At 42.0% G+C, this 72,089-nt stretch overlaps 1 protein-coding gene across 1 annotated transcript; it reads right to left on the bottom strand.

Moving 5' to 3' along the window:
- Positions 1 to 20,155: 20,155 nt before the first annotated feature.
- On the bottom strand, positions 20,156 to 45,982 carry LOC124545820 (odorant receptor Or2-like). The gene is made up of 5 exons (XM_047124773.1): positions 45,165 to 45,982; positions 35,779 to 35,878; positions 30,050 to 30,151; positions 29,550 to 29,705; positions 20,156 to 20,266 (listed from the first exon to the last, which is right to left on the bottom strand). The coding sequence occupies exons 1-5, from the start codon at positions 45,980 to 45,982 to the stop codon at positions 20,210 to 20,212; spliced, it is 1,233 nt and encodes a 410-aa protein (XP_046980729.1). The 3' UTR covers positions 20,156 to 20,209.
- Between the last annotated feature and the right edge of the window lie 26,107 nt (positions 45,983 to 72,089).

Here is a 72,089-nt window from a genome sequence, read left to right as displayed (position 1 = left end):
AAGAAAACTTGAAGTATCTTGTCGGCTGAAGGCCCAAGCAGTTACTCCAGAATAATTAGAGACAACCTTAAGATAAACATTTACAGAACGCGGCTGAAGGACATTTCAAGAATTCAAAATGATTAAAAAGAAACCTTACAGACAAGGATTGACATATTAAAAATACACATTCTGAAACAAACACGGCTAAAGGCTTAATCTTAAAGTTGTTATGAAGACCAGCGGAAGGCCATATACTAAACATGAAACAGACAATATTACTAGATGGCTGAAGGCCTGGCACAGTACCTGCGAGCAAATAAAATGACAATCACAAACAGTGGTGCTCAGAAGTGTTCCAAGGGTCGGCCTGGGGAGGAATCTCTAACCACAGTTTAGGTGAGACAGGCAGCCAAGCATAACACTAAACAATCGGGTTGCAGCACGACCTACAGATGGCTGACGAAACAACCAACCGCCTAATCAATTCCGTTCCACCCGACCAACCGCACGGCAACCTAAAGTACCAGGGAAGACGAGGATCACAGCAGGATTATGTCTTAATAATTGGCATAAAAACACAGTCAAGGCAAAATAAACACTCAAAGAGGAAAGGAGAACAACACCAAGCTGTCAAACTACACGCTGTGCCGGACAACATCAACATGGCGAGGCCACAAAACCACGCAGACAACTAGGGCAGGTAACTGGAATGTTAACGGCCATAAGGCAGAAGATACCGCTGGTGCACTTCACAAATAAATCATAATCATTTCAAACGTTAAACACCATACAGGGAGACGGCTGCAAAATTTTGCTGACCCCAACACACCATCATGTTGCTGCTTGTGGGGACAGATCAGAATGCAACCCAGCAATCAACGAAAAGATGTCACAACGAGCTTTCATGACAGGTTCCAGATTACTCAACTCCAGCATGCAAGTACGGTGGACGACGAACTTAGCAGTTCTCACAGCTAGTGCCACACAACTTCAAACGCGCGTGCATGCCGCCTGCGGCCCCAGCCTGATCACACGCCGCAGAGACTTCCTCGAAGCTCCGCCACAACTGGCCTATGCGACACACACCATGACACGGAAATATAACTGCCACACCAAAGAAGTTACAGCAGTACCAGTAACAATAAACGCTGCTGCTGCTACTGATGGAGGCAAGTGAGCAACTCGTTCAGGTAGTAAGTGAGGGAGGAATAAGACGCCACTCGATGGCGACAAAATGCCCAACAGGGAAAATGGCATTATCGCGAACCGACCATGGCTCAACTTACTAATATACTGAAACACAGACGATATGCGACATACAGCTATATTGTGGTAGTTGTATTAATGAGAATGGTTATCTATGATTTTTTTATATACTCTCTCCTCTTGTTCATCGTCTGTCTTGTTGTCTGGTTCTCTGCTTCTCATAGATGTGATAACACCTAATGTAGCCATATCACATCTGGCATTGTATATTTAATGAATTAATTACTAAAATAGATAATTCGTCGAGACTGATTATTTCATGGCTTCATTCCATACTTTTGTTTGCTCCACATCAAACATTTGGATTATTTCAGCGTTCATAGCAAGCCGAAGACAAAACAATCTACCAGCGCCTCATCGACCAGATCACCGCCATTGAGCGGAAAAATTGGATTTAACGTTTTCCATTCCAGCAGCGCTCATTTCAGCGCAACCAATACCAACATTCTCTTTCACAGAACTAGGGAGGCCGGGCGCAGTAGGTGAAGTTTAAACAATTTCTTGTGTCGTGACCTGGCCACGTGTTATCTTAGTTAAATAGTAAGAGAGCAACTAAACTGAAGTTAATCCAAACATTTTGCTATTTAATTTCAGAGACAGATTTCACAAGTAACTTTGTGTTGTAATGCCTGTCTACGACATAGTGTGTTAGAACTACCCGCAGATGTTATCCTCTGATTTTAAAATCATGCTCTTTTGCTAACTAAGGTAGAAGGTATTATTAACTGCAATAATTCATTACAATATCCTTTGAAATAATCCTGTGGCAAGTTATTAAACAGCACGTTACGTTTATAGGCTGAACCGAACATAAATACATCAGCCGTAATTTCTATTAACGAACTTTGTAACTACGGAAAAACCAAAAAGGCAAATAATAACCAAAACCAGAAATGAATAAACATTAAAACATTTTCTCATCACCAATAACATTTATTAGACATATTATAGGAAAGGAAAGAGGAGGATATGAGATGAGAAAGGAAAGAGAGAGGAAGAAGGAGGGTGAAGAGATTAACAGAAAGAGGGGAGGGAGAAATGGACCGAGAGAGACTCAGGGAAGAGCCTGATACAGAGGAGGAGTAGGAGATGGATAGGGAGTGGTGGGATGGAGTTGGTCTGAAGAAGACTGGAATAAATACATATCCGGTCAGCGGCTAGTACTCAGCTACTAAAATGCCAGTAAGTGAATGACACATACGCGAGCGCGCTCATGAATGAGTGTAAACTATACACTTGTCATCCTTTGCAAATGCAGAAAAACATGTACTCATTTCATCACAAAGCCACCTGCTGTACGTCAGCGCCATCTGACAATGCTATTTTCTTTATCCTTCTGTGGTCGCATACCAGCCAGTTTGCAATTACTCACAGGAAGAGTAAGTAGGAAGAGGTACTTCGTATAAGCAGTGTTCTGGTAGGTGCTGATTCTGCTGTCTGTAGCACTGCATTCCTTTTCGTGTTACAGGTACTTTTCTTCTCCTTTTACATTTAGTTCCCTCGATAATGGTGAAATGCTGAAATGCGTAAGGAAGAAATAAAAAGAAGTATTAATTGGTCAAGTCGAGAGTTTCGTTCGATCAACGAATCTAAGAAGTTTTAATCTGGATGAAACCAAAATAATTGTTTAGAGTTGAAATTAGCGTTTCAGCCTGATGCAGGTCGTGTTAAGCTATCAGCGTGAGAGCGTTTGTTATCCCGTTCGATGATAATGAATAGAACATTGGAAACTGCTTAGACACTCCACCAACCATTTAATTTCCACCCTTTTTGTGTGAATTTTGGGCCTCTGGCTCATAAGATAAGAACCTTTATCAATCGCTACCAGATGAAATCTAGTGCCATACAAGGAAACTTTGAATTTCAAAACGGTGCAACTGATGGCTACAGCATCTTTCTTGGTTTAAGCTTAACTACTTTGGCTTTCCGCCAAAGTTTTTGATGGATATACTACTGGGTGTTCTGACCAAGCCTGTTTTTCAAGTGAATAAACTGCTCCTATACCCTGCTAAGATGTATGTACTGCAGAAACCAGACGTTTCCTTGCGTTACATGTGACTAGACCGTGGGCAGCTTTTAAACTTGTAAATACTGCTATACGACTTTTGTATGGTTTCTGAAACCTATGAATTTGTAGCTTCTCTTTCTTGAATTTAAGTATAGCTAATCTCTACGAATTTGGCAGTGGTCCGTAATAATCAATCTTGCCTAAAACGTTTTTAACTGTTTGGCATACAAAGAGCATGTAGTTTGTCGATGACCTCAATATATTTTGTTGTGTTGGTCGAAAACTCGTTCTTATTAACATGTAAAGCAAATACTCCACAGTGGGGTCAGAAAGAGAGCAGTTATTCTAATTACACAGAAGATCACTGTTTTTAGTGGCAAAATATAATATTCTATATGTTTTAGACGACTTTCTCGGAACTATTAAGTCACAGTGCTATCAAAGAAGTAATTAATCATATGACATAGACTCGGAATTAATTTCCACATCCACGTCTTCATCCACACAAAGCAAACTGCTGTGAAGTGCATGACAGATGGTACTTTCCACTGTGCTACGTATAGGGTTTCGTCTGTTCCATTCACGACCAAAGCGCGAAAAGACTGCTGCTTAGGCGACTCTGTGAGTCTTCGCCGTCCCTACTCGGTCGCTACGGCGAAAACTGTTCACCTCGTAACATTGTTCCTTGAGATTATGTAAACAAACATCCGTAGATTATTTGAGATCTATCCTCAAGTGCCTGCCAGTAAGGTTTTTCAGCGTTGCCATGACGTCCCCTCGTGAGCCAAACCAGCCTGTGTCTGTCTTTCTTTACAGATGTTCAATGTCTTTTACATCCATCTGGTACCGGTCCCATATAATTAAGCATCGTTCTAGGATGAGGTGCACCTTCGTTTCGTAAGCAATCTCCTTTCCAGGCTGACCGCATTTTCCCAGAATCTGACAACCGCCTGGTTTACATACAACTGAGCCAGTGCGATGATATTCCTACAATTTGTTACGCTCAGTTGGATGTATGAGTTTATTAATTACAATTGAGGATCGTTTATATTGTGAACAAACGACACAACATTTTTTCTGTTTGTGAAGTCTCCAGTTTTCCTCTTCTGAACATTTAAAGCAAGTTGCACCACTTTGATGTCTTGTCATCTAACTAAATAATTGTGCAAGTCGTTTTCACGTAATGAAGAAATGCTGAATACGAGTGAGCCGTGTTGCGGCTCCCGTTGGTGCCGTTGGTAGGTTGGCATTGTGTAATAGGGGTAGTGGCCTCTCGTTTCCTTCTTGTGTTTACTGGCGATACTATGTTTGCTAGCCATGTCTGTCCATGAGTGGCAGCAGCAGCGGTTATCGATATCTAGTGCGGTGGTACTATCTTTGGAGGGACGTCAAGTCTTTGGCAGGTCAGAATGTGTCAGGGAGTTCGGTTGGGATGGAGCAGCAGCGAGGTTCGGCAGCATGACGATATGCTAGGACCGCTGGCGGCACACAGACACTGCCGGATCGAGGGGCTGTAGGTGCAAGGGCCACAACCTCTTGGTCCATCGGATCCAGGACGTTTGAGTTGAGTAGACATTAACCCAGTAGTGAAACATCCACTATTTTGAGATCACGCCATTTGTTCATGCATTGCTGCTCGCAGGATCATTGAGATGAAGAATGAGTGGAGTGTTTGGAGTTGGCGAAAATGATTAGCCATCCTCCACTTGTTACTATTAATCATTGAATTGCTTGTGTTATTATTGGTGGAGTTCAACCAGCGGTATTTTTCTTCCTAGTGGCTGCTAACACCCCATTTACCTGCTCTGGAGGTTAGCGTATTTTAGCAGTAGTGTACCAATCCACGCCTTGCCGCTGCTGTCCGGTACAGCGTGTAGTGCGACAGCCTCCTTGATTGAGGTTAGGATATTTTGTTCCTTTTGGACTACGTTGGTCGTAGTGGTGGTTCCTTCTGCTTCTGGATGTTCTAAACAGCGGATTCTGAAAATGCAGTGCTTTCCACCGGTTCCACCTTGCCTGGGTTATTCCATCGTTGTACTACTTATCAGATGCTACGTAGATTTTGCAAGAGTGTTGGTCTGCGTTTAAACTGTCAGTAGTTTGAGTTGCCACCCAGCGAACTGAATACAGCTCTTGGCTGCCTGTCTCATCGTTTACGAACTTGAGTGACTTTCCCAGATCGATCCTTGGAGCACTGTCTGAGGCCCACTTCTTTCTTGATTTGGTCAGATTTCGATGATTTTTTTAAAAAAAGATATTTAAATTTTTAATTATTGGTGTCTGGGCATTCATCCGACGAAGAGTTTGAATTTATTGTTTATAAGGTCTTCAGCTGTGAGTGTAAGATATTTAGACAAAATATCTTAACACTGAAATGTTGATGATTGTTCTTTAAATATCTCCCAAAGAAGTTTAATTGCTTCCAAAAAATTTGCTATCCAGGCCTTCAGCCGTCGCACTGTTTTTTCTGTTATTACTACTGTGGCCTTCAACCAACAAATAATTTGAATTTCTTGTCAATAAGGCCTTCAGGTGTGAATGCAATTGGTCTTAAGAATTTTTAATTAGGTATTGTTTCTTAATAGTGAAATTTTGATGATGGTTTTAAATATTTTAGTATCTCTTGGAGAAGTTTAACTGGTTCTTAAGAATTTGTTATCCAGGCCTTCAGCCAACAAATAATTTGAATTTCAGGTCAATAAGGCCTTCAGCCGTGAGTGCAACTGGCTTAAGAATTCTCTTAATTAGACATTGTGTCTTAACAGTCAAATTTGATAATTGCTCCTAAATTTTATTTACAATTGTTTCCAAATGAAGTTGCGTGATTTTTAAAAAAACTGAGCAACCAACGGTAACTGATTACGGCCCCGTCCATACCGAATCCTGCCTTTCCCTAAGTCCCAGATCTCAAGGGGTATACCTCACATCTGTGGCGAAAGCAATGTTTTCAGAATGTATGCTGATTAGTGTGGATGAGGTCATTCTGTTTTAGGTACGCCATTATGGTTGGGCTGAGAATATGTTTTATGTTTATATGACAGATAGATGTCAATAATATTGGACTGTACGTTTGTGTATCATTTTTTTATTTTTTATTTATTTATTTATTTTTTTTTTTTTTTTTTACTACGGAGATTATCTTACACGCAGATAGTGTAGAGGAAGTGATAGGCATTCGTTCGCGTAGTGGAGCCTTGTTTAGATTTATCGACTGTAATTATTTATCAAAGTCATTTGCATGCAACATCTTCACTGACAAGCCAAAACGTGATAGCCCATACCAATCACAAGAATGGATCTTTCCTTTTTCACGTGATGAAAAGAGGAAAGGTTACAAGATAAGCAGACACGCATACCGAATAGTTTCACCAAAAGTACTGGCCGAAAATGGGAAATTCACTGTCTTAAGCGACTGTGACAAAGGGTAGGTCTATGGTCAGGTTCTTGGAAAGGAGCAACTTGTAAATGTATGAGCTGGTTGGCTGTTCACATGCGACTGTCGTGAGCTTCTATGGAAAGAGGTTGAACGACGGTCAACAAGGTACTGGATTTCTGCCGCTTCTCACCAGTGAAGAAGGAGGTTGCAGTCTTGTGATACTTCCCATATCTGACAAAAGGGTAAAATTCTGGTTCAGGAACAAGTGTTTCATAACACACTGTTCAGCGCCAAGTTGTGGAACATGGGGCTCCGCAGCAGACGTGCTCCATGTTGAGCAAGGGATACCGACTGTTACGACTGCAGTGAACGTTGGACACTCGAGATTGGACTGTGGGTAAGTGGAACCGTGGTCGGTAGTATTACGCTATAAGGGACTTTCTGTAGTATCTGCGGTAGCAGAGATAAAACGCTAATGATATTCCTCAATCTGTTTTTATTGGGAAAAATCAATAGAGAAGAGACATAGCTGATTTCGACAAAGTAGTCGTAACAAAACAAAATTTAAGCAAGAAACAAAGTATGGATCCCACTTCGAATCTTCTAACAGAAGAATAACAAAATAAAATGTTTTCATCTACATCATAATCCACAAGCCACCTAATGGTGTGTGGTGGAGGGTACTTTCGGTACCAGTACCTGCCATTAGTGCGTGTGAAGAAACATCGTCGCTAAGCCTCTGTATTGCCTCTAATGTCTCGAATTTTTTCCTCCGGGTCATTAAGCGTGATGTATGTGAGGATGGGGGGGGGGGGGGGAGGGAGGGGACAGTAAAATGTTGCCGAGTCCTTCTGAAAAGTGCTGTCCCGAAATTTCAATAACAAATCCCTCCGTGATGCACAACGCCTCTCTTGTAATGTCTGCGAGTGAAGTTTGTTTAGCATCTCCGTAACGCCCTCTCGCCAGATAAACGACCTCGTGGCAAAACGCGCCACTCTTCGTTGGATCTCCTCTATCTATTCTATCGGTCCTACCTGGCAGAGGTCCCAGATAGACGAACAATACTCAAGAAACCGGCGAACAAACGCTTTATAAGCAACTCTTTTCGTCGATGAGTTACATTTCCTTAAGATTCTTCCGATGAATCTGAGTCTTCTGCCTGCTTTCCCACCATCTCTTTTATGTGGTCATTCCACATAAAGTCGCTCTGGATAGTTACGCCTACCTATTTTACGGCAGACGCTGCCTCCAGTCGTTTGTCATTAGTAGTGTAGCTGTACAGTAATGGATTTCTTTTGCTATGTATGTGCAGTATGTTACGTTTGTTTACGTTCAGGGTCAACTGCCAGAGTCTCTTCCATTCATCAATTGTCTGCAGGTCATTCTGCAATTTCTTACTATCTTCTGGCGTTGCTTCTTTGGTATACACAACTGCTTCATCTGCGAATAGCCTTAAAGAGCATCCGACGCTTTCTACTGCACCATTTGCATATATTGTTAACAGCATCAGTCCTATCACACTTTCCTGTGGTACTCCGGATATTACCTTTACATCTGACGATTTAATTTTGTTAAGAGCGACGTGTTGAGTTCTATCTGCAAGAAAGTTTTGAACCAAGTCGTAAGTCTTCCCCGACACTCCGAAAGCTGACATTTGTTTTCATTAAACGCAATGCGGGACGGTGTCAGATGCCTTGCTGAAATAAATGAACACTGCATCAACCCGAGTGCCGTTGTCTACTGCGCTGTGGATCTCATGGAGCAACCGAGCCAGGTGAGTTTTGGAGGATCTCTGTTTGAGGAATCCATGTTGATTTTTATAGAGGAGACGCTCATTTCCCAAAAATTCTTGAGCACAAAACATGTTCCATAATTCTGCAACAAATTGAAGTCATCGATATAGGTCTATAATTGTGTGGATCAGTTTTACGGCCTTTCTTTAAAACGGGAAAGACCTGCGCTTTTTTCCGGTTCTTTGGTATGTTTCGTTGCTCAGGTGACCTACGATAAATTACTGCTAGAAGGGGAGCAAGTGCTTTCGAATAATCGGATTGGTATCTTATCTGGTCCTGAAGTCTTTCCGCTACTAAGCATTGTAGCTGAATTTCCACTTCACGATCGGTTATTCTCTAACTCGTAAACGATCCTACGATTCCATTCAACATTATTTTCTGTCTTCTGGACGTACCTATTTACGTAGTGATCGAGATTTTGGCACAACAGAAAAAAAACTCCGAACGACAGATCACAGTTACACACCTGACCAATGACATGACATTATGGAAAATGCCAGAGTTAAAGACCCGTTTACGGTCATTCGAATGAAAACAGAAGATTTCAGGAATTTTAAACAGTTCAATTGTTGAGAGTCAAGAGTGAAATTTCAGTAACTGATGCCAGCTGTAATAGCAGGAAAATAACCACTGTGATATTTGATAGACAACAAGGCATACTATTTTCAAATACAGCTATTCTGAACTAGAACAGTGATATGGAGTGCGATTCTTCGAGAACATACAAGTTCTTCGTTCAAAAACCAGAATAGGACCCAAGCTGGACCATCCCTAGAAGACTGGACTTCTTGAAGAAATAAAATTACTCTTTCTACTCACACAGCCGATATCATCTATGAAGTTAAAAGATCTCATGGCATTAATTCTGTTATTCCCCCAGTTATCATGTGTCTACCAAAAATTGAAATTCACGTACACCTTGGACAGGGATGATACCAGAGGAGGTATAGCTTTATTTTAGGTACTTCATATGTAAACCTCCTAACATGTTTAACATTGAGAAAACGGTATGTAAGCCAGGAGAAAACTCTTTGACAAGCCAGTATAAAAACTTTAGTTTTCAGTAAAAATAACTATAACATAATTAAGGACTCGCAATAAACGTTTTTTAACATTGACACTCACATTTTTTTGTTTTGCGTAAACAAAGAACAATCACAAGCCTTTTTATAGTATTCTTAAGGAAACCACAGCGTGGCGCACTTTTTTCATTTGATCTGAAGCAATGAAAACGCTTCCAATATATTTAATGAAAAGCAATCTGGAATCTTTCCGGTACTGTTGGCTTCTAAAGGATGTTGTGTTCAAAGTAAATGCATGAATACCTGAATGGGCAGACGTTGATGACGATAGACAGTCTCCGAGATTATTTCGAAATAAAGCGCTGAATGCGAATATCATGACCACAGCACTGTTAGGTGTAAATTTTATACCGAGGACATAGAGATGTGTACAGTGTGACATGTGGAAGTTTGGGTCTGTCCGGGAGACGTGTCTTAGCGTGTCTTAGTTCCACCTCTGTACCGAATGGAAAGGTTGCATGTTTTCCTCCTCACCGCAGCGTCGCAAAGGCCTGCACAGCTCTTTCTCAGTCTTCTTTGTGTCTTCGTGAGTTTCACATCTTGGTCCAGACCGCATGTTGTTGTATGTGTCTGTTGGTAGAGGTGTAGTCCACTCAACAATGACAACCAAAGTTTCCAACTGTGTTCCGAGTACAGGTTCAGTAAGCTTCGGTTTTGACAAATCCATGTGTTCTGTGCAGCCCAGATCTTTAGAAATTCAAACCTGCCTTATTGATACCATTCATGTAGTCTGTGATCAGGTCCATATTTTCTGATTTTACTCTGGTATCTAAGTAATTTTCGTTAAGGTGTTGGGATCACTTGCAGGTTGATGGACTGGTTTAGTGTCATGGTTCTCAGGTTCCCTTTGAGCATCGTGATGGTTCCGCAAGTATGATATTTCTTGCGAATCATTAAATTAATTACATAAATGTATGAGTCTTAAATCTCCCACAGGAGTCGACGAGAGTTTAGCTCAGTTACAGTGATGTGCAGGGTATATGAGGCGAATCCTGGTCCACACTGCACTGGTTGCAGTGTTTTGACCATATCCGTTCAGCCGAGATAGTAGTCAAACGTAACATTCCTTTACATCTACAGGTCATGTAATGTATAGAGGGCAAGTGGGGACGTGCTTTCTCTGTAATGAAGGTTACGTTCTTAGGTCTAAATGCCCACAGCGGGCAATTATATCGAAGACGCTAGCTGATCTCGTTTCTACTGCTCAGAAATTTCGAGACACGTCTTCCCTGGGTGAAACAGAACAAAGGAAGGACGCACAGCTTACTGCTCCTGACTTTCCGCCATTACCCCCTCAACACGGTTCTGAAACTCTTGATGCCAACCCAGCAGTGTCAGCGTTTCAACGTAAAAGACATCATAAATAGTGTGTTGACGAGTCGGATGCGTCTTCTCCTCACCCACCTCTCAATGAGTTAAGTTTCTCATGTGATTCATCGTGTAGTGCTGTAACCTGCGCCTCTTTTAGGGTCGATGGTGCGAAAAGAGCTGCTGATGTCTTGGGTGTTTCTCCTCGTGTTCTTACTGCGTTTGAAGTAACTCCACCGGAACCACGCAGGGGTGGGGATGTTGAGTGGCCTCCTTGTACATCAGTTATTCAACAGTGGTAATCCGAGGCGTCAGTAAACCCACCTGTTGCTATGACATGGCCATTTCAGCAGAGGTAAGAACGACCTATTGTTTCTACTTCCGTGGTGCCAGATGTCCCAGATGTGTTGCTTGTTTGTGCGTCGATCTCAATTGCGAAGATCCCATTCTCCACTCTTCCTCGATTATCACCTACTTTGGATAATAACCGAGGTCCTTGACTGCAGATGTTGATTAACTCGTAGTTGCTATGAAAAAAAAAAAAAAAAAGACAAGGGATGTAAGCTGTATTTTCATTCCAGATGACATATTTGATATGTGTATAGTGTATATTTTTCAAACAGACGTTTTCGATAGCCGATACGCTAAGCCACAGAGGTTCTGGAATCTGTCATTGTCAGTAGTATTGTTGTTGCGTCAGCATTCTATGGAAAGCTAGTGAGTGGATATGCTACTGAGCGGAATGAAATAGCTACCAGAATACAGAGATAAAGACACAAAGATGAATTTTTAAATACGAATTGGTAAAGATTAATTTCAGAAGTGAAGCTTATCCGGTGTAGTCGTTGCTTGCTTGTACTTAACAATGAGAGTCTGAAGAACGAAAAGTTTTAGTAGAATTTTTCCTTAATGGTCAGGGTTAGTTAATGCCGTTGTTTGGAAGTGATTAAGTAAAGGTTTTTATTCACATGGCTTGCCCTCAGAGGCTATAGATTTTACTATTCCTTTACCATTTTCAGCAATTAACCTTTTTGCACAGTATAGACGATAAATTTTGTAAAGACGATTCCAACAGTTACACAATGAGTTTCAGCTCAAAAAAAGTTTTTTCCAGTTGGATTCTTTTCAGCCATTTACCGAGTTCAAATTCCACCATTTTTCTGGTTGTGTGTGTTCCCGCACTGCACTGAATAGGACACAGTTGCTTAAAACATGAAGTAAGATCTACTTAGAAATGCTGCATGCCATTGCATTGCACTGTGCAAGGCGTCCTTTCCCTGTAGCTAGCTTTCTGCTGCGCTGTATTTCTTTTACGTTCGTCACTTCGAGCAGTATGTAGTTTCGGTGGCCACAGGTAAGCTATGAAAATTAGGGCCAGTTGCTTCACAGTTAGAACGTAGCAACTTCTTTTACAGGTAGTTCTGTATTTCAAAATTAATATCTGGTTCAAATTAATCTCGTTTCTAATGCATATAGTTTTATTCTGACAACGGAGTCTTACATTTGCGTGAGCGGTGTTTCCTACTTTTTTTGACCGTTATTAAGTTGATAATGATGAATTTGGAACACTTCTGGAGACAACCTTCTACAGCCTAGTCTACTAACAACGTCCTATGTGAACAGGTGGCAGCACTGCAAAAGTTTAAAATACATAGATGTACAATCATGGACAAAACGAGCGAGACCCCTCGCCTTTTCGTTATGCTGATCCGCACAGCTTTAAAGACTATATTAATGCTGATTAGAGTGTTAAACAACACGTAAATATAAGATGTAAATGAAAGAAGAAATGCTAATTAGCATGAACTGTACCAATAAAAATGAATTTTGTACAACACCAAGGGACTGTATACCGCAGGAAGTGCGATACGTTTCCGCTTATTGGGTCTACCTGCTTTAGAGGTAAACGAGTTTTAAGGGTTGGGCAGACAGAGAGACAGTCAAAAGTGAGACTAGTAGGGTTCCATTTTTACAGATTTAGGTGACGAAATCCTAACAACGAAAATAGCTACAACACTTACTGAAGTTGAGGGCCGCATAAACAATTCCCCCTACTCTTTATTAGTAATGTTCTAGTTGCAGTCGATACATCAGTATATTAATCGTATCTACGCTTTCGATCCAAATCACGTTTACAGGAATGAAAATAAAATCCATTTGCCTATACACATGGTAATTGAGATCCCAGTATTAATCCCATCACGTTTTTGAAGTGCGAACATTCCCATTGCTAGCTAGCTTAAGAAACACTTCGGCTAATGAACGTTTGCTGGCTGTGGCGAGTCTAATGGAGAATTCGAAACACTGTAGAATACGTTTGGCAAGTATGTCGCAGTTTATTTCTTGGGGTGGTGCAGAATTACCCTACTAAATTTACTGGCTAATAACAGTATTTTGATATTTCGATAAACATCCCGAATGATTGTCACATAAGCTGTGACATGAAGGTAGAAAATTTATGTTTTTGAGTCCAGAAGGCTCTATGCAACAGAAACTGCAGATCTTTTTGCCATTTTCATTGCGAAATTGCCGGCTTATTCATGTGTGGTGTAATAATAGAGGGCTGTTTGCCTGGGTTGTCTGCTAGGGTAGTGAAACGTGTTTGCTACTGCACGGGAGGTCTGGTTCGTTTTCGGTTCTCATCTCGGTGGAGGCAGATATACTACCAGTAAAGCAATTGTAAGAAATTCTCGCACCCCTAATAAGTTTTACTGCTACCTTTATTGTGTACCGGCGCCCTGTGGATGTAAATATGAAAATCTTGTAGAATTTCATACTTGTTACTGCCTACTTTTTCCACTGCTGTCAATAAATGAATTGGCATAAGTGTGGCACTGAACGACTTTTAACTGAATTTCGTTATGAATCTTCACGCATTTCTAAATTAGCACACTTTCATGGTATTGGTTCAAATGGCTCTGAGCACTATGGGACTTAACTTCTGGGGTCATCAGTCCCCTAGAACTCAGAACTACTTAAACCTAACTAACATAAGGACATCACACACACCCATGCCCGAGGCAGGATTCGAACCTGCGACCGTAGTGGTCACGCAATTCCAGACTGTAACACCTAGAACCACTCGGCCACCACTTTCATGGTACGTCAGGAACGGTAATCCAGTATGACTGGTCTGCACGTTGACACAGACCGTTTTGCGACCGTATGCGCATAATATTTTGCTAATTCGTAACCATCTGGGGTACTTTGTGTTACTAAAACAGTTATGTTATCTCGATAAGCTGAAATTCATTTTTATTAGTACAGTTCATACTAATTAGCGTTTCTTCTTTCATTTATATCTTACATTTACCTTGTGTTTAACGCACCAATCAGGATTAATATGTTTGCTAACAGCCTGACAAAGTTCGGATAGTTTTTCAATTTCACGCCTGTGCATAGTATGTTGGTAGCACTTCATCGCCTTGCATGTTATGCTGTGTAACAGACTTTAAAGCTGTGCGGATCAGCATAACGAAAAGGCGAGGGGTCTCGCTCGTTTTGTCCAAGACTGTACGTTTGCAGTAGTGTTCTATGGTTTACTTTCTTAGCGCAGAACGTGAAACTGCAAAGGGCATTAATGAAAAGCTCAAGAAGCTGCATGGAGGTGCTGTGATGGCAGTCAAAATCGTCAGACGATGAACTCGTCGATGTGTATGTAGAAGCTAAACGGCAAAGACTCCAGGGCTGATACAACGCGCAGCGGCCGGGAAACGGCTGCGGTGATTTCGAAGAGCATCCAGCGTATCGACCTAATCATCCGTGACGACTGCCATGTAACAACAGGCCAATTCGGTCTCCACATAACAAAATAAAAAGACAGTGTGATGAATGTTAATGAAAAACTGGGCTGCTCATACATTTGTGCACGCTGTACATTGAGAATGTTGACCGATCGAAACGAAGAGGCAAGTAAAGCAATTGCATCCATTCTGTTGCAACGCTTCATCTCGTTCCATTCATAGAAGCTCATTGGAGACATTACTTTGAACGTATAGGGAATTTGAAAACTTCTGTGCCCCAGTGGTTGAGGAAGCAGGACCATGATTTTACCGTACAGGGATACACGTTGTTTCAAGACGGCAAAGAGGTGTGGATGAAGATCGCTATTTGTATCGAAAAGTGACAAGTCAGTTGTCATGTTGTAACTCTTATTCTATTACATTCACGTTTCTTGTAAAATAAAACTAAAAAAATTAGACGCAGTTAATTCTGGTTGACTCAGTATGTGCTCAGAGGCCTCGAGCTGAGGCTTGACTTGTAATTTCCAAGTTTGGAATCGTTCTTGTGGCGACCTATGAGCCGCGTGTGTATTAGTATCGGTACCTGCCACTCTTTAAACTTCCCTGTTCTTCGTATCATAGCGATGGTTTCCCTGGGCATCCCACTGGAGGCAGCATAGCCGCTCACCGAACAGATTTAACCGCGCGCACACTTTCTGCTACAGAGGTTTTTGCTTGTGGTTCCGCAAGGTAACTAGATATGTTGTTCGAGGAGGAGGTCAGATCCATCACGTTATGGATGGTAATTCGTAACGGTGAGAAGTGTGCCTATGACATTCGAAAAATTACCGTTTCCCACGGCCTTCACTGTCTCGACTTTCTTCAGAGTCAGCACGTTTATCATTTCTACTGCCTCAGTTTGTGGATTCTTCGCTGACATATATATTAACTACACAACCAAAGATCAACGTAAAAGGAAAGCAGTGAGCGTCTCCTATTTGTGTGACTAAGTGACTGGTCGTGATTCACAAAAAGCCCTGTTGCCTGAGCGAAGCTTGCTTATAGAAATTTAATTTGGATTCTTGCTTATAACTCTATCTACATTTGATTAGTGACTACTATATTTGTGTTAGTCCTCCGTGCGGATCAGCGTTCCGAGTTCCTAGAGCAAGTGCCAGCTATTCCTCAGCCCACTTGTAAAAAGCAATATATCCTCAAACGATTAATCATTTTAATTCGTATGTTTCTGTTTTAAAGGCCCCTTGTGTTGAAATTGTCATGAAAGATTAAGCATTATGAATTGCTTGTTTGCTTTTAAAATCTCATAAATTAAATCACCGACATTTTCTTCAATTCAAAATTACTGAACCGAAGTATAAAAACTTAAAATCTTCACAGATAAGGCCTGAAAAGATCGTATAACTGTGGCTATGTGGTTTTAACTTCCACTTTTTTAGAGTGCCAAATCAGAGTGATGTCTGGGATAAGCTAAAACTGATCAACATATGTCAATGTCTGGGTGTTTTCAGCTCTTTGAATTGAGAATTAATTCTGTTAATATATTCATTGCTTAAGTATGAGCTGGACATTTTATTAAAACGTTTTTTGAATAACGCAAAATTTTTGTGAAACTTAAAAATTCTGCTGATGCTGATTCTGCCGGCCAGAGTTGCCGAGCGGTTCTAGGCGCTACAGTCTGAAACAGCGTGACCGCTACGGTCGCAGGTTCGAATCCTGCCTCGGGCATGGATGTGTGTGATGGCCTTACGTTAATAATGTTTAAGTAGTTCTAAGTTCTAGGGGACTGATGACCTCAGAAGTTAAGTCCCATAGTGCTCATAACCATTTGAACCATTTTTTCTTATGCTGATTCTCTCTTTGTGTATGAGATTTAAACTCATATGTGAAAGTCTTTAAAATTTTCCTAAAATATTGGGTTGGCTCATCAGTTCGTAGCGTTTCTCCACAAGTTTAATAAACACAACAGATACCCAAAACAGTGACTTTAGCCATCAATAACATATTTTCACTATTTACAATAGTCTGCCAATGCTGGGGTTAGTTTTCGATTCAGCGATTGTAGAAATCAGGTGGTTTTGAGGCAAACTTGTAGAACCACGTTCAGAGATCATTCTCATCCGGAAACGGTTCCTTGAAGACTGTTCGATAGAGAGCGAAAATGGTCAAAATCTGGGGGTGCAAGATCAGGTGAATAAGGTGGCTGTGGTATAGTTTCCCAACCCAACTCCTGTATGGCTTTTTTTGTTATAGTAGAATGTGGGAGGGCGTTGTCGAGGAGTACCATCACTTCACGCAGTTTTCCTGGTTGTTGCTGTTCTTGGACTGCGGATGCAAGACATCTTAGTTGTTGACAACAGACATCAGCAGTGATGGTCATACATCGGGGAAGCAATTCGCAGTACACCACATTATTGCTGTTCCATTACATGCATAACATTATCTTTTGTGAATGCGAGCATGTCTTTGTATGGGGAGTTGCTGCTTTGTTCGGTCTTAGCTATTTCTTTCTTTTTCTTATGTTACCATAAGACAGCGTTACTCGTCACCAGTAACGACACGGGATAAGAATGGTGGATGATGTTCACGAGCCAACCGATGGTTTTTGTGGTTTTGGCGTAGAGCATGCGCAACAAATTCACCCGGTTTGTGAACCTTCCCCATTGCAGGCAAATGTCGCATGATGGTGGAATGATCACAGTTCACGACGCTTACGTTGACCATTGTTGATTAATGCGTTTAAACGATCTTCATCAATCCCAAAGGTCTTCGTGAACGTAGGGAGTTACTAAAGCAAAAACGATCTCCCTTAAAGCGAGAAAACCATGTTCTTACGGTGATGTTTCCAATGCCGTTATCCCCATATACGGCTCAAATGCTTCTGGCTGCCGCCGCTTCTGCCACACCTCTAACTCAAAGAGAATAATAGGTGGGAAACGTTTCGATTTCTCCACTTGGCAGTCAATTTTCTAGACTACAAAGCTCAACTCACTATCTCCAAATGACAGAATGACAATACGTAAATTCAAATAGACACAGAGAAGTGCATAGTCTATAAATAAACCCATGGAACAGGAATACCAACATGGAAAATGGGAACGCTACGAAGATTTGCACCGACCTAATATTTAAAAGGATAACTTTAAGCGAAATCATAATTAAATCAAGACCACAGGCTGTCGACAGGCGTAGATATACATCCACGGGGACAGTTGAAAATGTGTGCCCCGACCGGAACTCTAACCCGAGAACTCTTGCTTACATGACAGATGGTATATACATCTTTTTTTTCTTTTAATCTCATTTTGTTCGTTCTTGTTAGTTGCATTTGTTCGCTGCGGGCATCCCATGACACCCGGCCAAGTTCGTTGTTGATTCATACACTCAGTTTCTTGTTTTGTTACAGAGGGCAACTAAGATTCGCGCGCGGGATTAGCCGAGCGGTCTGAGGCGCTGCAGTCATGGACTGTGCGGCTGATCCCGGCGGAGGTTCGAGTCCTCGCCGGCCGGAGTGGCCTAGCGGTTCTAGGCGCTACAGTCTGGAACCGCGCGACTGCTACGGCCGCAGGTTCGAATCCTGCCTCGGGCATGGATGTGTGTGATGTCCTTAGGTCAGTTAGGTTTAAGTAGTTCTAAGTTCTAGGGGGCTGGTGACCTCAGATGTTAAGTCCCATAGTGCTCAGAGCCATTTTTCGAGTCCTCCCTTGGGCATGGGTGTGTGTGTTTGTCCTTAGGATAATTTAGGTTAAGTAGCGTGTAAGCTTCGGGACTGATGACCTTAGCAGATAAGTCCCATAAGATTTCACACACATTTGAACATTTTTGAGATAACCCTCTGACCGAACACGCTGAATTACCGTGCCGGAAAATCTGAGTCACCGAGGGCACAGAGGATAGTGCGACTGCAGGGATTTGTCCCTTGCATGGTCCCCGTGAGACCCACATTCCCAACTTAATGTCCACACACTACATTCGTAGTGCCCCTGCCCACTAATTACTCACGGCAGACAATCTGACCGAGTCCCGTAAGAGTTCGGGCAATGCGAGTGCATCCGCGCAGAAGAAGAAGGTCAATGGCCGCTTAGACTTAACTACATATGAAGATGGTACCAGTTCTTTCTGACTTGTCCGAATACTATCATCATATATAGTTAAGGCTTGCCGGAAATTGACCTTCTTTTCCTTTGCAGATGTACACGCATTGCCCGAACTCTTACGGGACCCGCTCGTACTGTCTGCCTTGAGTAATTAGTGGGCAGGTGCACTACGAATGTAGTGTGTGGACATTAAGTTGGGAATGTGGGTCTCACGGGGAGCTTGCAAGGGATAAATCCCTGCAGTTGCACTGTCCTCTGTGCCCTCGGTGGCTCAGATGGATTTTTTTCCCGTTATTTTGTTCGGTGTTGCTCGTTGCATTTGGTCTGGGTGGACGTCACATGACATCCGTTCAAGCTGATCTTTGCTTTCTTTACTCATTTTTAACTGTGATGCGTGGATTTTTGGTCAAATAGCGGTTATATTGTAGCATTGAGTCAAGTCACTGATGGCTGTTTGTATTTTTGGTGGACATCTTGTATTGGGGCGCCTGTACATCGACTACGTGTTTGTCAATTTGTATCCAAAGAGTACTTCGCTCTCCTTCTTATATCAGTCCTTATATGAACATGCTCAACACATCAGTCTTCTTAAACGGTATCACAGAATACTAATTAACGAAACGTATAATGGAATATATACCGTTATGAAACTAAGGAAACGCAAAACGACTTTCAATTTATAATCTTAAATACATAGAACTTGACACAATTTACAGACAGGAGTACCAATCTCTACAGCAGAAAATAAATAATTTTACGAAGAACGAAAGCTGCAGTTAATGATTGGACGCATCCGTTGTTTTTGTGAGTGGTCTCTCCCCAATTTAGGAAAGCCAATAATTGGAAAGGAAACAATGCTACTGAAACCATTTATCTTACTTCTTGGCCCTTGAATGATATGCTGGTGTGACGATTGCATTTAAAAACAAGAGAATATCTACCGTCTTAAGTGATTCAGGTTGAATTTATACATGATCTACATTTCAAAACATCACAGAGAAAATTAATGGACACTCAAGTATTTACAACAGTTTATTTTAAAATTTCAACATACAGTTGGGCTAGAGAAACGCCCTATAGTGGAAAACGATCTGTTAACACATATCAGCGTACAACTGATTTCAGCATTCCTTCACATTAGAAAAACACACATAAACGTATTACCTACACGAATGTTCACCCATGGAGCAGCAAGCACTTTCAAGAATAGGTCACACTAGATTACTTAAAAATGTACTGATTATCTATATGCAAATTAAATTCATTAGGCATGTGATAAATTACTTTCTTATTTTATACTTTGTAGTGACAGAGCAAACTAGCACTTTAAGAGTAGGGATAAATCTCCTTCCTATTGTTGCATTTATGAGCACTACTGTGCTAAGACTTCATCTGCAATTATTTTCATATACAGTTAGTGGAACAGCTTCATGATATTTACAATGGCAAGTACTTAAACGTTTATCGTTGTACATTACGGTAGCGAAACCAATTCCAACTCATGAGGAATATCACTGCTGGAGACTCATCGTTGACGTAGTGAGGCATATTTCGCATCTAGCGGTTATTCATTTGACTGAGTAGTGCGTAGTATGAATAAGAGGCATTCACCAGCTGAAACGGAAAGGAAATAATATTTCAATATACCAGTAATATTACACACTATAAAACAGCTCTCTGAAACTTAAATGTAATTAAACTGGCAATCAGCTAAACGCAGATTTATGAAGTTATTAATTATAACCTACATCCAACTAAAGTTTTTGGAATAGAATTATTATTTACATAAATCAAACAGAGCTATATAATTTCAGTAATTGTTTTACATTTTTATTAACCTGACTAAGTCTTAGGAATATTTCCCTAATCGCCGAATGTAGATATTGGTCCTGAGACACCAACGGCTGCACTGTTGTCTCACCACTGGGAAAGTCATCACAGACAAATCTGACAAGTTTGTGAGGCAGTGTTTGACACCAGTGCTTGTGTCTATTGTCTCTTTATAAGTGCTACACAATCTCATCCACAGCAGCTACGTTTTCCCATTCAATTTGAAAACAAATATGCTTGCTTACTGCAAGTATATAGAATAATACTGAATTGGAAATAATACAAACGTAAATCTTTAAGATATTTTATAGGCGATACTAGATCGACATTTAATTTCTTCTTAGTGCTTACATATTAGTACATACGTTTACTTTTATGATATTTGTCCATGCTGAGTGACTACATGCACCTGTAATAACAGTGAACGTCAGAGCACGGCAGGCAACATAAGTGATTAGGAAATAATTGATGGAGATCACAGAAATGACGGTAACATCTCTCACATAAGTGCTGTGAGGCTACTAAATGGAAAACCGAAAAAACTTAAAATTGTGCGCCTTATTTTCAAGCTTAGTATACATATGAAGCAGGTTTTACAATGATGTAGTCTAGAAAAATTTTGGAAACATTTATTATTACACACAAACCGATAAACATGAGTCAAAGTGCCAGTTTTGTAAAACTTCTATGTAAAATTTAAATTTGTAAATAGTAGGCACAGAATTCTCTGCCAAAGGTAATAGAGACAGCCTTCTGTGAAACAGGTTAAAGTTATGTTTAGAGTCCGATCACGCCTGGTTTCCATGTCAGAGATCTGGAATTTTTTATAGGATAAAACTGAAATTAGTTTACAACGGGAAATCGACTGTAAAGGTTAGACAGTGTGAATCTGCAGAGAAAACTCTGAAGCGAAATGCAAGATCACATAAGTGATTGACGTACAGGACTTTACGTCGATAGTAGCGCACCAATATGGACGAGAGCGTGTACGTTAGGTTGACGCAGTTTGACATGCATGGTGAGGATATGTGACTTGGTAGGTATTTATTACAAAGAACCAATATGTATCTTTCAAAATCTGCGTTTTCGTGTCCGATAAGATCTTCACGTGGTCAAATAGTTGAGGTCAGCTTAGCGAATGCCCTTGAAGTATGCCTTCCTTAGTGAGTTAAATAATAATTACACAAATAATCAGATATCCTACATGGAATTTTTACTCCTTCCAGACCGAGTCTTCCAATACTACAGATAATTTGGTAAGTGGATTTCTAAGCTCCTGGAATGTCAAGAATGGTTTTTACAGTAATTTAAAGTAACGATAATCTCGTCGGCACAGTGTTGTGTTCCGAGACTTGCACATCGTAGAGCATCTTCAAAGATATCACATTCAATCAGCTGCATATCAACGCAAGAAAGGACAACGAAACATTAACAGTGCTTTCCTACTGAATGTTGACGACAGTGGACACAGGGGGAAAGGGGGGAGGGGGAGGGATATAATATCGATTGAGCCAAAAACAAATTTAAAATATTAACAAACTCCCGGTTCCGACCAAGGTTATGTACTAGTTTATATAGTCTGCGTAGCACTACACATGTAAAAAAGGATTAGGACTTGTTTCTTTATTTTAGCCAAGTGTGCAGATCAAGCCGGCCGGTGTGGCCGTGCGGTTCTAGGCGCTTCAATCTGGAACCGCCTGGCCGCTACGGTCGCAGGTTCGAATCCTGCCTCGGGCATGGATGTGTGTGGTGTCCTTAAGTTAGTTAGGTTTAAGTAGTTCTAATATCTATGGGACTGATGACCACAGATGTTAAGTCCCACAGTGCTCAGAGCCATTTGAACCATTTTTGTTTTTTGTTTTTTTGTGCAGATCAATTTCCTCTTTCTGATAAACACTGTTTTACTTATATCTATAAAATGTCCTCTCTACGCGACACTTGTCGAGACTAAAGTCGATGTCTTGCCAAGAAATCTCACTAACTGTGTCACTGAACAACACCGGAGTTTCTATCTTTGTTTTATTAGCGTACTATATAGGCCACACCACATTACATCTGTAGTTCGTATGAAGATTAGAACAAATTTATGTGAGTAAATACTGGGCTAGTGGAACTGGTAATACATCATAATTACACTTCATGTTAACGGAAAACAGATACAATCCTTTTAAATTACTAATGGAAAGAAAAACAGTACAAGTAGACGAAATTGTTATGAAGTGAATCTGTAACTCTAATTATGGACATACTACAATGTCAAAAAGGTGAAGTTTGAACAATGTTTAGATATGACACTATCGTCTGACAGACTTTCTTCTCGGAAACATACACTAAGCTATATGCGCAGGTCATGGCCTCTGAAACAGGTTTCTGAAATTATCTCATTTCCGCTGAAATTTCTATTCTGTTTTCGGATCGAATATTTCCTATCTCAAACCGATACACTTATCGTTCTATGTCTTGACTGAAAGTTACATTGTTTTCGTGGAAATAGTTGGATATGATTGGAGTTTCCAATGTGAGTATTCACTTTTTACCAAAAAATTGGGCAATGAATTGTCTGACCAATAATCAATTTGTATTCACGGTGTTTAGAGCAGCTTTTTGCTTTTTCATTCTCGGCGATTGGATCAGTATACCTTCACGCATAACTTTTGTCGCAAAAATGGTTCAAATGGCTCTGAGCACTATGGGACTTAACATCCACGGTCATCAGTCCCCTAGAACTTAGAACTACTTAAACCTAACTAACCTAAGGACATCACACAACACCCAGTCATCACGAGGCAGAGAAAATCCCTGACGCCGCCGGGAATCGAACCCGGGAATCCGGGCGCGGGAAGCCTTTTGTCGCAGACGTGCTGTGACGCACACATACTGAACTCTCCAAAACTGCCTTAGGGTACTTGCTTTTGCTATCTTAGCGAATCCAGTATCACATTATCATTATTGGCAGACAGTGAGTGACTAGCTCAGTGACTAAACTTGAAAGCAGCTGGAAGGTTCTCATTGGAAATATCATCGGAAAGAAAAGTACTATTCGTACACATCAAATATAGTGGAACCATGTGTAACATTGTGAATCGTAATGATGGTATAGCCTAATGCTTCCTTGGCGTACATCCAAAGGAAGTTCAAAAACTTATAATTTGACCTCGGTAAATACGTCTTGCTAACACATATTTTCTTGGAAATTTTCAGATTCCTAAGCTCATATTTTTACATTGGATGACAGGGCGAAATTTTTTAGGACGCCTTCCATACATCAAGGAAACGACTCTTTAGTGCCATCAGAATGTCATGGACGAACAGAGGGATCTGAGTTTATTTTGTCTTCACACAGGTCATGATGTTTAAATAAGAAATTTCTTCCACTATTCTACGAGGGTCACTCCAAAAGAAATGCAAACTATTTTTGTAAAACAACAGTTTTCATTCTGCATGTGTGAAAGTTATACAATGTGTGGATACATCCTTCCCGCTTGTTTTCAAACTTAGTTCAACCTGTTGCCGTGAGTAACGCCGTCACAGCATGTCTTCAAGATGGCTGCTACACTTGAAGTTCATCATAAGTCGGTGGGCAAGCAGCTCTCGTGATGAAAGCGGGCATGGCAAATTCGAGGATTGTCCTCGCAGTGGCAGGCCTCGTATTGCACATACTCCAGACAATGTTCAGAAAGTTTACCAATTGGTGATTGCTGACGGACGCATCACAGTGAACGAATTGTCACGATACGTTGGGATAGGGGAAGGAAGTGTTTGCAGAATACTGAAAGTGTTGGCGTCAAAAAGGTTTGTGCCATGTGGGTTCCCAGGATGTTGGCCGTGGCTCACAAAGAAACAAGAAAAACGGTATGCAGTACGAGAATGGTGGAGATGAATTTCCTGGAAGAATTGTGACAGGTGATGAAACATGGATTCATCATTTTTTAGCAGAGACGAAGAGGCAATCAAAGGAATGGCATCATGCAAATTCACCCAAGCAAAAAAAATTCAAAACCACACCTTTTGCTGGAAAAGTTATGGCTACAGTGTTTCCGATTCCGAAGGACTCTTGCTTGTGGACATCATGCCAAGTGGAATCACCATAAATTCTGATGCGTATGTGACGACACTGAAGAAACTGCAAGCTCGACTGAGTCGTGTTCTACCATATCGACAAAAGCAGGATGTTTTGCTGTTGCACGACAATACGTGGCCATATGTCAGTCAGAAAACTATGGAAGCGATCACAAAACTCAGATGAACAACACCGAAACACCCGCTTTACAGTCCTGACCTGGCTCCATGTGACTATCTTCTCTTTGGGAAACTGCAAGATTCTCTTTGTGGAAGAAGGTTTGAAGATGATGACTCTCTTGTGCACGCTGCCAAACAGTGGCTCCAACAGTTTGGTCCAGAATTGTAACGTGCGGGTATACAGGCGCTGGTTCCAAGATGGCGTAAGGCAGTTCAGAGGGATGGAGTTATGTGGAGAAATGAAAATATTGTTCCTAAAGGATGTATCTTCACACTGTAAAACTTTCAAACATGTAGAATAAAAGATGGATTTAAAAAAAAATACTGTACATTTCTTTTGGAGTGACCCTCGTACAAGATATTGACGTCAGTGATATACACTTTGCACCTACCTGAATTCTGTTTTTCGGCCATTCCTTTGCCATCCTTCGTTTTGTTGCCATTATGATCTACGACTGGCTGGACTCCTGATTCCGATACACTCACAAATTTACAGATGGGTATAGGGCATGTTCCTTTCAGCCCCATTAAGAGTTTCTCACATTGCTCTACTTACTCGATTTTGCGATTTTTCAGCTTTTGTTCATTAAGTAGTTTTGGTTTCTTTTGATCTGTAACGAAGGTCACTTTTCTTACACAGCAGTTGTCTACCACGGTTGCTGAACCACGGAGGAAGTTACTCAGCTTTGTTCAAGATAATTGCCCATTGACGTTGCACATTGTTAGTCGTTGGGTTGACGTTTTCTTCCCGCTTCGCTAGCGCAGTTAGCCAACGCACGCTTATGCAAAGGCACTTGACTCGGAGAGGAGGAGACGTGGCGGTGTTGAGTTCCTGATCACCAGACTTCCCACTAATGTCCTGGATTAAATATCAAACCTCTCAGCAATGTATCCTGTCTGTAACACTGTTGATGGTGATCAGTTAGTCGAATCGGACAGTAAGAAAGCAGGCCCCTTGTTGGTATTCGAGAGGATTCGGCAGTAGCGAAGCGTGGAATTCTTTTTAGCATAGGCTGAGAATTACGAATTTCGAAAAAGAATTTAAAAAAAATTTGAAATAGGAACACTGCAAAAATAATTTAGTTACATTTTTCTAATAAAATTTAAAGTAATACAGGAATTGTTATACATAAAACATAAAAATATTAAACAGTAGAAATAGTAGAAATATAGCACATAGTAACTCACCCTTAAATAATTTTTACAAATTAGTTCTATCAGCGATAACACAGAGACGAAATCCAGCAATTTGGTTGACGATTTCACAGTTCCCTTCTCTGTAGCCAAAATCGCGAAGTTCATATGTCATCGTGTTGCGAAGCTACGTTTTAAAGCGTTTTAATGTACTCATGCTTCTTTCGCAACACGCAGTGGCTTCTTGAACAGCAACAACCAACGACTGTAATTTCACACATTCATAGAACTTTTTAAATCTATTGTTTATAATGGATTTTAGGAGCTCCTCAGGCTTTAGAAGTTTATCCATACTGCTGTAAGTATATGCAAGTCCTTCCAGTTTCTCACCGTCAAAGAAACGATGTATTTAAAGTAGTTAGTCTAAATCACGTATGGGGAAATTGTTTGGCCTACTAAAACCAGATGAATTTTTCTGAATTAAAAGTTCTGTAAAATCTGTTTCATGAAAGTCCCGGAATCTAGTTTTCAAGTTTACTACTACTGTATCAATTATTAAGAATGCTATCCTTTCAATTTGTGCATATTTGCCTCTGTTTCGTTATAATTAATATCAGACACTCCTAATGAATTTACAGGGCTTTATCTTCCACTATCCGTTTCAGAAAAATTTCCTCACACCTTACTCTTTCAACAGCCTTAATACAGTTTTCAATTTCGAGCTTACAGCATCTAATTACCACAGTTTTACTTGCAAGTCGTCAACCAAGATACTTGTATGTTGGAAAATCGAACTGCGCAGCTGCAATAGAAAAAGAAGAATTTGGTCATCCAGTATGCTATTTAGCCCAATTGCTTGATGAAAGGAATAACATCCCAACTTTCACTGTTTATCACATCATTAAATGCTGCTCTCATATCTGTATATGAATAATGGTTTGTACAACGCATGAATGAAACTTCTACGTTGTTTCACGCGGGCTTTGTATTTTAAATCCGATTTCCCTCAAAGGTTCATTTCTTTTACTGGAACAACAAAAAAAAGGGGAAATCCTGGTAGATATGCCACAAAAATTTTTACATGCGTCATTTTTTTGCATTTGTAGAGGAGATTCAGCAGATGTGCGTAGCAGTGCATAAACAGAACGTGAGGATATACACGTTTCGCAGTAGAATGGACATCACGATTTTTCCTGCCATTGCACTGCAGCCATCGTACGTTTGCGATACTAATTTGTTTTTATCAGTATTTAACTGACGCCATTCTCAGTTCTAACAGGCGACTGGCGGAGGTGTTGAAAGACTTCTGGCCTCGCTCGCGGAGTGGAAGCATAGGTCGTAGTTGGCAGCATCAGTCCCACAGTTCATAGAGGCCATTTGGTTTGCAGCTGAGGAAGGGTCTCAACCAAAGGCTTCGTCGTTTATGTGATGGCCTTATCTGTTAATTTCTGCACCTGCGTTATCGGTTCGGGATTTGTAGGACTCCCCCTGATAGTTCAGGGGCGCACTACACAAAGGAAGCAGCTACTAGGGTAGCAGAGTAATTGTGGGGTGCACATGGTGTTTTTTTTAGGATGAGCGATAGTCTCAGGTACTCTCATGGACACTCGTCAGTTGATACGCAAATAGGGAAATCTGACAGCGCTCTGTGTAACGAGAGTTCGATTGTAAAAAATTTGTCAGTAAACTATCGAAAAATTTGTTACAAAATTCCTGAATTTCCTGCCCTCCAGGGAAGCTCTCAACCTCATTTTATTCCTGAGATTGAGAACTGGCTATAGCCCGAAATAAAAAGCTCTGAGATATTTGCAATGTTTATCGGAAATACAGGTTTGGCGCCGTACGAGGAGGGATAGCCACTGAAGTGGGCGAAGTTTAAACAGATTGTAAATCGTGCTCTGGACAAGTATGTACTCGTTTCTGGTGAGTGGATTAAGGAAGAAAGACCCGCCGTGGTTTAATAAAGAAATTCGGAAAATTCTGAGAAAGCCAAGGCTGTTGCAGTCTTGTTTCAAAAGAAAGACGCGCAAATGACAACGGGAAAAGGTTAGTAGAGATTCGTGCGCCTGTGAAAAGATCTATGAGCGAAGCATACAACAGCTGTCACCGTCGTACCTTGGCTAAAGTCACCGGCCGATGTGGCCGAGCGGTTCTAGGCGCTTCAGTCTGGAACCGCGCGACCGCAACGGTCGCAGGTTCCAATCCTGCCTCGGGCATGGATGTGTGTAGTGTCCTCAGGTTAGTTAGGTTTAAGTAGTTCTAAATTCTAGGGGACTGATGACCTCAGATGTTGAGTCCCATAGTGCTCAGAGCCATTTGAACCATTTGCACCTTGGCTAAAGGTCTGGCGGAGAAACCGAAAAAATTCTGGTCTGACGTAAAACCTGTAATCGGGTCTACGACTTTCATCCAGTCACTCGGTGACCAGTCTGGTTTGGCGGAAGAAGATAGCAAACGGAATTCCGGCATTTTAAATTCTACGTCTCAGAAATCGTTCACGCAGGAGTATCGTAAAAACCTACCGTCGTTTGACCGTCGCACAGATTCCCATGTGGATGACATAGTTATCAGAATCCCTGGCGTAGGGACACAACTGAAAGAGTTGAAAATAAGTAAGTCCTAGGTCTGGATAGAATCACAGTTCGGGTCTACAAAGAGTACTCTACGTCATCGACCCCTCTTCGTCAGCCCTTTATCGCGAATCTCTCGATCAGTGCACTGAGCCAAGCGACTGAAAAAAGGTGCAGCTGGAACCTATACGTAAGAGGGCTAAAAGAACGGATCCGCAGAATTACAGATCATTTACCTTAACGTCGGACTGCTGCAGAATTCTAGAGCATACTCTGAATTCGAATATAATAAATTTCCTAGAGACCGAGAAGGTCATGTTGACGAATCAGCATGGCTTTAGAAAGCATAGCTCGCACGTAATCCAGCTTGATTTTTCTTACATGATATACTGCAAACTACAGATGAAAAGCAACGGTCAGATTCCATATTTCTAGATTTCCGAAACTATTCGACTCTGTACCCCACTGAAGACTGTCAATAATGGTAAGTACATATGGAATGGGCTCCGAGATATGTGACTGGCTCGAAGACTTCTTAAGTAGTAGAACCCAGTATGTTGTCCTCGACGGCGAATGTTCATCGGAGACAAGGGTAACATAAGAAGTGCCCCAGGCTAGTGTGATTGGACCGTTACTATTTCTTATATACATAAATGATGTGGCAGACAAAGTGGACAGCAATCTGCAGCTGTTCGCTCATGATGCTGCAGAGTACAGGAAGGTGTGGAAGATAAGTGACTGTAGGTTGATACTAAATGACCTAGACAAAATTTCTATTTGCTGTGATGAATGGCAGCTGGCTCTTAATGTAGGAAACATAATATAATGAGGCCGGCCGCTGTAGCCGAGCGGTTCTAGTCGCTTCAGTTCAGAACCACGCGACTGCTAGGGTCGCAGGTTCGAATCCTGCCTTGGGCATGGATGTGTGTGGTGTCCTTAGGTTAGTTAGGTTTAAGTAGTTCTAAGTTCTAGGGGACTGATGACCTCAGATGTTAAGTCCCATAGTGCTCAGAACCATTTGAACCATTTTTAGAAATGATGAGGACATCGCTGCTTTATACGAAATGTCACCCTAAATAGCTAATACATATTCAAGGATACTACTAGGAATATTACGAACGTACCGAAAGAAAAGCTTCTCTATCAATGGGATAGAGATGCCCAGCGGTGAGGACCAATGGTTTCTGGGCGCGACTGATGAGGATCCTCAGGACGCGTTTGAAACGTCCACTCGCCTCCACCCACGAACAGCTGTAAGCTGCCATCATTACAGCTTCTGCCTATAGAGACGAATATAGATACATGTAGCTATTAGTGTGAACTTATATTCTTCATGGTGCAGGCAACAACAGAAATTGATTGTGTATGCAACAACAAAATATTCGACTGTTTGTAGTGCAAAGCTTCCACCATTAAATGTATATAATAAGGTTCACTGTTCGTGTCCAATGCCATGAAATCTTATTGTAAAAGAGATAAGCCAATTTCAGTCAGACAGGACATTTGCGAGAAATATATTCCATGCATTACGAAAAGCGAAATAAAGTTGAGCCATTAGCAAGAATAAGAAAACGCCATGCAGAAATAAATTTGTCTCATCAGTCTTGTTTGTACTTTCACTCACCTGCATGGTTACGTTGTTTGCTGCCCAACAATAGAGATAAACTTGCCCGCAAGGAATTGGGAGAAAAGACGCACATTTCAGCACTGCGCTGAAGTCCTCGCTCTGCAAAAAGACACCGACGAGATTTGTGAACAGGGAAATAATTTGAATTCATCACCTCAGATTACAGTCGTCGTAGGATAGACAGACTAAAAGCCGAATTCAAAATTAAACCGTTACTTACTGGAGAATACATGAACGAACACATCGAAAGGGAAAAAGTTTGTGAATCCCGGAGGGGAAATATGTTAGGTATGACAAAGCTATTCACTATATATACGTCCACAGCTCACAAATGCGTTCTGACTTTTAAAAAGACACTGTTAATCGTAAATCTTACAAAGAAGTAGATTATGTCAGTTATCAGATACATAAAAAATTGCTTATATCACAAAAAGTGGCGCAAGATGACAGTAGATTTACGTAATGCAGGTGTGGGTCAATTTCGCTGATTGATACTATTAATGCTATTAAAACTTGCCTTTCAACAAAAGTTGAGTTATACTGCAGTTTCCACGCCGCCACCTGCTTCTTTTACAAAATAATTTTATGTTTAGTACTCGTCTATTTTTGGAGACAAAGTTCCTGAAAACATTACCTGAACGGTAATATCAAGCGATGGGTATTACGATTATTTACCACCCCTTCATTTCACTATTCATTCTAGTACAGGGTGGTTCAGAGAAACAGGAAATTTGAAACTTCCTGGCAGATTAAAACTGTGTGCCCGACCGAGACTCGAACTCGGGACCTTTGCCTTTCGCGGGCAAGTGGTAGCATCTGAGCTACCGAAGCACGACTCACGCCCGGTACTCACAGCTTTACTTCTGCCAGTACCTCGTCTCCTACCTTCCAAACTTTGCAGAAGCTCTCCTGCGAACCTTGCAGAACTAGCACTCCTGAAAGAAAGGATATTGCGGAGACATGGCTTAGCCACAGCCTGGGGGATGTTTCCAGAATGAGATTTTCAATCTGCAGCGGAGTGTGCGCTGATATGAAACCAGTTTTAATCTGCCAGGAAGTGTCATATCAGCGCACACTCCGCTGCAGAGGGAAAATCTCATTCAGGAAATTTGAAATTTTCATTACAGAATTATCACGAACTGTCTCTTTATTTCTTAAAGATGACATCGGTCAGATGTACTCCCTTCAGGCGTTTACACTGTAATAGCCCGTTACGGAAACTCCGCAATGTTCGGTGTAGAAATGGCTGTGAATTCGTCTTCAGTCTTCTGTTTCAGTTAACGGATAGCTGCAGGTTCTGCAGTGCACATTATTATTAAGATGTCTCCAAAGGATGAAATGACACAAACTAATACAGTGGGTCACGTAGACCAATTCCAAAGGATTGGCGAACGCCTTCCACCGACTGTCGAGCATTATGTGACGTGGCTCCATCGTACTGAAATTAAATATTTTCGATGTTTGGATCATGTAGTAGGGGTTTTTAGAAACTATCCTAGCATATCAACATACCGAGAAGATGTTAGTGTTGTTGAAATGTCATTTTCACGTTCGAAAAGTACGGACCAGTGACACCATGAAATAATATAGAATACCATAGCGTAAGCTTAGAGCTATGAAATTTATTTATTTTATTTTATTTATTGATTTATTTAACCTGGCAAGATTAGGGCCATCAGGCCCTCTCTTACATCTAACCAGGCATTCTACTTATTTTACATTCATATGTTTTAGTAGGCATGTTAAACTACATCTAGTACAAAAAGTGAAATAAACAATTTGAAAGGTACACCTGGAAAAATACATACATATAGAGTTTATATTCTTAGGTCACAAGTACTGTTATAATTAGACATTATTGAAGAGACAGATTTTAGATAGGAGTGCCGGCAGCAGGGAGTATGAGGGAGACTCATGGTGAAGGGAGGAGAAGAATAGAGACATGATGAAACATAATTAAGGAAATATAAAGGGAAAGAAGATTGCGTGGCTAATAGAGAAAGATGAAGAGGAAGGCATCTCAGGAGCAAGATAGGAGACGCTAGCTTTGCTATTTGACAGATGAGGGGATTGTCCTTGTACATTAATTTTGTGGAGAACTTTGTGAGGATGATAGTAGGAAATGCTTCAACTTCTTCTTAAAAGCAGCAGGAGATCGAATTTTGCGCAAGATAAGGGGCAGTTTGTTCCAGAGGCGGACAGCGGCAACTGAGAAGGAGTTTGCAAAAGTTTTTGTTTTGTGAGTGGGCACAGTTAGGATACCAAATAAGAGTGACCTCGTGTTTCGATTATGATGACATGACAGGTTTTTAATCTCTGAAGCAAGGTACTGGGGTGCTTGCGCGATGAGGAGTCGGTGGAGTAGACATAGAGTGTGGTAGTCACGCAATTTGTCCGGCCGCAGCCACCCTAGCTCGGAGTATGAAGCACTAACATGATAATATAGGCGAATGTTGCAGGTGTAACCCACACAGGCATTCATGGTTAGCTCTAGCCGTCTTTTGTTTTCACTACTCATGCCTTGTTGAATCACATCACAATAGTGGAGGTTCGGTAGAACGAGTGCTTGCACGAGCTGGCGTTTCAAGTCCTGTGGAAATATGTTCCGAAACTTTTTGAGAGCATAGAGACAAGCAGACGTCTTTCGGCACACTGCGACTGTATTCTCCGCCCAGTTGAGATGCTCATCCAAAGTTACACCCAAGTTCTTCACTGTTTTCTGATATGGTATTGGAGTACCGTCGAGCAGTATAGGAGGTAGCCGTTCGCGGAAATCTGAACTTATTAATTTCTGATGGGCTATTAAGATTACTTGCGTCTTTTTTGCATTTAGTTTAAGCCCCAAGTTTTTCGCCCATCTCACTACTGAAGACAGATCATCATTCATCTGAGCGATGGCAGTGTTTACATCTTCAGGTCTGACGCTTAGGTAGAGCTGGAGGTCGTCGGCATAGAAATGATATTTACAAGAGGACAGAACCGACGAAATATCGTTGACATATAAAGAAAACAAAAGTGGTCCTAAGACTGATCCTTGTGGCACTCCCGAGGAAACATGTTTCCAGGAAGATTTTTCATTTACGCAGACAACACATTGCTGTCTGTCTTTTAAGTAGCTTTGAAACCATCTCATTGCACTATCAGAGAAATTAAGCTGTTGCATTTTTCTGAGCAATATGTCAAAGTTAACAGTGTCAAAAGCTTTGCTGAAGTCCAGTAGCGTCAATATTGTTGCCTTTCGATTGTCGATGGCATATTTCAGGTCATCAGTTACTTTAATTAGAGCAGTGTTTGTGCTGTGATGTTTACGGAAACCGGATTGAACACTCTTATTCATGGTTATACCGATACTGTCGTTGCCTATTGCATCAGAAGAGATTCTCATTATTGCTTTTCTTGCCGTATTTGTTGTTACATGTTTTAGATGGAAGGTATCGTTGTTAGTTATCCTGTTTGGGGATTCTTGTGGACGGTAATTATCAGCTGTGCTGGTATTCAGAGGTGCAGAGAAGAATTCATTTAATTCGTTAGCTGAGACATGAAAAGTAGTTTCCGATTTTGCCTTTCCGACCCCCAAGCTACGGAGATTCTTCCATAGAGTCGTGGGCGTCAGATCGCTGCATACAAGGGAGCGAGCGTGCCTGATTTTAGCATTGCGAATGCATTGTTTCACTCTGTTCCGTAGCTTTCTATATTCTTCGAAACGCTCGGGTTTCGGATCTGCCTTGAAACACCTGTGGGCAGCATCCCTATTAGTCATCATTTGACGTAATTCAGCTGTCAGCTATGGAGCAGGAGATTTTCTTACACGGATTGTGCGCACAGGTGCATGTTTGTCATAGAGGGCAGTGAGTTTATCACCAAGTTCATTAATTTTGCCGTCGATTGTGGATTTTCTGATTATTTGATGCCATGAGATTTCTGAGCAATCGGCTGTTAGAGCGTCAAGGTCAATACGTTTCATGTTCCTACAAGTTATGTAACGCGATTTGATCCTTGGGGGCTGCACAGAGTAGGCCAGGAATATTACATCATGTGCTGAGAGGCCAGGGGCCGATGTTTGACCAACATCTCTTACTTTGTCAGTCTGTTTCGTTGCGATTACGTCTATAAGAGTATGACTGTGCGCCGTATGGTGTGTAGGTTGTAATGGAAGAATGTTCATGCTATTGCAACGCTCCTGAAAATCACAAGAACTTTCCTGTGCCCAATAACGGAAGTGTGCTTCTTAGCGTATCGTTAAGGTGGAAGTGGGCTTCGTTTGATAGTCATATGTTGTTAAAGAAATTGCCGTCCACAATGGATTTAGCTAACACTCGTTAGCTAAATTCCCTATGAAAAACAAGTCTCGGGATTTATTTTCTGCGTTATGTAACTTATAGCGTCGAAATATTAATGCGTGAAATATTCTCTGTGCACTTCGTCGTCCCATCTCTAGCTCAGATGAATGTTGTTGAAAGGAGCGCCGACTCCAACAACTGAGATATCTCTGGGGTAGCACCGTTCGGAGACCAGCTAGAAGCATTTTTTATGGAGGGTTAACCTGTATCTTCTAAATTACGCACCAGTAATCGCGCGAGCAGATGGGATACGTCCAAGACGTCCTGCCTGGTAATGTTGTCGAAATACCCTTTGCGCAGCACTCTACTATCACCCCGCTTATGAAACGTTTTTATAGCAATAGCGCCCTATGCACCACACCTGTGTTGCGTGATTACTAAATGGCAAGTTGTTTATAATATGTTATGTTAACCGGGGACCTAGAAACGACGGAGAGGCTCCGTCCCCGCCGCAGCCGCAGTGGTCCACAACCCCACGACGACTACCGCAGTCCACTTCACCGCACCGCCCCCCCCCGCCACCCCCCCCCCCCCCCACCCCCGCCGCACCACACCGGAGCCAAGGTTATTGTGCGGTTCGGCCCCCGGTGGATCCCCCAGGGAACGTCTCACAACAGACGAGTGTAACCCCTATGTTTGCGTGGTAGAGTAATGGTGGTGTATGCGTACGTGGAGAACTTGTTGGCGCAGGAATCGTCGACATAGTGTAGCAGAGAAGGAATAAGGGGAACCAGCCCGCATTGTCCGAGGCAGATGGAAAACCGCCTAAAAACCATCCACAGACTGGCCGGCTCACCGGACCTCGACACAAATCAGCCGGGCGGATTCGTGCCGGGAACCAGGCGCACCTTCCCGCCCGGAAAGCCGTGCGTCAGACCGCACGGCCAACCTGGCGGACTGTTTATGATAAGTACGCATCGGATTCGAACAACTGCAGACATTACAGCGCTGAAAACATTTAAGTTCCGAAAGTTCCCGTTTCTATACGCCTCCATTGTTATTTTTTTTAATTGTATCTTAAGTACTGCATAAAGGCAGCTTCGTTTTCATTAAAGTGTTTTAACTGACCAGGAGAAAACGGAATGAAATATGCACGTTGATTCGAAGCCGCAACTTCTCGGACTGTTGTACCATCGTTTAGGTTGAAAGTAGGAACAATATTTAGGTCAATACGCTACTGTCGTCTGTCACAAATAATTTTTGTGAGAGACTAATCAACAGAACTGTTTTACATGCTTTATCGTTGATTCATATCCAACGATAGACCAGATCTAGAGTGTCTCTCGCTACCAGGTCCGTTGATGTATTCATGCACTGTTCTCTCTAACACACTGATATACTAACAAGCATCATTCTTTCAATTACTATGGTAAATAAACTACTTACATATGTTGCCTGAAATAATCCAAAACATATGACAAGAACGGCGAAAGTAAATTGCGTCATAGCGATGGGGCTCATCGTGTCCTGCAAATGGGCCACGAAGCTGAAAGAAAAATAACGGTTTTTATAGTGTTAAGCGAGATGGTACCAGTTATTTATGGATTTAGTGAACACGTTTATGAGAACACAAATAGACAATACATAACATCAGTGAAGTTACAACAAGAGTAGTTTCTGCGATATGTACGATATTGCAAGTGCCTGTTTTATTATGATTACGATCCAAAGCTCCTCTGGGCATGCATGCATGTCCAAACGAACTTTGCCTAGCAGTCAGGTTAACACAGGCACTGCAATATCGCATTTATCTGCCGATACCGAGCAAGCGACTTTCGAGTACAACGTCTGACCTGCACGGCAATAAAACATAGTGGATGTATCAGAATGTGTCGTAGACGCATGGTTGACCACATATGAAAGTTTGGGACTGGCCGTGAGTCGGGCACGGATAGTGACGTCGGTACGGTTCAAAAAATGGTTCAAATGGCTCTGAGCACTATGGGACTCAACTGCTGAGGTCATTAGTCCCCTAGAACTTAGAACTAGTTAAACCTAACTAACCTAAGGACATCACAAACATCCATGCCCGAGGCAGGATTCGAACCTGCGACCGTAGCGGTCTTGCGGTTCCAGACTGCAGCGCCTTTAACCGCACGGCCACTTCGGCCGGCGTCGGTACGGTAGCTAAGCATGTTTGTTCAGCTGCCCTCTGTAAAATATATATTCTACACAGAACAGTCATAACCATCTATGCCGGCGACACTGCTATCATGGCTCAAGAGTCCCAACAGTAAAACATAAACTCAAGACTAGAAACAGCACCAGAACAGTCGAGCGTCGTCTGAGAAAGTAGCTTGGAGCAAATGCCGACAAGTCCGAGACATTTCTGTTCCCATTCTGACCAAAACAGCTGCACAGTCATAAACATACATGACCACAATCCGCCCTCCAAGAAAGGCCTTCCACTTTGACTAACTGGAGCAGTCTGATTTCGGCGAAACTACTTACAACACATCGTGAATAGCACTGGAGAAACTAAAACAGCTACGTTCGAAGCGCACAAAATAGGATGGCACCAAGGTCCATGTACATAGCTCCCATTAGACTGCCAATGACATACGCGGTTCCAGTCTAGTTATACGCATGTGGAACATCTGTGCATCATTTGCTCATCAAACACAACGAAGTTCTGCCTGTCATAGCAATGTGCCACGCTCTTGCAAATTGATATCAGTAACAATATCCGTATTAAGATATTCTCTGAGGCTCTCATCTCACCACACAACTACACAAGAATCGCAGATATTCGAAAAACCCCTTTATTCCGAATCTTGGAAACTACGATCACAGGGATAATGAAGACACAAGCGACCAGAAACATTATTTCTTATAAGAAGCTAACTATCAATGGAAGGTTAAAACGATCACAGCAGTAATGTCGCTGAGCTCATGTGAACCAGTTGTATGATGTCGTCTAGCACCTGGCTGCAATAGGGAAACCTACAAAACACCAAGACCAAACAACCGTGAGATCCAGTTACACTGAGGGGACGATTTTCTAATCAAACTGATTTTTCGTACAGCGACTTTGGAACGTTACAGGAGCTACTACATTTCGGTAGCCTCCAGAAAGATCGTCGGAACGTAGCAACAGTTGAAATTATTCAGATATTCCTACTAACAAATCCTTGCATCCATGTATGAACTGTCGTAGGTGACAGTTATAGTTGATCTGTTGCACAAACTTCTGCCCAGACCGTCAAAAAGTTTATTTTCCCCACGACAATGACTTAAAATGGCTTTATTCCCACTCCACAAAAACTGCTAGTTTTCTAAATGGGACTAAATTAATCAGTGTGCGCATTCACATGGACAACATCCCAGATTACATTTACGACGGGAGCAGCATCCGAGCACTATCAACAACTAATACTGGTACATCCAAAAATTTACATACCGAACCTGTGACGTTATGGGTTAAAGGACAGGGAGAGAAGAAGAACGATAAACTAAAGACCGCAAACGATACAGCAGCGACAATACACATTCAGACAGTCCAAGATACATTACCAGACAATACGACATTGCAGAGACTTCATATTTTGTAGTCATGTTTCACAGCCGGAAGTTGCTTAGAACTTCGTAACAGTGGACTTGAAGCATATCTTCAAAGTGTCATGGGAATAGGCATGAATGAACCAAGAAAATATGTCGTCCTAGTGGTAAATCATTAACTCAGAATCACACTTTTTCGGTTGAAAGGGAAAGGGTACTGGGTGCAGTTACTATAGTGACAATCAACATAAATAGGCGTAACGAATTGGGAATAAGTAGACTCTTAGTCGCCCCGACGATCAATCACGGAAACCATTCACCAATTTTAAAAATTTTGGAGTGCACGCCTTAAGCGGTATCATGTGTAATGACCGCATAAAAGTAGCTGCATGGAGGACAGATGACAGACTGAAATGCATTGAGAACGTCTTGAGGAAAGGCAGTTCCACTCCGACAGATATACCTTACAAAACTTATATTTCACTGTTTCTTGAGTATGCGTCGTCAGTTTGAGACCCTCACCTGGTAGGATTAGTCTATAAGAAAGATAATAACCAAAGAGGGGCTGTGTAATTCGTCACAGATTCAGTAAGAAAGCGCGGCATCAGCGGCAGACTTTAGGCTACAGGAGTGGTAAATACGGAGATGTTTACTGTTAAAATTTTGAGAGCGTACGGTAAAATCGTACATTACAAGCAAGTCACAAAGTAAACACTACTGTAAAATCAGACAAATTCGAGCTCATACGGAAGTATTACCTACAGTTATTCTTCCGATTCATTAATCACGAATGAAACACAAGATGGTAAGAGAAAGTGGTACACAAAGTTCCCCCGCCACACACCCTGCAACAGTTTGTGCAACAAGACGTATCTCTGTCTACTTTCGACGGGGTAGGTGATTTTCCCTTTATCCAATATTTATCTTCTGAAATATCTGATAAGATCCAGTATTTCATGAACGAAGTGAACTATTCAAGTTATTCCAAGTTATACTTGCAGAATTCTACAGTCGGCAAGTAAATATTCGGTCCATGTAAAAACTAACCCGTCTTCGTGGACGAGGTCTCTAACACACGTTTAAGTGGTGGCACTCTACTCGGGGATAAACCGGTTCCAATGCTGGCACTGGAGAAATTTTGACTGCCAATAGCTGGCTGGCAAGGGAAGGAGTGGTGGTGGCGCAATATTCCTGACGACTAGAGTTTGCACCAATGTCCTGGTTTAAATACCAAACCTCTCTGCGGTGCCTCATGAAGTGAGGGCATGTGACACTGTTGATGATGATCCGTCCGTCGGATGAGGACGTTAAGCTTGGCAGCCCTATTGATACTATTCGCGAGAAGTAGGCTGTGTACCGGCACGAAGTATCACCCTGTTATAATCATCATCATCATCATCATCATCATTATGCAATACAAACATTGTACCACACTTCACACACACACACACACACACACACACACACACACACACACCACAAAATGTACATGTAGTACAGGGTGGAGTAAATAAAAAATACCCGTAAGAGTTGGCACTGTTGGACTTGAATGTCTGCATATAACCACGCCTAGGAAGAGGAAAAGACCTAAAATTACTTCCAACAGGTTGGAACAACTGCCCATACATACAGCCGATCCTTGGAACACATTTACATAATCTTCACGCCTGACAGAGTTGTTAACATAGGTCGATCTGATCGTGGCCCTAGCTGGCTACCCATGTCATATGATCTGCCAGTGTGCGATTACTTTGCGTGGGGAGCGCTTAATTCAAAGGTGTATCGCAACTACCTGCATAGCCTTCAAGAACTGAGGCAGAACATTTAGGGTGAGACCGCAGCAATTCCAGCAGTACGATCGATCCACCTTCAGTAATTTGCTGACCAGGGGTCAAAAGTATCAAGAGATGAATGCTGGCCACTTTCAACGTCAAATTAATGAAATTAGTACAGTATTTCCTCTCCTGCGCTGTTTCTTTATACCCTGAAACTCAGTTCTCCAGGACACTTTTATTTGCCCCAACCTGTATTACTAATATTGTAATCGATCATGTTGCAAATAAATAAATATACGAAAACTTTAGGGTAACAGCTTGTGACTGCACTATGATGTGTTTTTCGCGAGCCTCAAAGAGAACGCAAAGACTACCAACGAATTTGCATTGGAATGAAATTCATGCCGAGACTAAACAGGTTGTTTTGAAAAAAAGTAGCACGTATGTCTACAGTATGTAATATTGGTCAAAACTACAAGAAAAATTCCTATAATGATATGTCAGAATACCATTACCTAGTGAGATATGGGCCATTATGACGTACGAGTAGTGTTACGTAAAAGTAGGCACAATAGGTATTGCAGCATGTTGTTACCTCGTATCCTGGCAGATGTCTCAGCCCTTCTTCTCAGTGAATCACGCACGCTTTCAAATACACCTTATTCCATTCGGAACGCTCCATATGCACTGGCTTCACACACTCATGTAACATATGAGTGTGGTCAACGGTTTGGACATACACTGATGCCTTTAAATGTCTCCATAGACAAATATTGCACGGATTCAGGTCCGGTGAACGTGAAGACCACGCTACCGGATCCCCTGGACCAATCCACCGCCGATGAAACGTTGTGGTGAGGTAATTTCACATGCTCCGTAGAATATTGGGTGGCGTCACACTGTGCATAAATCACAGTCGTTATATTTCTGCGAGAGTAACTTTCTCCAATAGCACTGGTAATTCAACATGCTAAAATCTGTGATACAAGTCACCTGTTAATCTAGTAAAGTGTATGGTCCTGTCACCGATAATTGCTGTCCACACATTGATACTGAAGCGATCCTGATGCCTAACCGCCAAGTTTGCTCCGGCACTTGTTTATTATGGTATTTTACTACGCCACCCCACGTGAATCCTATCCCATACTATTCATTAAACACGTCAACTAAAGCGGTCCACACCTCAACAGGTATAGTTTCCGGAAATTTAATTATAGGAACTTTTCTTCTAATTTTACCAACACTGTCTCTTGTACGAATATGAGACAGGTTTTTTAAACGCCTAAGTTTAAAACGTGACTATCATTAGTCCTCACGTATATTTTGCGTGTCTTAGGACGAACAATGTTTTTCAGTTATTTTGAGCGTATTCAGAAAAGCACTGAAAACCACCAGAGTTGTTCACTAGTTTTGGTATTTACTATCAGGTTCATCTTGCTTTTTCAGCATTGCTAGCGCCTAGTATCGCGTCGGTTGTTGGATACCGTAATTCAATGTTCTGTTCAAGAATTGTTTGCAACATTAAAGCACATATGTGTACTCAGTCATCTAAGATTTCACACCAATTGTTTACCAATAATCCCGTAAGAAGATTAAAATAAACACTAGCCTTCATGGGGGTCCGTAAAAATTTTCCCAATAATGGACGAGATTGGAAACGTCCTAGTTTTTGTATTAATTGTTCCGCGAGTTTGAAAACGTTTCGTTCGCCCAAGAACTAAAATGACAAGATATACATGAAACTTATTATACGTTCAAAGGTAAATAGTTATCTGTTTCTAAGGTTCAGTACTTCGATTCACCGGCCGGTGTGGCCGAGCGGTTCAGGGCGCTACAGTCCGGAACCGCGCGACTGCTACGGTCGCATGGATGTGTGTGATGTCCTTAGGTTGGTTAGGTGTAAGTAGTTCTAAGTTCTAGTGGACTGATGACCTCAGAAGTTAAGTCCCATAGTGCTCAGAACCATTTGAACCATTTTGAAATTCGGTTCCTTACGGTAAACATTTTTCAAATGCATATCCAAAGTAAACCTTTTTATGTTATCAACATGAATGTGGTGCGACATTTTTGATGCAAATACGATTAAATACTGGATATCCAACAAATTACGAAATAAAGCTAAGAAGATAATTTATTCGTACCTCCACGAGGATTGGTTGAAATTGGATGTCAGAATGACTGAAAAAATCAAACTGGATATCAACAGAAATATCACATTAATATCCCTCGTAATGGAGGAACAAAGGATAAAAATGGCTTATTCGGGTTTGATATCATCGATAACACTTTGTTTGCTTATAAAATTTCACATTGGTTCACGTTAATGTGTTTATTGAATTACTTTTAAGATTTTCCTTTTTAACGTCAATTGACATACGTGAAGTGAACAAAATGTGTTTGATACATACAATTTTACGTTTGATTTGGTAAAATCTAGCTGAGACCCAATAAACAACTAAAGGAAAGAGGGACTCTTTCCGAAACTATTCTGAACTCGCCCGGTAGAATCGAGTTTTAGCAGCCTACGACTGCGCCGGCGATAAACGTCTCCTTCGTTTGCCACATTATTGTGCAACATACCAACTGGTAAGCAGAATTCGTAGCTCTGGGCGTATTTTGCTCTGTTAAACCCTTAGATATTGAGAAGTATCCCAATTCTGGAGAGCATATGATTTTTACCGTAAAATTTCACACTTTTATCCTCTATTCGAACTCAGCAAACGCATTTTCCTTGCTTCGAATGATGCGTTTGGGATCAAATATAGATGAAGACATCTACACTGTAGCGTGACTGTGTTCTTCCTAGTGTACTAGGGTAGCTCTGAAGTGTAAAACTGAATGAGGAACCAGGAAATGAGAATGGGCATTTTTATTTCGCGGAAAAATTTTTAAGTGCTGTTGTTATTCCGTTGTGCATCAAGAGGGGTTGGGGGGTGTCTTTCTGGAATTCGGAACTGACAAACAGTGAGGGGCAAAAGTCATGGGATACTTTTTAATATCATGTTGGACCTCCATTTGCCCTTTTTGGGAACTTGAGGTACATGAACGGCAGCAAATTGTCTCCAAGTAGCCGAACATAACGATTTCCAGTCAATGAACGACCGACCTTCCTTACTTAAGTTTTTCATGAGTTTCCTAAGTCCCGCAGGTAAATCTCGGGACAGTTCATTTGAAGGGACACATCTGATTTCCTTCCCCATACCTTAAATCATACCAACTTCTTGTCCAGCCCTACTCACCCCGAAGTATACCGGCCCGTACACCACTGTCTGTCTTCTTCATTCGCTTTGAATGTCATACGCAGATTCGTGTGAAGAGACTGCTTGGGGGTTAGTTGTTTGAATGGGAAGCCGTTTAAAGAGGAGTAAAAACCTGTCTGATGTGTGAAAGCCACAGTAATTTACTCTTTTCTGGTAAACGTTTCATTTGTTACCATGTAAATACTGTGATAACAACGCTCAACACTCATATTTTCTGTCTTTCATCCTGCACACAAGTCTGGGGAGATAACATAGTATTTCCATGTTTGTTTCTGTAGAAAATAGACAATTCATGTCCAGTCGTAAGTACCCGTTCAAATCAGTAATCTATTCGACCCCGACTACTTGTTTTGAAGTCTCTCGGCTGTAGAAACATTCTGGGTAAGCTACGTGCAAAATTTCTGTGAGCTGTAAAAATACAGAAATGTCGTACGTAGAATGTCATTTTGCTTCTGACTGGTGCACGCCTTTAGATTTGACCCCACTTCAGCGTCTTGTGTGTTAATTCGCTGCTTATTCCGTTCAGAAGTTTTTTTCATTTCGTCTCTTTGCACTACAAAAAACCCTGAAGTAGTCATGAGGAATCGAAACCGGGACTTCTACGCTAGAATTCAGTAATGCTAGCTACTAGACCATTGATGTATGGTGCTTTTAACACTGAAGCATCTGTTAATAAAATTAGTACATCATTCATGAAACGTCCTATATGGGGCATTCGAATGAAAACAAGGAAATGAAAAAAAGTAAGTACACTGTTTATTTTTTGAAAAGTAATCGGCATAACTGTTAATTCATTTATCCCATTGTGAGGCAAGACTGTCAATGCCGTCATGGAAAAATGTTTGCATTCTCCTACCAGACCATGATTGTACCCAGGCGTGACCTTCTTGTCCGATGCAAACGGATGTCTTTCTTCAGGGGCTCCATAATATATTAATAGCATGAGGAGACATTAGGACTCTTTGGAGGGTGTTTAAGAGTTCGCCAGCTGAACTTGATTAGCGTGCCATCAAGTCGAAACGCCCAGAAATGTTGACAGACAGCATCATTTTGTTACAGGCTAATGCTAGACTACATGTTGCCAAGGTTGTTTCGATTACTCTGCGGAAGTTTTGTCATAACGCAGTCATGGTTCCTTAGACAACGGCAAACATTTTTCCATGAAGGCACTGACCGTCTTGTCTCCCATTGCGATAGATGTACTAACAGTTATGGTCACTATTTTTGAAATAATAAACAGTTTACAAACGTTAATTCCATCTGTCTCATTTTCATTTTACTGCACTTTATGGCTCAAAAATGGTTCAAATGGCTCTGAGCACTATGGGACTCAACTGCTGTGGTCATCAGTCCCCTAGAACTTAGAACTACTTAAACCTAACTAACCTAAGGACATCACACACATCCATGCCCGAGGCAGGATTCGAACCTGCGACCGTAGCAGTCGCACGGTTCCTGACTGCGCGCCTAGAACCGCGAGACCACCGCGGCCGGCTGCACTTTATACTTGCAACAAGTCATCAACATACCACGCTTTTTGGAAATGAAATATCTTTATCTGTATCACCGGATTCGGAACATAGAGTTTCGTCACAAGTGTGTGTGTGTGTGTGTGTGTGTGTGTGTGTGTGTGTGTGTGTGTGTGTGTCTGTTTGTGTTTGTGTGTGTGTGTGTGTGTGTGTGTGTGGGTGGGTGGGTGTATGTGTGTGTGTACACACGCTAATGTTGTACACCTTTGTCCAGACCCAAAATAAATAATCATAGCCGGCCGTTGTGACCGAGCGTTTCTAATCGTTTCAGTCCGGAACCGCGATGTTGCTACGGTCTCGGGTTCAAATCCTGCCTTGGGCATGGATGTGTGTGATGTCGTCAGGTTTAAGTAGTTATAAGTCTAGGGGACTGATAACCTCAGATGATAAGCCCCGTAGTGCTTAGAGCCATTTGAACCATTTTAAATAATCATATACACATGTAAACGCTCAGTTTATAGGTGACTGCATGCTACAGTGAGTAATGTCTCGTTTATTATCATCAAAATCTATGCACTGGGTGGGGGAGGTGGGGGGGCAGGGGGAGGGGAGATAGGGTAATGTTCTAACCGAAACGAAACATACATAAGTTATGCTCATCCTACATCCCAAAAATGATAAAAATGTAGCTTGCAGTACTCTTGATAGCGTCAACTAGAGTAATATACATGTTTCCACGATGCAAAGTACTACGAGCTGCCATTACGTACCTGAGAACTTTTTGGTGACTCTCGATGCAGAGGCGGATATCTCTGTACATTGTATCTGCGTGTTTCGCCGTTGAACTCTGTTTGTAGCCCTCGGCTTTTTCCTTTATCGGCGTGCTGGCTTCGACTCTGATCCCCATAATACGTTCTGCGACGATCTCTAACTGCGCGGCCAACAGAATCATGACCGATGCGAAGAGACAGTCCATGCCGAAGCTGATCTGTGTCATCCACAAACCTGCAGCGCACTGGGCGAAGTACGAGAGTTCGTAGTTTCCAGTGTTGTTGTCCCACACGTGTTGAGCGAAGGGCAAGCGCCGCTCTTCAGTATGAGCAACCAGCGGCATGGGGAACCATATGAAGCACTGCGAGAACATGAAGAGCAACATGCCCAGCGTGAGGCGAAAAGCGCGCCTCTCCGAGCCGCGCAGGATGTTCCAGAGGACAGATTCCCGGCAGCAGAACTCGCTCTGTAGCGACATCAACGCGTCCACCCGTCGCACCAGAGAGTAGTACAGGCGCCTGTCCCACAGGAAGAAGCCCATTTTAACGAGACCGTTGCAGTTGGTGGAAATGGCCATGAGCACCAGCGTCGTTTGCTCCATATCTCCCCACGTGAAGTACGCAGCCAGTGCACCTTCCACTACGTTCCAGACGCCCAGAGAGAAGCCGTAGGCAGTGTAAATGTGGAACATCCGCGATTCATAAAGGGGCCACATACCGAAGAACCACAGGTGGCGGATGTTAAATCTGAGAACGGACTCACCGCTCTCGGTCCAAGCTACAGTTCTTTCCATGTTCTCTGGCCTTATTTGTTTCATGTCTGCCTTCATAGTAACACGAATCACCCAACGCTCGATGCCTATCGGCCCGCTACACACTTAGAATAGCAAATACTGAGTTCGAAATCCACCAGGTTACAATAAGTTAATGTATACAGACAAGAACTCCTAGAAGATTAAGCAGCCCAGTCGCCCCGTACCGATACTTAACGCTGAAAGCAGCCTTTTATATGTACCTACAGCTGGCACAAATTGCAATTATAGCGGTAAGTTTTAAATTATCGAGTAATAATTAAAAATGTTGTGGGTGAATAAGTCATGTTTATTTGCACGTTGGCCCGTTGAGTTACGTAATGCAAACAAACGTCAATCAAACTAAATAATAGAAACCACCCACTGCGTTCGTGCTGCGATAAATAATTTGGAACTGATGTTTGGTGATATAAAAAAATTACGTCTCGTTTTGTTGTGTAACAGTCTGTGCGTCCCTTTCATTCCTTCATAATAATCGAAGTTACCGTATTTTCGCCCTAAATGCATTTATTGCAGCTCGTGGACTGTATGTACAGTATGTGCAACGTGTGCTAATATTTTGGGTTGCCAAATTTCTTGAGTATCTCCACAGACAAATAACGCCGAATAACAACAGTGTATCTATTGCTACAGAAGATTTATCCCGTTTCTCTTAAACAAGACGAGTTATGGTGCTACGTGTAATAAATGACAAATATAAATTTAATGATAGCAGAGCATTATTTCGACTTATTTACTTTTATTTCTCTGGACTTGCGCAGTTAGTCTTTGTATGACAATGTTAATACTGATAATTTACTATGTAAGATACAAACAAAGCGATTGATTCACTTCAAATTCTGACGAAAATGTGATTATTAAGTGTACGACAGTACACAGCTTTCAAATAACACGGAACTGTAAGAATGAAAGAGAACAGCGCTCTCGAAGATATTTTAAGAAATTGAGAATTTACAGTACGTGCCAGTAACTTGCCAGAGCGTTTGTACGTAAGTTCTGTTGTGTGGTTATCTTTATTGGTATTGGGGAAGGGAAACTGAAATGTTCGGAGTCACTGTGGAGACAAAGTGGGCCTGATGTGTCGCCAGCTATAAGGAAGTTGCCCTAAGAGACGAGACAACATTGTAAGTAATAATGAATAACAAACTTTGGCAGCTAGGAACCCCTCCTGAGCAGAAAAGAATCTAGTGTTGAACAATAACTAGCTCTGTCCATCTGGATGGGAACTACATACACAAAAAAGTTCCAACTATTAAAATTCCTTAATAGACCATTATTAACATACAATCTCGCGAAAATCTTGTAGAGAGAATATCCGTTCCACTACTATCAAGGCTTACATTAATTCAGCATTAACACACACAAATCAATAGCGATAAAGCATGGGAACATGCTTATAGCCCACAAGAACTCCACGGAGCGTCATCATCAACATATATAAATCAGTCAAACGACAGAGTTTGGTAGAACATTTTCCCTAACAGGCAGTATTATTTGCCGATACCTTTAGTTGTTAGTAGGCTATTTCTACGCACAAAACTTTCAGTATGACTATCCTCTACTATCTATGCTTCTTTTCCCACTTGTTTTTCCTACAGTGATTTTTTTTCTTTCAAACAATTTTTCCTTAGAATTTGTGCGAACGCCTTCATTTTCCTCTTCCTGATACACGTAAGAGAAATTCTAGTTTCCTAAACTCGGTCGAATACCTCTTCATGCATTACTTTCTATTCATTTGTCCTCCGCACATTGCAAAGCTTTCGAAATTGTGTTTTTCCTTCTTTCTTAACGTACGTTATTGCACTCTAGACAAGTCATTTTACAAATTCTCTTCTTGTACCAATATCTGCTACTGGTGTTGTCAGTAACGCATTTATTTTTCCTAATGTTTCCTTTGTACGCTACCCATCTTCTTAGGTACAACATGTTCATTAAAAATTCTACCGCTACAACCGCAGAATCATCTGCGTATATGATAACCTGCACTCTCTCTTCTCCTACTTTTACTCCAGCTATATTCATGGTTACATCCACAATTCTGTCACCATAGACATTAAGTAATGCTGGAGACATTCAAGAACGTTGCATATGCATGCTACAGTAATAAACACAGCTGAAAAGTAACTCAGTTACTGTTTCACAAGCTGCGACATTGTTGGTCATGCACTGTTGAAGAATTTTATCATTCTTTCCTTGCAATGGACTGCCGCAGTGCACGACAGGCCCTCTGGTGGTCACGTTCCTCCAACCAGTTCTCGCCTGTGCGTAATTCTGGCGTTAGCGATAACAGAGGGCGCTGATTATGTGCAGCACCATGTTTTCTTTCAATGTGGCTTCTTTAGCGATTTGTTTTATAGTTTTTTAAATATAATCCTGTGCACTATCAAAGGTGTTTATTACTTATGTCATTATCTAGAATATTGGAACTTCAGCGTATGTCAACTACTGTCTCTTAACTCTTACTCTTTTTAACAATCTGATTTTTGTCGTCTTCTATTCCATCGCTTTTTATTACTGTAATGCCTTTTATACGTTATAAGCTCATTACAGACTTCAACTATTGTATCCCCCTCTATTTTACGCTGTTCCATTAGTCATTGAAAACTAGTGTATACCGACATTAGCGACATCTGGTGAACTTACAACAAAAACATCTTGTGGCTACTGTACGGCAGCTTGTTTTGAACAGTACCGTAGTGCTATTGACATCATGACTCGTGCATATCATATTTACATATATTTCACTATTCTGGTGCAGATTTTGCATTTAATATTTGCCGATGCCACTATGGCTGCAGTACATTAGGACTTTGTTTTTATAAAACAGGTATGCCTCTTCATACTTAAAACGCACAAATGCATATATATGTCAGTAGTACCTTTCATTATGGACTATTTATAATTTTTAGGCAGTAGATAATCTGCGAGTGCCTTTATTTTTTCCCTGCTTTTTGCTGCAGATCAGATGATGGTCGTTATAGACCGAAACCGCTAATCTGTTAAAAAAAGTTTATGCCCATAGACGTAAATTAAAGGAAACTTATCAGTTAATGTTATATGAGAATGGCGGAAAATGTATAGTACATGTGCAGCCCAAGAAAAGCAATACACATCTTCACAAAACAAAAAAATGAATAAATAAAAAATTAAAAAGCACTCACAGTAGTATTATGCTGCTTGTTGCAGCATTTCGGACAAGAAAAATTAGCAATCCTGGTTGTAGTCCACAGATTAATAAATTGGAAAATCGAAAAACACATATAAACGCCCTTCCTTCTTCAGTGGCACCCTGCTATTTGCCTTTGAAGTAAATGAAGTTCAACAGAGAATGGAACGGACTCCACATCTCTATTCGTTACAGATATTTATTACTTATTTAGCAAGTACGGTCTGTAATGTGCCTGTATATCGCGATGTGATGTATCGGTAGTCGCGCAGCAACATCTAGTTAGACTGTGCCCGGAGGTAAGTACTCTTCGTCTGCCGACCACGGGTTACGAATTTTCATTATTGAGACTGTGCACGGACATGGTTCGAATTAGGAACAGCTGGTAAATAGCATTCGTGACGTGCGAACAGGAAGATATGTATGTCATGGAACATGAAAATTGTAAAAACGCTTCAGCTGTATGAAAATGATTTTTATTGGTACCCGCAATCTGCAGCTCATAAGTTGAGCATCGCATTCGTCATCGATTTAAAATGATAAATAAAGTACTAAGTAGGCGTTATGTGAAGATACAAACATTGCACCGTAGCGATCCTATCCCAAACTAATTGGTCATAACGACAGTTCTACTGACAACACAAACCACTCCGCCTCCTATTACAGTATACTATAGTATAGTATACTATACTATACTCAATACATAGAACTGTATGTATACTTTTGATCAGTCAGCGCATGTTACAACAATTTTTTCCATTCATGAAGCAAAATATATAAACATAAACTATGAACACCTACTGTGATGGAAGTTACGCACAATAGATCTTTAAAAGCAGCACAAAGTCTTCAAAATAAGGTATCACGGCTTTAAACATCCTGGATTTGCAAACTTCGATCGAAAATATATACTATTAGACATTATCGGAAGGATAGTAATAACAGTCATGCCACTAAATAAGTATCGTACATATACATGCACTGTTTATGAAAATGCTCATATTAAATATGATCTAATAATGTAGCTGCCAAATCAGTAGTAATAAGTGATAAACACAAGCCGATAAAAATATTACTATTATCTCAAGTGTCACATCCGTGACCAATGATCAAAAAGTCAGTTTCTGTTTCCCAGAACGCTTTAATTTTGTGATTTTAATCATTTAGTCTGTACAAAAGGAAAGTACACGAAATGAATTCGAAATTGCGAATGAGAGCAACCATTCGCTGTGTAGGGGAATGACGACAGTGAAAATTTGTGCTAGACCCGAACATGAAAGCGAATTTCCCGCCTTACGTCAGCCGTTACCATAAGCGATTTGGCTTTATGCATGCTAGACTCACGGCCAGACACAAACTGCCATATGTCATCGTTTTTCCTGCGTCACAACCTGTACTCGTTCACACATTATTATGTTTCAGGAGAGCTCAGTGCGTTCGAAAATGGATTGGTCTTGAATGTTATCTGAGCAACCAATCCATTAGCGACATTTCAACGCTTCTACAGCTGCCAAAGTTGACCATTTGTGATGCGACCGTAAATGAAAACGCGAAGATATAGCTACAGCTAAACCGAGCCCAGAGAGGCTTCATGCACTGACGGACAGGGGAGCACCGGGGAGGGAATTTTAATTGAAAGTCGCTGCCCTGTATCGGTGAATAAACACAATATTGCAGTGCCTACGTTTTTAATAAGAGTGATACAATATTCCCTCAGACATACATGCATTTAATTACATATTTATAATCGCAGAACCCAGGCACGATAAATGAAAAATCAATCGATATCAATTGATAATGGTCTCAGCTCGCTGACTGAAAGAATTGACAAGCTTCTTGAGGTATTCCACATTCAGTTTAAGGCATATTCAGCTGAAGCCATTCACTGATGATTACATTCCGTACGCTGACGAACTGCTGGTAATGTATTACGTATTGGAGGAACCATATACGATGATGGAAAACAAATTACAAAGCCAAGGAGTTGTGTGACATGAACGGAAGTTGGTAGGCGTGTTTCTACATTTGAAAGATAATGTCTATTCAGATTGCGTGCCAGTTGCATAAACGACGATCTAAGGCGTCATAATGAGTATGCGAATGAGCCTCGTTTTAAAAACAACCTACAACAATCATGACCGTAGGTTACCTTTGAGATAGGAGGTGTGTGATGTTAGTCAAGAATGCCTTTAAGGCAACAAAGACGCCTTTATTAGCATCTGACTGAGTTTGAACAAGGTTGGGTAATAGGGCCACGAGAGGTGAATGCTCCTTCTGCGGTACTGCAGAAAGACGTGGAAGGAATGTAACCACTTTTCATGATTGCTGGCAGCGGTGGTCACGAGGACATAGGTCGTAAGAACACCGGGCTCTAGACGGCCACGTAACAGTAACGACAGTGAAAACCATCGGGTCGGTGTAGAACTCTGGCAAATTGTACTGCTTCTGCAGCAGTACCTTGAGCAGCAGTTGGCAGCACAGTGAGACAACGAAATGTTACAAACTAAGTTACTACAAGAACAACTCCGATCCAGATACCCTGTAGTGAGCATTGCATTTACACCAAAATGCCGCCGTTGTCGACTTGAGTGGTGTCAAGCGAGAGCTCATTAAATGGCAGAGTGGAGTTTTCTGATGATATTTGGTTCTGCCTCGGTGCGAATGATGACTGTGTGTTCATTAGAAGGCCAGTTGATTACCTGCAACCATCCTGTATGCGCGTTAGACACACTGAACCTACACCTGGAGTTATGGTCTGAGTTGCGATATCGTATGGGTCAGGAACATTCTCGTGGTTATGCTATACACCCTGACTACAAATTTATACATAAATCTGGTGAATCAACCTGTTGTGTTGCCACTGAGAACAGCATTCTGGGGGTGTTTTCCAATAGGATAACGCTTGCCCACATACCACTGCTGTAACCCAACATGTTCTATACTGTGGCGACATGTGGCCTGGGCCTACTCGATCGCTAGATCTGTCTCGAATCAAGCACATATGAGACACCAAACAGCATTAACTGTCCCTGTATTGACGGTTCAGGGACAACAGCCATGGAAATCTATCCCACAAACTGACATCCGGCATCTGTAAAGCACAATGCATGCATATTTGCCCGCTTTTATTCACCATTCTGGCGGTTACACCGGTTATTAATGTACCAGCATTTCATATTTTCAATGGCTTTTCTCGTAAATCACGTAAATATGGAAACTAAACAAGGGTACTTCGCAAATTTCAATACTCTACAGCAATCGTTTTTGGTGTTGCTATTTTTTCCCATCAGTTTACTTTCGCTAGCATTTGTAAAGAGTCAGTCTCAAGTACATATGCTTTTTTCTGTAATAGTCTCAGTGTATAATAATAACCGTTTACAGTGACACTGTAGTAGAGATTTATCAATGTTCAGTGGGAATGACCTGTTGCTGAAACAGAATAGAGTAGGGAAAAATGTTGTCTTGTTTTTGAGAAAAGCGCGAGTCGGTCTCTTTTATTTTGTCTTTCTCTTGCTAAGAAGCAAGCAGACGTTCTGTGTAAGTTGCGTCATGATAACTACTTTCTTTGTTGGTTTGGAGTGATAGGAGTCAGCAGTTGTTGGGAAGAGGCGGAATGATCGAATGTGTATAGGATTCAGTCATCAATTTGTACTTGCCCATAACCGTCAGCGATTCTGAGACCAATATCCGATTGTTTTACTGTATCTTGCAAACCGCCATTCATCTCTGAAAAATGATGTAGTCTGTCTTTGCCTGAGTCAGACACTGGTTCCTTGTGCAGTAATTAAGTGGTTACCCATCTTATAATGATACGATTATATCTAGATATTTTATAAAAATGAACTAAAAACAGAAGCTTAAAATTGAGGTACAAGGCGGTATTTAGGCGCCCAGCGTGAGCACGGTAAAAAACGTATGTGTGTTATATATTTGTTATTGTTACTCGCTTGACGTATCTTATCTAACTGAAAATGGGAGGACAAAACTGGTAAAAACAGAGAATGGCACTTCATCTCAATGTCAGACGTACCAAAATTAGAACTAAATGTTTTAGATTAGGAAAATCTGGTATAACGCGACGCAACGTTGTAAGTGAAAGAGAAGGGACTAGCTAGCCTGCCTTTACATGTTGCATCTTCTTTAAATTTTTCTTGAATAGCTTTCGGCTCATTTTGGGTTTACGAGTGATAAACTTTAGTATTCCATTTTGCAAACTGTTGAAAAGAAGTCACCAAACATGGCGTCTACTGCATCACTCATTGGCAAGATGGAGTCCTAGGTAATCTTCTGGCACTTAAATGAGCATCCACTTTGTCTCCCTGGCAAGGAGGCAGCTACGTATTCGAGATTATCTCATGCTACTTCTCATGTCATATTTCGCTAATGATAGCACCAGCATTTCCTTGTCTCCATAGCCATACCGGTGAGGGGATGGTAGGGACCCATGCCCCCCCCCCCCTATTCTTCTGCAAATTTTGCATGAAGCACCCCCCCACCACCACCACCACCCCCCTCCGCAAGTCCCACTGAGTGGGCCCCCTCCTGCATACGCAGGAGTGAGACTCGACTGCAGTTTGCATGCATGTCATATTTCACTGACGTCAGCATTCAGGTACAAGCACCCGAACCCCTCACGAACTGCGCTCCAAGAATTTGCATAAAGCATACCCCGCCCCGCACACACACATTCCGGAGCAACTCATACCTCCACTCCGCTGGCGCAACGATGCTATAACTAATATATATGTGAAGTGTTGCGTATGTTGGAGGTGTCTAAAATGCCCGTCAGTGACTGTAAATATTGACCTACTTATCTTCATTATGTTTCGTTACTATTACAGCAGCAGGTTTTTTGAAGACGTTGACTGTGATATGGGAGCGCTGATGATGAAGATATTAAAGCAACATGCTGTTGTTGCTGTAGTATTTCAGAAATTGCAATGAGAATATTGTCGGGAGTTATGTAAACAGCGATCAGCGTGCCATGTCTGGTTCTGAGGTGCTTATCGGTCACCCTGCCTAAATGTCCTAACTATGTGAGCATAGATATACATAAGATAATAATAATAATAATAGTAATACTAATAGTTATAATAATGTTAGTAGCGGTAGCGAGAATAAATTTATAGAAAATGATAAATAGATCACTCACTCGTGAAAGAAACATTAAAGGATAACGATGTCAAGACGTGTACCAACACTCCCTGCTCCGAGGTACTGTAAGTACGAACGCCGATGGCAATGAACAAGGGGAAATAAAAGCAAATAAGCTTAATAATACATATTTTCCATGCTGGTGAGGTGAAGTCGTTATAACAGAAGACACCTAACGTGAAGATAATGCTGTTCAACCAAACCTACTGTTGGAACACCAATGGGTGTAAGCGTGCCAGTGTCGGTATCTTATCGAACAGGAAGCTTTACTTATTGGTAGAATTTGTTGTATTTGAAAACTCTCGATTTAGTGACATCAGAGTAATATTATCCATGGATGACTGGTGTCGGCTATGCGACGTGTCGGTGCAGATTTTGGCCTCCTTCCAAGGAAACGTTTACTCTTCGTTGACGATACTGGTCGAATACGTAGTTCCGCTTGGGACGCGACAGCGATCGGACGTGTCGGTACTTCCGCGTAGTCGTAGTGCCGCAAGCCGTGTTTATAGAATTCTTAGATTGTGACCTGTGATATTCTCAGTGCTTCTTCACTACCGTCGTACACATGCTTCTTAATTCACTCACAGCGGTCTCGGCTGCTCATATAGTGCAGTTATGGCTCCCAGTGTATCTCGTAAGAATACCCTGTGTTTTGCATTTGAGAAATCTTCCAGGAATGTGCAACCGAGTTCTCTAGAAATCCACGACTGGATAGTAGATATTATTGGCATCACATCCGATCAGGTCCACACAGCATATTATGACACGGCGGAATACTGTTTCTTTGTGAAGTTTTTAGACCAGATACAACTGGAGAAAAATTTGGTGAATACTGGTGGGAAAGCAGAGTTCCGACATCGTGATCAGTCGGTGAGTACAGTTTCAATAACTAACGCTGACATTGAGTATAAACAAGTGCGAGTGTTCAATTTGCCACCTGAGATTGAAAATCGTTTTCTTAGAGATGTCCTCGCCAAATACGGCTACATCCGACAGATTAGAAACGAAAAATGGTCGAGCCGTCACAAACTCCAATGTTATAGTGGGGTTCTCTCAGTTGACATGCCCGTTAAAGTCAATATCCCATCTTATAAAATGGTTTGTGGTTGTAAGGCTCATGTCATTTACGAGGGACAAGTAGGCACTTGTTTTATCTATAACACGAGTGGCCATTTACGAGAGGATTGCCCACGGCGCGTTGTCGTACTTCGAAACAATCTGTAACAACGACAGAGATTAACATTGGCCGGTGTCCTAACTCAAAATCAGACGCCTTCTGTGACTGACTCCCAACCGAGTGCATCTGCGTCAGAGGACAACGATCTCGGTAACGGCACTTTCCCACCCTTGCCTCAAAACCCCATGGCCAGTCACCCCTTCGCCACCGGCATCTGTCGGCAACAAACGACGCCGTACTAGTGACGGTAGTGGTTCCGGCGACCAGGTAGTAAAAAATCAAACCGATGACGCGGAGCCACGGGCCTCCACACACGACACTCATGTATCGGATGGCGCAGTTACGACCCGTCAAATTCCCATTCAACCGCCCGACGCAGAAACTGACAATACGAGGGCAGTCGAGTGTTTACAGCAGTCCGTTCCGATGCCGCTTACCGACTCGTCACAGGTGGCCAACACACAAGAGGCGGCAGTCAGTCAACCGCAACTCATACACACAGCGGAGGAAGCACGCGGCGTAAAGCATAACATAAACAGCCGCCACGTCGAAACTGCTTCCAAACAACACGAGGACACGGACAGCTGTATACAAACAGCCAGTGCGGCTCCAAACACACACAGTGAGCCTGCTGAAGCCGCGTCTTCCGACTTGCCGTCACCCGTTCCGAAGCAAGGACTTTCACATACTGCTTACAGCCATGACTCGCCGACTCCGCCGTCTTCTATGACACTTCGGACGACTGTGCGATGGCAAAATAAAGTTAAACCATAGGACTCCGTGGCCGGAAGTAACTCAAAAAGTAAACTCAGCCCAAAAACTGGTACAAAACCTGCGGATGTAGGTTCGAAGTCCGACGGTGAGATGGACTGGGCTTCCTACGCTTCCCAACACCCACAATTCTCGGACGATCAAGAGTCAAGCTTATAAGTTTTTGTCCCTGAACATTAATAGAGTTAGGACAAATTCAAAATTAGCAATGCTACGGCAGTTTATCTATGAGTCCGAAGCTGATGTAGTTCTGTTACAGGAAGTGTCTATCTTAAGTTTTCATGTATCAGGATTTGCAACAATCGTAAACACCGTGGCGGACGGGGGTACAGGTACGGCCATTCTATCACGAGACGGAATCCCAGTGAGAAGTATCGAAATGTTGGACTCCGTTAGAGGCATAGCTTGCCAAATTTTTTACGTCACCTTCGTCAATATCTATGCTCCATCTGGAACGCCTTAAAATCAGAAAGAGCTGACTTTTTTAAACAAGACATCATATACTTGTTACGCCGCGCCCCAACCCAGTTGATAATTAGTGGTGATTTCAACTGTGTGATCCACAGGAAAGACCAATCGCCAAACTTTAATTACTGTAGGGAACTACATGATCTGGTTCGTCACCTGCAGCTGAAGGATGCGTGAGAACGAAAATTTCCTACCCTGGTAAAGTGCACGTACCTGACCACCACCGCATGTAGCCGTCTAGCCTGTTCGTACATCTCTGAAAACATTTGCCAACATATTCTGGACGCCTATGTCATTCCGGCTAGTTTCTCCGACCACTGCGCCCTCTGTGTCACGATAAATCTGGCCAAACAGCACACTAAATGGCATAGGATTCCATGGAGCCTAAATGTTTCTATTCTCGCCGATGCCTTGCTACAAGATGTCATCTCCACGACATTGGCGGATTGTCTCAAGCAATGCTGCAGATATCCGAGCATGATAGCCTGGTGGAATTCTGTGGTCAAACGGCAAATCGATTATCCTTAAGAAACTACAGTTGGCAACGGGCGCAAAATGTCAAACGCACAATTGATATTTACCAGACAGTTCTGCGAGAGTTGTATGCGACTACGACACCAACCAACACACAGCTGACGACCATCAAACAAATAAAAGCGAAGCTTATAGGAATAAAGCGAACGCAGCTTGAAGGACTGAAGATCAGATCTAAAGCAAAATCGCTTCAAGACGACGAACTTGCATCGCTGTATCACCTCATAAAACATCGTGCCCATCGCAAGCGAGCTTTTATCGGGGAGCTGGACACAGATGATGGACCCCGTTTGACCCGACAGAGTGATATTCTTACTGCAGTTTACCGGTACTTCACGGATCTGTACTCGCAATGCGATACATATGGTGATGACGGCGGCGATATCGTGCGCGCTCTGCCCACCGTAGGCACGCCTGCGGACAACTCGGAGGTCGTACACGATTTTGCTCCAGGCGAAGTCCTTGAACTGATTTCTGGCTCGCCATCGAATAAATCCCCCGGCCATGATGGTTTGCCACGGGAATTTTATGTGCGTTTCTGGCCCATAATCGGACACGCATTTACAGACGTTCTCAATGAAGTGATGCGAGGGAGTGACGTGTCGGCCGAAATGAAGGAAGACCGAATTGTATTGATACTAAAAAGCAAACACCGAAAAACCTTAAATAACTTCCGACCTATTATTTTATTCAGTTTTGATCACAAAATCTTTGCCAGAGCACTCAACAGCAGATTGTCTCCGTTAATGAAGCAAGTGATTCACAACCATCAATCATGCTTCCCTGGTCGCACTATTATGACGCCCCTTTCGGAATATAGAAATGTAATAGCCATAGCGTCAGTCACTAACGTGAATCTCGCATTGCTGTTTATCGACTTTTGCAAGGCTTTTGATCGCGTCCTCCACGATTACCTCCTACAGCTACTGCAGCGGTGTGGTTTTGATCAACGGGTTATTAATGTCGTGCAACATTTCGTCACGGGCATTACAACCAGAATCAGTGTAAATGGACAGCTTACTCAACCCATCGATGTCCAAAGAGGAGTGCCGCAGGGAAGCCCTCTCTCCATGATGTTACTTGTTTTATCGCTCGAATCGCTCTTACGCTCTATTCATGACAAACTTGCAGGCCTTTCGATCGCCGGGACGTCCTTCGTGGTTCGTGCTTACGCCGACGACGTCGGAGTGTTATTGCGTAACGACAGAGACGTATCAACCCTCTAAACCGCGGTTGACGAGTACTGTCGTGCTTCCGGTGCTAAAATCAACGCCGGTAAATGCACCTTTGTCAATATTTGAGGATTCGACGCAGTTATTATACCTTGGGCAAGGCGTGTCGAAGCCCACACCACTCTGGGGATGATTATCGACAAATGCCCGCTAAAAATGAATGCAAAAAATTGGAAGCAGGTCACCAATAAAATGCAAGGTGCTATCTATGAAAACAATCGTTAACATTCTCCACCGCATACGACTCCTCAGCAGTTATATATTCAGTATATTCAGTAAACTATTTCCATTCCCCTAGATGCAGTCCAAACACGTGATGAAACTCTCTAATAGATTTATCTGGCAAGGCCATCTGTTCAAAGTGAAATACACCACGCTGACGTCTTCCAGACAGGCCGGCGGACTCAACATGCCTGACATTAACCGAAAGTGTACTGCTTTATATATTAAACGAATCACCCATTTGTTGGACAAGGAACCTCCCAGCGTAACCAGTTGGCTCTTCCGAAGCTTACAACCCACCGATATGCACCCACCCATTGATGTAGGTAAAATACATTACAAACTACGACATGTTAAGCAGTTTTTTCTTGAAGTAAGCTAGATTGATGGACATTATTTCAAGCAGGATTTACCGACGACGCACCTGTTATTAAAAAGATGGACGTCTCCAATAGCCATGAATCCCATTGAACTTAAATATCCGAGTGTTCATTGGAAGGCAGTTTGGAACAACATAAGTTTAACCGTCCACACTGCTGAAGTGGCGTCCACATGGTATAAAGTGGTAAACGATGTTATACCCACTAATGAAAGGTTGCATAGAATCGGCTTATGTGACAGTGACAAATGCGTCCGCTGTGGTCTGGTCGACACCTTACGCCATCGCTTCACTTGTGGCGGTCATCTCATTAACTGGAAATGGGTGCAGCAGAGGCTGGGCCTGATTACCCGCAGCAGCCCAGACAGCCACTGCACCGACATCCTGCTCTGGCCGGACACGAAACATTTTCCCGCTACCAAGAACAACACCGTGATGTGAATGTTAGGACAGTTTGTGACATATATCATCATCCACAATAGTGAAGATAATCATTAGTTTCGAGGCTTACATGAGAACAGCACGTTGGAAGATGAAACGTTACCCAAATTTCAGGAAGATGTTTGCTAACATGTTAGACATAATTTTTGAAAAACAAGGAGTAGTGTAATTCTCGATGCCGGTAAGGACACAAATCACATGCAAGACTATGTAGCGAACAAAATACACAACGACTAAGGGGTTACACCTGTTCCTAGGACTGCTCCCGACTTCTCAATGGTGTTATTAACTTCACTATGACGTTTTCATTAATTTATGTTTCCTGTGCATCTCTTGTTATCCGTTTGTATGCTCCAAATAACTTTGAGTTTGGACGGTGATGAATCAAATGACAGAACTGCCATTCTAGTTAAGACAGTCAATTATATATATATATATATATATGTTTGCGTTTTGGTTCTATGTCTCTATCTGGACTGAAGAGGTTATTGTCAGTTTACTATTTTTGTTCTATTTTGTAAGCTTACATATGGCAATATATTGAAAAGTGTTCTTCAGTCTATTGTAGGATATAATTCGTGTTGAAACAGTTCCAGCACTTCATTATTTTGTTTTTGTGCTTATGTACATATATGGTTGTTTTAATAAAGGAAAAAAAAATACACAATCTCTGTAGGGGACGTCTGATGTCAGTTATCTAATACAACCTGAGCTAGAGTATCGACAAAGTTGGCAGTCATATTTCCATCGATTCGACGAGACATTGTGCAGTAATCTACTGGAGTTAACTTACCAAACTATCTACCCATCTGAAGAAACCATAGCCCATGTTGTGCATCGGAGTGGAAGCATATGATTCAACATTATCAGATATGGTCACTCAACTAAGACCTTATTTAAGTTTGTTTATATACCCAGCTCTATATGAGAGTTTATAAGAACCCCTGAATTCCAGTGTAAACGAACAGTTACCACCTTGACCGAGTGGACGAAACAAGCTGACCATATGGGTTTGCAGTAAGCGACGTATCCTGCAGTGATGAAGTTGGAAGCCAGAACAAAAAGATGAATGAATAATTAGTTCCTGATACTAGAAGTGCTTTGGTTGTTTGTCATTAGGGCTGTGGGGGAAAACTGAACTAGTTCTATTTCCGTTAACACATCCTGAAAGAGTTCTCTTTGAGCATGTACATATTTTTTTCAAAAACTCTGTTTCTGCCAAAATATGAGCTATTACAGGAGGCTTTGCAGGGCATTAAGGGAGTAATATACCAGAAATTCAGCGAAAGCAGTGCTGTTGCAGCGCCGGGAAAAGCAAAGCCAAGCAGCATACTTTTATTAGGTGACGTCGTATTGGAAAACCAGGAAGAGATCCACAGATATTTCTGCTTTCGGCGGCTTATGCATGTCATCAGAGATACTCCTGAAGCAGCTTGTTCAGAATATTGCTAACCTTATTATCACTTTCGATCAGGATAATCTGAATTTAAAGGGTATCCACCAAGCACGTGCAGGAACTGACATATCGTTCAATGAATTCGTTACCATACGTGGGGATTGCTGGAATAACTCGCAGTATGGCTTTAAGGGTATAGATAAAACCAGGACAATGACGAAACTTCAATGGGTTTCTGCGTAAAAGGCACTCAAACAAAACGTAACTGTATCAGTATACTGTAGACTGGGGACAAATTTGCACATGTGTTGCAAATTCGTTCAGAGGGCACATTTCACACGCATCTATATGACAGAAATGGCGAGGTTATCAACGCTAAATTAATGGAATAGAAAGTCTTATGAAAATGGGGGCTATAAATGTCGAGCTATTGAATTGTGGAATACAGCAAAGTGAAATACCACATACATCAATGAGAAAATATATATATATATATATATATATATATATATATATATATATATATATATATATATATATATATTGATGGGGTCATCACTTTTTCTATTCTCCCTTTTCTACTGTTTCTATTGTCTTCTTGAAACTATTCCATTGTTAAACGGAAATACTTACGGAAGAAGTGCTCTGGGTTTCAACCTGAAATATTTAGTTTAGGTCGTTTACATTTTTTCATCTACAATCGTTGTATTACCAAGTGTTCAACTTTTCGAGTCACTTCACTTTTATGCAAAGAGTGGGCCGTCTGATTTCCTTACCTTTTCGTCCTTCTGAATTTATCCCGTTCATGCGGCCCTTATCTTTTTTGTCTACGCAAGAGACGATGGGCAGTTGTGTCAGGAGACCAGCTGATGAGTGTAGGATCTATCTTTAAAGTGTTTTTAAGACTTATTTTGGGCAACAGTCTTTTGGCTGGTTTAATGCATCTTGACTCGAATTACTCTCTTGTGCCAACCTTTTCATCTCAGAGTAGCAATTCCAATCTACGTCCTCAATTATTTGCTATTTATGTTCCAATCCCTATCTTCCTCTATATATTTTGCCCACTACAGCTCCCGTTATTACCATGGAAGTCATTTCCCCGTGTCTTAACAGACATCCTACCATCGTATCCCTTCTCCTTATCAGTGTTTTCCACATATTTCTTTCCTTTCCGACTCTTCCCAGGACCTCCTCATTGCTCATCTTATCAGTCCACCTAATTTTCAACATTCGTATGCAGCACCACATTCTAAATGCTTCGATTCTCTTCTGCTCCCGTTTTAAGACAGTCTGTGTTTCACTATGCTATGCTCCGTAGGTACATTCTCAGAAATTTCTTCCTCAAATTAAGGCCTATGTTTGTTACTAGAACACTTCTCTTGGCCAGAAATTCCCTTTTTTCCAGTGCTGGTCTGCTTCTGATGACCTCTTTGCACCGTCTGTTCAAATGGCTCTGAGCACTATGGGACTCAACTTCTGAGGTCATTAGTCCCCTAGAACTTAGAACTACTTAAACCTAAGGACATCACAAACATCCATGCCCGAGGCAGGATTCGAACCTGCGACCGTAGCGGTCTTGCGGTTCCAGACTGCAGCGCCTTTAACCGCACGGCCACTTCGGCCGGCTGCACCGTCTGTCATTGGTTATGTTGATGCCTAGGTAGCAGAATTCCTTAACTTCATCTACATCGTGACCATCAATCCTGATGTCAAGTTTTTCACTGTCCTCATTTCTGCAACTTCTCATTACTCTCGCCTTTCTTCGATTTACTTTCAGTCCATATTCCTTACTCATTAGGCTGTTGATTCCAATCAGCAAATCAAATAATTCTTCTTCACTTTCACTCAGGATAGCAATGTCATCACCGAATCGTATCATTGATATCCTTCATATCCTTCCACCTTGTGTTTTAATTCCACTCCTGAAAATTTGTTTTATTTCCATCATTGCTTCTTCGCTTTACAGATTGAACAGTAGGGTGAAAGACTACATCCATGTCTTACACCCTATTTAACTGAAGCATTTCGCTATTGGTCGTCCACTCTTATTATTCCCTTTTGGCTCTTGTACATATCCGTCTCTCCCTATACCTTACCCGTATTTTTCTCAGAATTTCGAACATCTTGCACCATTTTACTTTGTCGAACGCTTTTTCCAGGGCGACAAATCCTATGCACGTTTCTCGATTTTTCTTTAGTCTTGCTTCCATTAGCAACTGCAACGTCAGATTTGCCTCTCTCGTCCCTTTACCTTTTCTAAAGCCAAACAGATTGTTATCTAGCACATACTCAATTTTCTTTTCCATTCCTTTGTTTATTATTCCTGTCAGCAACTTGGATGCATATTGTGAGATGATTCTCGCACTTGTCAGCTCTTGCAGTCTTCGGAATTGTATGGATGATATTTTTCCGAATCTCAGATGATATGTAGCCTGACACGTACCTTCTACACACCAACGTGAGTAGTTGTTTTGTTGCCACTTCGTCCAATGAATGTAGAAATTCCGACGGAGTGTTATCTATGCCTTTTGCCTTATTTGATCTAAAGTTCTTCAGTGCTCTATTCTGATTCTAATACTGGATCCCCTGTCTCTTTTAAGTCGACTCCTGTTTATTCTTCTAACACATCAGACAAATCTCGTAGAGGCCTTCAGTGTATTCATTCCATCTATCCTTTCTCTCCTCTGATTTAACAGTGGCATTCCGTTTGCACTCTTAATGTTGTCACACTTGCTGTGAGCGACACCGAAGATCGTTTTGACGTCACTGTATGCTGAATCTGTGCTTCAGCCAATCATTTGTTTTTCGATTTTTTCACATTTTCCATGGCGCCATTTCGTCTTAGCTTCCCTGCACTTCCTTTTTGTTTCATTCCTCAGCGGCTTGTATTTCTGTGTTCCTCCATTTCCCGAACACTTTTGTATTTCCTGCTTTCATCGATCAACAGAACTATTTCTTGTGTTAGCAATGGTTTCTTCGCAGTTACTTTCTTTGTGTCTATGTTTTTCTTCCAACTTCTGTGATTGCCCTTTTTAGAGATATCCATTCCTCTTCAGCTGTACTGCCTTCTGAACTATCCCTTATTGCTTTATCTATAGCCTTAGAGAACTTCAAGCCTATCTCGTCATTCCTTAGTACTTCTGTATCCTACTTCTATGCGTTTTGATTCTTCCTGACTAATGTACTAAACTTAAACCTACTAATCATCACTACTATATTGCGGTCTGAGTCAACATTTGTTCCTGGGTAAGCCTTAGAATCCACCATCTGATTTCGGAATCTCTGTCTGACCTTGCTCTAATCTAACTGAAATCTTCCCATATCATCCGGCGTTTTCCAGGTATACCTCCTCTGTGTTGTCGTTTCTCTGCCACTGTGGGCTTCTACCATGGGAAGCACGGAGAGGATTTTGTTTGGTGGCTGGTTTCCTCTTCTATAACACAAACTGCAGGCATGTATTAACAGGGTTATTTCTTCATAAGAACTATGATTTACTTAATATAGTCCAGCTGTTGTGGTAGAAGCTCTTCTGCAATAGCCTCACTCCTGGTGAAGTACAAGTCCGCTATGTACACTACTCTGGTCGCTCGGTATTGACTGACTCTGAGTATAGAGGCTATGCGAACTGCGACTGCAACTGTAACTACCACTGGGCTGCGACTGAGGACTCGACTCGTTGACTCACTGGATAACTGACTGGAACTGACAGGACCCTCCGATGTGACGGGAGGGGCGAGAGCGCGTCGTCCATCGACTCCTCTTAAGGTGTCCTCGTGCCCAGTGGGTGGCTGCGAAGGCTGCACAGCCCCTTGAGAACGTGAATCTGTGGGGGGAAAAAGCAGCAAAATCACTGGGCAAATGACATGCACGAATTTGGTTCTAGTGATGGCGCTGCAAAGCATCGGGGCCTGCAATCAATTACATGTAAGAACAAATGTCTTTCTGAATCACCCCTCTTTAACAGAGCCTACAGTTGCCAAAAACCCTGGAAGGATCAAGATCGCATGACGGAAAGCGATACTTGTTGCAGTGGGTATAGCAAGCGTAGCAGCGTCCGATGGCTGCGGCCATGCAGACGTTACGCCAATGATAGTCCATCTCATGGGTGAGAGACACAGGAGGCGACAAAGAATTCGCCTGTTCCCGTGTGTGGGTAGTGGGAGGCTTGGCCGTCTGTTGCTTGAAAGTGCGTACAAAGCGTTCTGCCATTCCGTTTCATTGCAAGTTAAATGGAGCACTTATTAGATGAGAAATGCCCCTTCATTCACAAACTACTCAAAATCAAGTGAAGTGAGCTGTGGTCCGTTGTCTGACACAAGTACCTCTGGCAAGGCTTCCGTATAAAATATGGACAACAACGCTTCAATGGTGATATGTTATGTGGTAGAGTTCATAGGGACTGCAAATGGTAACTTGCTAAACGAGTCTACCACTAGAAGGCAATGAGGGTTCAAAGTCAACGTGCAGTCGTTGCAATGGCGATTGAGTCTTAGGCCAAGCCGAGAATGTCTGTGGTGGAGCGGATTGGTTCTCCGCACAAGACTATGTGCCATCATCTGTTCAATGTGGGCGTCCATGTCTTGCAAGTACAGTGCCAGGGCGATTCCTAAATGTCCTTGGTGAAGCAACCGCGACACCTCCTTTTGCAACACTTTGGGAATAAGAACCCACGTTGGTCCACTGTCATTCTGAACTACAGTTACACCTTGTTGAACTGTAAGGCTATGCCGATGTGCAAAGTATTGGTGCACAACTAAGTTCTGGATACTGATCAATTGAACGAGGTCTAGATCTTCGAATGTACAGCAACAAAATATTGAGGTCTGGGTCTGCTTCCGTGACCTGTGCTAGTTTTCTGTAGTGCGAGCAAAAAGATTCCAGGAATTCAGAATCCTGCACATCGATTTGACAACAGGATGCGTCAGATCCATCAGAATCAGACTCTGGACCAATCGGAAGGCGAGACAGGGCGTCTGCATTACCATGCTTTGCCGTAGGTCTGTACACAATTTCATACCGATACTGCGAAAGCAACAAACCCTATCGTTGCAATATTTGAGCAATGCGTGTGGGAACCAGCTTTGATGGATAAATCAATAAATGCTCGTGATCTGCTACTAAATAGAACTTGCCACCATACAAATCTGGACAGAATTTTGTCACACCATACACAATAGCGAGAGCCTCTTTTTCTATTTATGAGGAATTGCACTGAGTTTCAGTTAACAACTTTGAGGCAAAAGCAATAAGCCTATCTTGTGCTGCAATTCTGTGCAAAAACACAGCGCCGATTCCATTGGAAGAAACTTTGACTTGCAAATCTACTGGCTTGGCAGGCTCAGAACGCACTAAATATCTGTCACTAAGAAAAGCATTTTTGAGTTTATGAAATGCATCTTGACATTCTTTCATTTACTCCAAAGGTACGTTTTTGCGATGCAAGCGATGCAATGGAACCACGATCTGAGTGGCATTCGCTATGAACCGAATGTAGTAACACATTGCCTAGTACTGACTGCAGTTGGCACACGTTGTGAGGAACAGGCAGGTCACAGATTGCAAGCAAATGTGATTGAAGGGGGTACACACCCTGACTGATTATCACTTGACCTAAGTACTGCAGTTCGGTTTGGAAAAAGTCATATTCATCGAGACGATGCTTGAGTCCTGCTTCTGCCAACATTCGAAAATGAGTACGCAAATTGGCAATGTTTTCTTCTGCGGCATGACCTGAGACGACTACATCATCAAGGTAGTTTGAACAAAATTGCGCTTTTGAAGTCAGCTGTTCCAAGTAACATAGAAGAATGGTGTGTGCAGAAGCACAGCATGACGACAAAGGCAAATACTTGAACAATCCTAAGTATGTGTTTACAACAAACACGTTCAGCGATTCCTCATCCAATGGAACTGGCAAGGAGGCATCATGAAAATCTGCCTTAGAAAAGTAGTGTCATGCTCCAAGCCTGTCCTTGAGTTTCTCGGGGCGAGGTAAAGGATAAGTGTCAACTACTGTCTGTGGGTTGATTGTAGACTTGTAGTCAACACAAATGCGAATGCGACCAGAAGGCTTAGGCAACAAAACGAGAATTTTCCATTGACTAGCTTGAATGGGAGCCTTTACGCCATTATCATCCAATTATTTCAATTCACTGGCTACTTTGTCTGGTCTGAAAAAACTGAGGCTGTGCATTGTCTTTAAATGTAACATGTGTAACGTGGCGTGGTCTCCTGACCTTCAATTCTTACATATTCCGAGCTCATCATCGCATTCTGCGTATCAAGCCGTTTCATTCGAGCCCAAACTCGATACGGTAGAGTCAATTTTACATATTTCCATTTAATCAATATCCAAATCAAATAAATAAATTGCAAGTGCACACCGAGATTAAAAAGTCGAGGCTGGCATACACAAACATTCAAGACATTATGGCCACATGAGTTTTTGTTCGATGGAGGCAACCACCCGCTGGAAAGTCCGTAGGAGGGTGAGTTAGCACGCAGCTGCGACAACCAGACGACCGCCCACAGACCAAAACAGTTTTTGACAGAGAAAAGGGTTAATGGCCTGCATGTTCACCTTCAGAGCAAAACCCGCTGCATTGTTTGGGAGAGCCCCAGCATGCACATTTTTTTGATGGACCTAGTGCGCAGTTTCAGTTCTCACAAGTGGACAGTAAACTCCTAATGCAGATGTTATATATTTCCGGATTGGTCGGCTTAGCCATTCTCCCATTTGTAAGAGTAACGCTGACTGGTGGACTATTTCTGATGCAATGAGCCAGAGGAATGTGGGAATGACAGCGGATGATAGGGAAGTCGTTCCGTTGATGCTCTTGTAGCGGGAACACGTAGTGGGAGCGAGTGCGGTCGTGCGTGTACGCAGAGAGCGAGGAACAAAGTCTCTACTCAGTACTGCATTGAGAGAGCACCTCTATCGCTAGGGAATCGGAGCGATACTGTATATTGAGTCGCTCACGATTAAGCTTTCGTTCACTGTGTTGGCCGCAACAATGTGCGGAGTGAACACACACATAGTATTAGTTAGCGCCTGCTAGCGAACATTGAGTGGCATCGCGGTGGACTGGATACCTGACCGATGTAGCACGCCAATAGTTAGACTAGGGACAGATAGGAGTCCTTAACATCATCAAGGAGTAGTGAGAGTTCGACTGGCGAAGGTCAATACACATAGAAAGAGATGATAGTTTTGTTACTTTTTAGCGGCGAACGAAACAGGCAGCAATCATCACAGCTCACGGTATTGTGCGCCACAGGTTAGGCGAGCCCCATCTTTCCTACATTAGTAACAACATACTTCATTCATGTCACTCCATTACATTTCTCACGCGACTGCACATTGAAAAATTCAATCGGATAATTATTCAAGTTGAGTAGACGTGGCTCTCAGCCATTCTGCTGAGTAAATATCATTCTAAAAGAAAGGGTATATACATCTACATCTACATTTATACTCCGCAAGCCACCCAATGGTGTGTGGCGGAGGGCACTTTACGTGCCACTGTCATTACCTCCCTTTTCTGTTCCAGTCGCGTATGTTTCGCGGGAAGAACGACTGTCGGAAAGCCTCCGTGCGCGCTCGAATCTCTCTAATTTTACATTCGTGATCTCCTCGGGAGGTATAAGTAGGGGGAAGCAATATATTCGATACCTCATCCAAAAACACACCCTCTCGAAACCTGGCGAGCAAGCTACACCGCTATGCAGAGCACCTCTCTTGAAGAGTCTGCCACTTGAGTTTGCTAAACATCTCCGTAACGCTGTCACGGTTATCAAATAACCCTGTGACGAAACGTGCCGCTCTTCTTTGGATCTTCTCTATCTCCTCCGTCAACCTGATCTGGTGCGGATCCCACACTGATGAGCAATACTCAAGTATAGGTCGAACGAGTGTTTTGTAAGCCACCTCCTTTGTTGATGGACTACATTTTCTAAGGACTCTCCCAATGAATCTCAACCTGGTACCCGCTTTACCAACAATTAATTTTATATGATGATTCCACTTCAAATCGTTCCGTACGCATACTCCCAGATATTTTACAGAAGTAACTGCTACCAGTGTTTGTTCCGCTATCATATAATCATACAATAAAGGATCCTTCTTTCCATGTATTCGCAATACATTGTCATTAACAGGTTTCCTATCAATAAGAGGTAACCTCCTAATCCTTAAAGAACCCGGCAATTTGTGTACCAGTTTAAAAATAAAAGTTTCTCCTGATTTTCTTAAATTTTGAAATAAATAATATATTTCGTTCGTTAATGTTTTTCTTACACTAACTAGCAATACTCTTGTACCCAAGTATCCCACTAGTTACGTAGGAAAATAGAATATTTTTGTGTCTTTTCTTTACAGCGGACGACTCCAGAAGATATTTATTGCTGAAAGTTTTTCAGGCATTTCTTTTTGGTACGTTAGGAGCGTCTGTCTGACTTCTGTAGTAGTAGTAGTGTGGGGTGGAAATTGCTTCTTGCAGGAGCCAATGGGTACTTGTCAGATCAATCCGTTGCGCAACTCGTCAGCACAACACCCACACACTGACATATGCTCTACAAACTTATTAGCTTTTCCCAGTCCTGAAAATAGGTAAGTAAATTGTTTAAACAAGCTAGGAACAGTGTCTTTTGGATAACAAGCCGATATGGAAAGTGCGTTGTCGTGGGTGCTAAGGCTAAACAAACCAAAGGCATCTAAATCGAAAATGTTCCCACCGTCTCTTGATTTCAACACAGTAACATTCAGTGTCCTAGTGTCAGATTTACAAGTGGCAGACCAACTACATTGTCCAAGCACTGGAATTTCCTGTCCGTTTTAAGGATTGAGGTGCTTGCTAGACTCAGAAAGCCGTGGTGAGCCAAAGTGTCCATACGTGGGTGGCACGAGTAAGCAAAGTTATTGAGGCATCTGTGTCTAACTGAAAGTTCACACGACGACCAGCATTGCGCAATGAGACAAATAGTTTGTCAGACGTCGCTGCACATCACTAGGACGAGAAGGAGGCTCAACCTTAATCTTACATTTGTCAGAACGTGTTGTAGATTTTGAAAACACAACGTTCACTGCATGTTCAGGAGCCATTTTCTCTGGCAGCAGGCAAAATTGGCCTGTTTGTGCCGTTGCAAACAAACTGCTAGGACATGGTCTTTGTTCCACACGTATAACACGTTGCGTTACATGATAACCAGTCCTGTCTTTTGTGGGGAGAGAAACATCTAGGGCAAGACGTCACCAACTTCACAAGTCTGTTTACATGTCTACACGGCTGTCAGTGCGGCTGTGTACGCGCTCGTTGTTGTGACTGCTTGGGGCGGTCTCAAGCGAGGGGCGACACGACCCAACAAATCCGGGACTGATCAAAATTATCGGCCGCTACAGCACCCGAATCATATTGCTCTAAGATGTGCAACACTTAAGGAAGTGACCGATCAGAGTACTTTAGGATCTGTTCCCGTATTCTATTATATGGGACACTGAATGTTATTGCATCCCTAATCATGAGATCACTGCAAAAGTTGTCACAGCTACACTTATTTGCACTTCCTACTCGTGCCCGTTAATTCTGTGTACCACTGAAGGTACGTCTGTTCCAACTTCTTCTGCAATCGAATAAGCTGATGTCTGGCTGCAGTTACTTGTGGTTATTCGTAATACTTGGTGTATGCAGTGATTACTTTGTCACAGCTGACTGCATCGGGAGACGCAGTTGGGAATAGATTTTATATTAACCTTAACAATGGGAACCCCGCAATCGAAAGAAGTTATGGTAGCTTTGCAGTACCTTGATGAATTTGACAATGTGCTTGGAACCTTCCCAGTTATTTGTGTCAAATCTCTCGTTAAATTGCCGGAACGGTGGTATGCTGGTCGGCGGTACGTCTTAAGCTGGTCGGTTTGTTTGTTGAGCGGTTGCCGTTGCTTGTGCAGTCAGAAGTTGTGGTACCGTCGTTAGTAGCGTAGCAATTTGTTGGTTCTGAAGCTGAAAAGCTTCTGTTAGATCTGTCAAATTGGCCGTCTGCAGTTGAGGTAGGGGCAGGGGTTGGAGTGGTAGGGGTAGCCATGGTTTACACAAATATATTATAGCAAAAAGAAAAGCAAGAAAAGCCTCTGAAAAGAGAAATGGATTAGGTCTACGACTCCCCTTCTGGAATACATGGATGACCACAACAAAAATTTAGCAGTGAGAAATGAGCATCCCTGTAAGCTGAACACAAGAGAAGCAAGCCAAATCTGCAATAAATTATATTCGTCGACAGTTTTAGCGTCGACTCGTTGTCACTGTAGGCTCGTACCAAGGAAGGCAAGGAGAGGATGTTATTTGGTGGCCAGTATCATCTTCTATAACGCAAACTGATCGCAAGTATTTACAAGGTTCTTTCTTCATAACAGCTAGGAGTTACTTAAGATAGTCCAGGTGGTGAGCTACAAGCTATTCTGTACATGTCCTCATTAGCATAACTTCTGGTGAAGTACGCTATGTACACTACTCTTGTCGCTCGGTACTGACTGACTCGGAGCTAGAGGCTGAGCAAACTGCGACTGCGACCCCCGCTAGGCTGCGACTGATGACTCATTGGCTCCCTGTATGACTGAATGGAACTGACGGGACCCTCCGATCCAAAGCGGCGATTTAATACTGGCAGTCGAGATGACTTTGTTGGAGCGTTTCTTCCGAGTCTGTCTTTGGCGTCTCTCCTGACAGGTGCATTGCTTGCACTAACTATCGATCTTCTCGCAACCTCTTTTCGACCTGGTGTGCTGTCGACACGCCAGCACATCCTCCTCTGGATCCACATCCTTTCTTGAACAAATAATTCACTATTACTAGCTGAAACTTATTACAGAACTCAACTAGTCTTTCTCCTCTCTCATTCATTGTCCTAAGCCTATATTCTCCTGTAACGTTTCTTCTACTGCTTCCCCTACATCTCCATTCCAGTCGTCCATGACAGGATTTTCATCTCACTTTTCATACTGTACTATCCTTTCAATATCCTCATACTGCCTCTACCTATTCATCTTCATCTTGCGACGTCGGCATGTATGCTTGAAATATTGTTGTCGCTGTTGGTGTGCTGTGGATTATGATACGAACAACCCTATTCCTATTGAAACGTCCCCCTTGAAAAATTTATGAATTACTGAATTACTGTG

Source organism: Schistocerca americana, chromosome 8 (genome assembly GCF_021461395.2).
Source record: "Schistocerca americana isolate TAMUIC-IGC-003095 chromosome 8, iqSchAmer2.1, whole genome shotgun sequence".
NCBI lineage: Eukaryota > Metazoa > Arthropoda > Insecta > Orthoptera > Acrididae > Schistocerca > Schistocerca americana.
Note: the sequence above shows the minus strand (reverse complement) of the source record. Positions and strands in the feature narration are given on the sequence as shown.

What these genes read in the sequence shown, in the direction of transcription:
- LOC124545820 (XM_047124773.1), bottom strand. Translation starts at nt 45,982, where the DNA reads ATGAAACAAATAAGGCCAGAGAACATGGAAAGAACTGTAGCTTGGACC. An exon ending in GATTATTTCAGGCAACATAT is followed by an intron (nt 30,152 to 35,778) that starts GTAAGTAGTTTA and finishes GTCTTTTTGCAG; the next exon opens with AGCGAGGACTTCAGCGCAGT. An exon ending in ATAGAGAAGCTTTTCTTTCG is followed by an intron (nt 20,267 to 29,549) that starts GTACGTTCGTAA and finishes TTTCCGTTTCAG; the next exon opens with CTGGTGAATGCCTCTTATTC.